Below are 59,862 nucleotides of genomic sequence, written 5' to 3' on the forward strand. Positions count from 1 at the left end.
AGGCAATGGGGGTCAAGTGACTTGCCCAGGGTCACACAGCTGAGAAGTGTCTGAGGCCAGATTTGAACCTAGGACCTCCTGTCTCTAGGCCTGGCTCTCAATCCACTGAGCTACCCAGCTGCCCCTTAAGTGTAAGCTTTTGATCTCACTCTGATCTTGATCAGGTTGGGAACTGTGTACTTGAGCCAATCAGGCACACCCTTGTTTGTCCTATCTTGGAGCTCTGTCCTGAACTTTTGGGCTTTTCTTTTCTTGAAGATTGTTTCACTCTATCTCAGTGATGGGCAACCTTTTGAGCTTGGTGTGTCAAAATTCGGGTGGTGTGTCACTTTTACAATTTACTAATTGTATATTTTCTTCCATCTTCTTTTTCCATGGTTTATCCTTTTCTTCCTATCAGACTTTCTCTTTTCTCTGCTCTTAAGTGTTTTTCTTTCTGACCATAGCCTCCCCCAGTTTAAACTGTTATCTATCAGTCCCCCTGCTTCCCTTATTTCCCCTCCCTTCCTACTTCTCCATAGATAGATTTCTATAACCAGTTAAATATGGTTGTTCTTTGAGCCAGTTTTGATGATAGTAACGTTTGTGCATTGTTCAACACATTCCCTATTTCCCCAACCCCTGGATTAACTTTCATGGCTCCTCATATAAGTTAATTTGCCCCCTTCATATTCTTCTTCCCTCTTCTCCCAGTGCATTCCTCTCATGCCTTAATTTTTTTAAACCCTTACCTTCCTTCTTAGAATCAATATTGTTTATTGGTTCCAAGGCAGAAGAGTGGCAAGGGCTAGGCAGTGGGGGTTAAGTGACTTGCCCAGGGTCACACAGCTAGGAAGTGTCTTAGGTCAGATTTGAAACTAGGACCTCACTTCTCTGGGCCTTACTCTCAATCCACTGAGCCACCTAATTTGTTGTGTTTTTTTTTTAATCCTCCTATCTTATTAAACTTACTCCCATGTACTCTATATATACTCCGTGTAACTGCCTTAATAGTGATAAAGTTCCTAGAATTACATCTTTCCATATGGGAATATAAACCATTTAATTTTATTGAATCCCTTAAATTTTCTCTTTTTTGAATACCTTTAAACACTTCTCTTCTGTCTTACATTTAAATATTATATTTCCTGTTTAGCTCTTGTCTTTTTATTAGGAAAATGAGTCTTGTGCAACTTTCCATGACCCCATTTCAGGATTTCCTGGTAAAAATTCTGAAGTGATTTGCCTTTTTCTTTCTCTAGCTCATTTTGCAGGTGAGGAACTGAGGCAGACAAGATGAAGTGACTTGCTCCAGGGTCACACAGCTAGTAAGTGTCCGAGACTGGATTTGAACTTTGAAAGATGAGTTCCTGATTCCAAGCCTTGTGTGTTAACCAGTGGGACACCTAGCTACCCATTTCATTATTTCATTCTATATCATTAAAAAGCCAGTTTTTGCCCCTGAAGAATTACACTTTGTTAGCTGGATAGGTTGTAAGGTTTTATTTAGTTAAGAGCTCACCTCCTTTGCATTTCAGAATATCATATTCTAGATCTTCTGATCCTTTAATTTAGAAGCTGCTAAGTCCTATGTAATCTTGATTTTGGCTCTAAGGTATTTGAATTGTTTCTTTCTGGCTTCTTGCAGTATTTTCTCCTTGGCCTTTAGCTCATTTTTCCAGGCTGCTTTCCAAGTTTCCCAACAGTTTTTACCAAATAGTAAATTCTTATTCCCAAAACTTATATCTTTACTTTTATTAAACACAAGGTTATCATAATCTTTTACTATTTTTTATTATGTATCTGCTCTGTTTCATTGATCACCCTTTTTATTTCTTAGCCAGTCCCAAATAATTTTGATAATTAACTGTTTTATAATACAGCTTAAAATCTGGTACTATTAGACCCTCTTCCTTTACAGTTTTTCCCATTATTTCCTTTGATTATTCCTTTTGTTCTTTCCAATGAATATTTTTTACCAACTCAATAAAATAATTTTTAGGTAATATAATTTGGATAGCATCAAACAAGTAGATTAGGTAAGATTGTCACTTTAATTATATTGGCTTCATCTACCAATGAACAATTAATATTTCTCCAATTTAAATATGACTATATAAAAAGTGTTTTATAATTATGATCATATAGTTCCTGGGTGTGTTTTGGCAGTGTGCAGGTGGCAAATTTTAAATTGGAGGAGTAAAAATGACTAAATATTCCTGATATTTTAAATTAAAGGATTTAATTATAACAAAAATGAGAGGGAAAGGGATTCCTTCAGCCAAGTGAGCAGAGCACAGAGCTAGAGACCCATACCTGCCCACACTTTAACCAAAGCAAAGCCCAAAAAGAACCCTGCATTGTGGGTCACAGCCAAATTTATCTCCCAAGTCTCTTTACATCAAATCAGGACGTACTTAAAAGGATTCTGGGAATGTAGCACAGGTGTGGCAAATTTTCCACCTGCATAGCAGTTATATGGCCAGGTGTTTTATTCTGTCTGTGGTTATTTTAAATGGGGCTATCTTTTATCTCTTCTTGCAGGACTTTGTTAATAATATATAGAAATGCTAATGGTATGTGTGTGTTTATTTTACATACTGCTACTTTAACTAAATTTATTGTTTCAACTAATTTTTTAGTTGAATCTCTAGGATTTTCTACGTATTCTACCATGTCATTTGCAAAAAGAGATTTTTTTTTTTTACTTTTCTGCCCATTCCGATTGTATTTTTCTTATTGCTATTGTTAGCATTTCTAATGCTATAGTGAAATAATATTGGTGATAATGACCATTCCGATTGTATTTTTCTTATTGCTATTGTTAGCATCTCATTGGGAAGGCATTTGAAAGCTTATCTCTATTCCAAATAATGCTTCCTGATGATTTTAGCTAGATGCTTCTACTCATATTAAGAAAAATCTATTTATAGCTATGCTTATCAAGGTATTTTTTTATTTTTTATTTTTATTTTGAATATTTTCCCATAGTTACATATTTCATTTCTTTCCCTCTCCCCCAAACTCCCCTAATCCCCTTAGCCAATGTACAATTCTTTTGGGTTTTACATGTATCATTGATCAAGACCCAATTCCATATTATTGATAGTTGGACTAGAATTATCGTTTAATGTCTACATCCCTAATAATATCCCCATCAGCCCATGTGTTCAAGCACTTGTTTTTCTTCTGCATTTCTCCTCCCACAGTTCTTCCTCTGAATGTGGCTAGTCTTCTTTCTCATAAGTCCCTCAGCCTTGCTCTGGATCCTTGCATTGCTACTAGTAGAGAAGTCTATTATGTTCGATTGTACCACAGTGTATCAGTGTCTGTGTAGAATGTTCTCTTGGATCTGCACCTTTCACTCTGCATCAATTCCTGGAGATCATTCCAGTTCACATGGAATTCCTCCAGTTCTTTATTCCTTTGAGCACAATAGTATTCCATCACCAACAGATACCACAATTTGTTCAGCCATTCCCTAATTGAAGGGCATTCTCTCATTTTCCAATTTTTTGCCACCACAAAGAGCGCATTTGTACAAGTCTTTTTCCTTATTATGTCTTTGGGGTATAATCCAAGCAGTGCTATGGCTGGATCAAAAGGCAGATATTGTCTTTTAAAGCCCTTTGAACATAGTTCCAAATTGCCATCCAGAATGGGTGGATCAGTTCACAACTCCACCAGCAATGCATTAATGTCCCAATTTTGCCACATACCCTCCAACATTCATTACTCTTCCTTATTGTCATTTTAGTCAATTTGCTAGGTGTGAAGTGGTACCCCAGAGTTGTTTTGATTTGCATTTCTCTAATTATTAGAGATTTAGAACACTTTCTCATGTGCTTATTGATAGTTTTGATTTCTTTATCTGAAAATTGCCTGTTCATGTCCCTTGCCCATTTATCGATTGGGGGATGGCTTGATTTTTTTGTGCAATTGATTTAGCTCCTTGTATATTTGAGTGACCTTTGTCTGAGTTTTTTGTTATGAAGATTTTTTCCCAATTTGTTGCTTCCCTTCTAATTTTGGTAGCATAGGTTTTGTCTGTACAAAAACTTTTTAGTTTAATGTAGTCAAAATTATTTATTTTACATTTTGTGATTCTTTTCTAACTCTTGCTTGGTTTTAAAATCTTTCCCTTCCCATAGATCTGACAAGTACACTATTCTGTGCTCACCCAATTTACTTATAGTTTCCTTCTTTATATTCAAGTCATTCACCCATTCTGAGTTTATCTTAGTATGGGGTGTGAGATGTAGATCTAGGCCTAATCTCTCCCATATTGTTTTCCAATTTTCCCAGCAGTTTTTGTCAAATAATGGGTTTTTATCCCAAAAGCTGGGTTCTTTGGGTTTATCGAAGACTGTCTTGCTCAGGTCTCTTACCCCTAGTCTATTCCACTTATCCTTCCTTCTGTCTCTTCACGAGTACCATATTGTTTTGATGACTAGTGCTTTATAGTACAGTTTAAGATCAGTTTCTCCTTCACTTTTTTTTTTTTGTTATTTCCTTTGATATTCTTGGTCTTTTGTTCTTCTAAATGAACTTTGTTATAGTTTTTTCTAACTTAGTAAAAAAAAATTTTTGGTAGTTTGATAGGTATAGCACTAAATAGGTAAATTAATTTGGGTAGGATGGTCATTTTTATTATGTTAGCTCGTCCTACCCATGAGTAATCAATGTTTTTCCATTTGTTTAGATCTAGTTTTAATTGTGTGGGAAGGGTTTCGTAGTTGTGTTCATAAAATTCCTGTGTTTGTCTTGGCAGATAGATTCCTAAGTATTTTATATTGTCTGGGGTGATTTTAAATAGTATTTCTCTTTCTAACTCTTCCTGCTGTGATGTGTTGAAAATATAAAGAAATGCTGATGATTTATGTACATTTATTTTGTATCCTGCGACTTTGCTAAAGTTGTTGGTTATTTCCACTAACTTTTTAGTTGATTCTCTAGGAATTTTTAAGTAGACCATCATATCATCCACAAAGAGTGATAGCTTGGTCTCCTCACTGCCTATTTTAATACCTTCAATTTCTATTGCTACTGCTAATATTTCCAGTACAATGTTAAATAATAGAGGTGACAATGGGTATCCTTGTTTCACTCCTGATCTTACTGGGAATGCTTCTAATTTATCCCCATTGCAGATGATGTTTGTTGATGGTTTTAGATATATACCATTTATTATTTTTACGAAAGGTCCTTCTATTCCTATAATTTCTAGTGTTTTCTGTAGGAATGGGTGTTATATTTTGTCAAAGACTTTTTCTACATCTATTGAGATAATCATGGTTTTTGTTGGTTTGCTTGTTAATATGGTCAATTATGTGAATGGTTTTCCTAATGTTGAACCATCCTTGCATTCCTGGTATAAATCCCACCTGATCATAATGAATAACCCTCGTGATCACTTGCTGGAGTCTTTTTGCTAGTATTTTGTTTAAGATTTTTGCATCTATGTTCATTAGGGAGATTGGTCTGTAGTTTTCTTTCTCTGTTTTTGATCTACTTGGCTTTGGGATCAGTACCATATTTGTGTCATGAAAGGAGTTTGGTAGAACTCCTTCTTCGCTTATTGTGTCAAATAGTTTGTATAGTATTAGAATTAGTTGTTCTTTGAAGGTTTGATAGAATTCATTTGTGAATCCATCTGGTCCTGAGGATTTTTTCTTAGGGAGTTCTTTTTCTGATATGGGATTATTTAAGTATTCTATTTCTTCTGCTGTTCATCTAGGCAATTTACATTTTTGTAAATATTCATCCATATCACCTAGATTGCTATATTTATTGCCATATTATTGAGCAAAATAGTTTTTAATGATTGCCTTGATTTCCTCTTCATTAGAGGTGAGGTCTCCCTTTTCATCTTTGATACTGGTAATTTGGTTTTCTTTTTTCCTTTTTTTAAATTAGATTGACCAGTACTTTGTCAATTTTATTTATTTTTTCAAAGTACCAGCTTCTAATTTATTTACTCAATAGTTCTTTTACTTTCAATTTTATTGATTTCTCTTTTGATTTTTATAATCTCTAACTTAGTTTTTATCTGGGGATTTAAAATTTGTTCCCTTTCTAGTTTTTTTATTTGCATGCCTATTTCATTGATCTTTGCCTTTTCTAATTTGTTATTATATGTACTCAATGATATAAATTTACTTTAGTTGCATCCCATAGATTTTTGGTAGGATGTCTCATCATTGTCATTTTCTTCAATGAAATCATTGTTTCAATGATTTTTTCTTTATTTGATTTTGGAAATTAAATAATATTTTCCTCCACAGTCTTCTGTTGGTGTTCTGCCTCTCCAAAACATTTTGCTTAGTTTTTTATGGTTTTCAGAGGTGAGCTCAGTGCATATCTTCTTTAATCTTGTATGATGGTTCTCAGAAGCCAATTTTAATTTTTAAGAAATTATTATTATTATTTTTTTAGACCCTTAACTTCGGTGTATTGTCTCATAGGTGGAAGAGTGGTAAGGGTGGGCAATGGGGGTCAAGTGACCTGCCCAGGGTCTCACAGTTGGGAAGTGGCTGAGGCCGGGCTTGAACCTAGGACCTCCTGTCTCTAGGCCTGACTCTCACTCCACTGAGCTACCCAGCTGCCCCCTAAGAAATTATTTTTTAGTGAGCTTTTGTTTATTTTGTGTGTGTGACCAATTCTGTTTTTTATAGAGTTCCTCTCTTTAGTGAATTTTTGTATATCTTTTTCTCTTTGAAGAATTCTTTTTTTTTTTAAAGGAATTCTCTGTAGTGGACTTTAACTTCTTTTGTCATATCCTGTATTCTGTTTTTTAAGAAGTCTTTTTTTGGGGCTATTTTGCTAAGCTGTTGACTTTTTTTTCATGATTTCCTTGTATCATTCTCTTTCCTTTTCCCAATTTTCCTATACTTATTCAATTTAAAAAACCATTTTGGAATACTTCTAGAACTTATTTTTGGGTCTGAGACCAATTTATATTTTTCTTTGTAATTTTGGATGAGGCAGTTTTGACTTTGTTATCTTCTTGATTTTATGTTTTGATCTTCTCTGTTACGAAAGTAACTTTTTTATGGTCAGGTTCTTTTTGTTGTTGTTTGTTTATTTTCCCAGCTTATTTATTTAGTTTTCACTATGGAAGAATTACTTTTCCAAGCTTTAGGAGTTTTGTTCAGTTTTTTTTCCGAGCTCTTGCTGGGAGTCTTTGAAGTTTTCAATTCTTTCAATGTGGTATGATCTAAAGAGACATGTGTTTATCCCTCCTGGTCTGTACTCTAGTTTGTGAACAACCACATGCACTCTTTTCTGCTCTGGAACTGTAACCAGTATCTCTACTCCTACAAGCTCTGGAATGCTACTGCCCCTCTTCTCCCTGGACCTGTAACCCAGAATCTCAACCAAGTTCTGTATATGGACAGTATAACAGAGCCCTACACTCAGTGCCAGCAGAGGATCCCCAATAATTTCTTTCTAAGCAGTTCTTTGGTCCTCTTACTATCTGTGGGTTAAGAGCTCCAGAATCTGATGATTCAGTGGCCCCTAAGGATCTGCTGATTTGTCAAACTGCTGTCTTGTTGGCCATTGGTCTGTGCTATACTGCTCTACTCTCACCCTAGTGCAGTAGAGCTTCCTGCCAACCTTGTAGATTGTTTTGTGTTGGAAAGTTATTTTACTTCATCCTTTTGTGGGTTCTACTACTCCAGAATTCATTTTGAGGCATTATTTTAAAGTTGTTGAGAGGAGAATTTGGGGACTTCAGGTGAGTCTCTCCTTTTTCTCTGATATCTTGGCTCTGCCCTCTAAGTAATTAAAAAAAATTAATATTGTTATTTTTTGTGACATTTATTTAAAAAAATTTTTGCATTTCATATTCCCCCATCTTTCCCCTTTTCTATACATTAAGAAGGCAAGCAGTGTGATATCAAATGACATGTAAAGTTATCCAAAACATTTCCATTTTCACCGTGCTGCAGATAAGTAGATAGCTAGGTAAATAAATAACCAGAAACATAAAGAAAAATGAAGCAAGTATTCATTGATCTGCACTCTGTTCATCAGGTTCTTTGAAGGTGGATAGAACTTTTCATTACTGATCCCCTGGATTTGTCATAAATCATTTTATTCATCAGAGTAGCTAGGTCTTTCATATTTGGTTGTCATTAGAGTATTGCTATTACTATGCACAACGTTTCCCCTGGTTGTACTCACTTCACTTTGCATTACTTCATACTACTTTTACCAGGTTTTTCTGAAACCATCCTGCTTATCACTTATTATAGCATAATAGTATTCCATTACCATCATATACCACAACTTGTTCAGCCATTCCGAATTGATGGGCATAGTTTCCAGTTCTTTGCTACCACAAAAAAGGAGCTACTGTGAATATTTTTTTCATATATAGGCCCTTTTCTCTTTTCTTTGATCTCTTTGGAATATGGCAGAACATTGTCTTTAAATAAAAGACATTGGATTACAAAGTCAACCAATTATATTGAAATACAGATATCAAAATATTAAAACACAATCACAGGCCCTAGGATAAGAACCCCAGATTAAGGGACATGTAAAATAGCTAAGAGAGAGCAGTATTAGAATTCAGTGGGGAAGGGGATATCCAGGAAGGTGCAGTGTCAGAAGCCATAGAGAGACTAAATTAAAAAAGATCTAAAAAAAATCTTTTCATATTTATCAATTAAGGTATTGTTAGTCTCAATTGAATCTTAGGTGCACTCACTTTAGCAGCATATATACTAAAATCAATTGAATCTTAGGACCAAAAGTTCTTGATCTGAAAAGAGACCTTGAGGTCATCTAGTCAAACTCCTTCATTTTATAGATGAAGGAACTAGGAACTGAAGGTGGGTTAAATGACACACCTGAGCTCACATAGGTAATAAAAATTATAATTGGAATTTGAATCCAACTTCTTTGACTCCAGAACAAGTATTCAGACATTTTTGAAAGCATCAACTGCATGGTAGACAGGGGGATACAAAGTAAAAAATGATAAAACTCCCCATCTCCAAGAACATGACACTTTACTGGGCATAAACCTTGGCAACCTTGGAGAGAATAATATCATTTGAATGAAGTTTTGAAGGTAGAAGTCAGTGGATGGTGAGGTAATTGGAAGCAGTAAGTTTAAGATGGCTTTTGCTAGAAGTTTTGAATGTTAGAGGAAGAGGAGTATAGGAGGATGATGAGATGGTAGGCTTAAAATTTTTTTGTTATTGTTTTTAAGGATAGTGGGTTGAAAAGGAACCTGTGCCTATTTGTAAGCAATGTATAAAGAAAGATGAAAGATAAGAGGAAGTAGGAGTGATTAAAGGTCAAGTTCTTTGAATAGACATTAAAGGCACATTTAGAAGTTTGACCTCACTGAAAAGAAGAGCTTCCACTATTTGTGTGAAATGTAATATGTAAAAATACAAAGAATAGGGGGTGGTGTCAAGATGTTTTGAGGTGAAAGGGGAAAAGGGCTCACATCAAATCCTCTATTTTTTTGTTAAATGAAGACACAAGGTTTTCTGCTGAGAGGAAGGAGAAAGCAGATGATATAGGTAGTGGCTTGAAACAACCATTGGGAAGAGAGTAATGCTAGTTAAATTGGAAAGAATAAAAAGATGTGATGCAGCTTCCCTGACCCCACTGAGTATAGATTTTTAAAGAGATGAATTTGTAATGGATCCAAACTTTGCTTTTCTATATCCACAACATCTTTCTTATCCAACCCTTTTCCCCATTCCCCTTCTGTCTATTAATACAACCACCACTTTAGTTCAGGCCCTTATTACCTCTCACTTGGATTACCAAGGCAGTCTTCTACTTGATTTCCTTCAAGTTTTTCTCTACTTAAGCTATCTTCTATACAACTGCCAAAATTATTTTTCTCAAGCATAGATCTGACCATGCTATTTCCGCATTTAATGTACTTTAGTGGATCCCTATATCTCTACACTAAAATAGAAGTCCTTTTACCTTCTGCCTTAGATTCAATACTGTATATTGGTTCCAAAGCAGAAGAGTAGTAAGGACGAGGCAATGGGGGTCAAGTGACTTGCCCAGGATCACACAGCTAGAAAGTCTATGTCTGAGGTCAGATTTGAACCTAGGACCTCCCGTCTCTAGTTCTGGCTCTCAATCCATTCAGCTGCCCCCTTTTTTTTGTCCTTTTTAAAACCTTTACAGCCTCGACCTAACTTATCTTTCCACCATCTTTGGATATTACTGCCCTTCCCACACTCTGCTATCCATAACTATTCTTCTTTCTTCCTCACACCCTTCTACACAAAATACTTGTAATAAATATGCCACCAAGCAAAACAAATCCCAATACTGACCATGTCCCAAAACACATTTCATTCTTTATCTTGATCTCTCTATCAGATGTCTTCGACCATTGCTTTGTTCAAAGCCTTTTTATGTTTGACTTTACCGTGTTGTCCTTATTATATAAATTGTTCTTCTGGTTCTGGTTAGTTCACTTTGCATCAGTTCATACAATTTTCCTCAGGTTTCTCTGAAGTGGTCTCTGATGAGAGGGCACTAACAGTTGGGAATGAAATTAATGAAAATCTTCATATAGAAGAAGGTCAGTGATACTTGAGCTATATCTTGAAGGAGGAATAGGATTATGTGAGTGGAAGAGAGGAGGCAGTATGCATTCCAGATTTGAGGGACTATGAAAAAAAATAAATGGGAGAGATGATGTATCTTCTTTGGGGAATAAAGAGAAGACCAATTTGGCTGGCTTGTAGGGTATGCAATAAAACTGGAGCAATAGGTTGGTGCTAGGTTCAGAAGGGATTTTAAAAAACTAACCACAGGAGTTTCAGTTTTTACATAAAGACATGCATGGTCAGATCTGCTTATCAGGAAATTATTTTGACAGCTCTGTGGAAGACAGTCTGGAGTAGGGAGAGATTTGAAGAAAGACCAAATTTGGAGTCCATTATAATAATCTAGGCAAGAAGAAATGAGGAAGAGTGTCTCCCAAGAAGGAGTTACACTTGCATTTATAGTATACAGTAAGTGATAATAACAACAAATGGTAACTACAATAATAATATAGATTTATTTCATCATTTCTACAGATATATGCATATAGCAATAGCAACAGAAACTTATGAAGTCTATCAGAATTGACAGTATAAGAAACTGACTGATGCAAAGAAAGGCCATCCAGGAATTTAATTGTTCCTTTAGAATATAGAATAATTTGTTTATGACATGATTTCTAAGACAGTTAAATTGTGGTGTCACAAACAGGGTTGTGACAAGGCAACTAGAGAAGAAATCTATCTGTACCTTTTACTTACAAGCAGAGTAGTTACATAAACAATAATAGTTTAGTAATAGAGTTGACAAATAACAATGTTTTACTCATTTCCTGTGAAGTAAGCACTCTTTCAAGTTGCTAACATGAATGAATTACAACTTTATGGTAAGTAGATGCTTCTAAACTTAGACCAAAAAGACTATAGACTATGACTTAATTGTATTTTGTCTTCATTATTAGAGATTCTTTCAGTTTTCTTCATGTCATTCACTGCACCTAAATTGCATTTACAAGAAAATAAAGGAGTGTGGCATAGTGGAAATTGATTTGAAGTCAGAGGACCTGTGTTCAACTCCTAGTTCTGAAATTAACTACTTCTGTGACCTTTGGGCAAGTCATTTAATTTCTCTGATCCTCAGTTTCTTAATCTTAAAAATTATGGGGTTTCAGTAAATGACCAAAAAACTCCCTTCCCATGTCTAGATCTGTGATCCTTATATTTGGAAGAAATTCAATTGTCTATGCTTTCTTTGTCTTTGTTTCTTCTTTTCCTAGCACAGTGTCTGGTGCATAAAAAGTGTTTTATAAATACTTGTATCTTTTCAAATGTCTCTTATTTTGGCCAGATTGTTTTATTCACTCTCTCCCAGATGTGCTTTTTTTAGTTTATATATTGTTCTTGTTCGTTTTTACTCTGCTGGAATACTTTTTCCCCACTCACCTTAAGAGAATACATTTCTAGGTAGCTATTTAATTTTTTTTTTAACCCATACCTTCCATCTTAGAATCAATACTATGTATTGGTTCAAAGGCAGAAGAGTGGTAAGGGCTATGCGATGGAGGTTAAGTGACTTGCCCAGAGTCACACAGCTTAGAAGAGTCTGAGGTCAGATTTGAACTAGGACCTTTAGGCCTGGCTCTTAATCCACTGAGCCATCCAGCTGCCCCCTCTAGGTAGCTATTTAGAAAGATTTCACCAAAAAAAAAAAATCTCATTTAAAATTTACTAAACAAACCTAAGAATATAAATTACTTGAGATAACATGTTCCAGGTTGATAAGCATTGCTAAGAAAACTGGAAGTTAGGTTTAGATCAACTAATATACTACCTTATTAAACTCAAATGATAGTAGTAGATCATAACAAGCTCAAAATGGATATTGCCTGAATATTAAAAGTAAATGTATAGGTGGGCAGCTAGGTAGCTCAGTGGATTGAGAGCCAGGCCTAGAGATGGGAGGTCCTATAGGTTCAAATCTGGCCTCAGACACTTCCCAGCTGTGTGACCCTGGGCAAGTCACTTGACTCCCATTGCCTACCCTTACCACTCTTCTGCTTTGGAACTAATACACAGTATTGACTCTAAGACAGAAGGTAAGGGTTTAAAAAAAAAAAAGTAAATGTATTTTAAAAGTTACAATAGTAATATCAAAATAACCAGTTAACTTTCAATAGCAATAGATAGAAAAATTTTAATCAAATAAACCAGAGGTAATCAAATGAATAATTTTGATTACATGAAATTGAAAATCTTTTACACAAGAAAATTACACAAGCAGGATTAGAAGTCAATTGGAGAGGGGGCAGCTGTGTAGCTGAGTGGATTGAGAGTCAGGCCTAGAGACGGAGGTCCTAGTTTCAAATCTGGCCTCAGACACTTCCCAGCTGTGTGACCCTGGGCAAGTCACTTGACCCCCATTGCCCACCCTTACCACTCTTCCACCAAGGAGCCAATAAGCAGAAGTTAAGGGTTTAAAAAAAAAAAGTCAATTGGAGAAAAAGTCTTTTCCTCAAAAATATCTGAGTTTCTGATAAGTGTTCATGATTGGATCTCTGATTTCATTGTTATGGGAAACTCTAGGATGAAGAAACTCCCCATACCAATATGGGTCCTCACCTTCTCTGCAACTTAAATCTACATTACTTAGGAAATTAAATATAAAATCAAAAGCTGTTCTCTAAAGGATATGAACAAGTAGCTCTCAAAAGAATTGTAAAGTTTCAACAATCCTATAGATGATTGCTTCAAATAATTATTAATAAGAGAAAGGCAAATAAAAACAACTTTGAGATTTCACTTTGCCCCCAGAAAATTGTCAAAGATGTCATAAAATGACACACTAATAATTTGATGAATGAATTGGTCCAACCATTCTGGAAAGCAATTTAGAATTATACAAAGAAAATGACCAAAAATAACAAAGAACTAGAAACAAAGTTAATATTCATTAGTTGGTAAATGGCAAATTACATGAATGTAATGAAACATGGTATTAAGAAATAGTGATTATGCAGAGGAATACATATGAACTGAAGCAAAGTGAAGTAAGCAGAACCAGGAAAAATAGAATATACACCGACTGCAATATTGTAAATGAAAAAATGAAAAAATAATACATTGATCAAAATTGAATACTATGAAATAGTTAAGGCCAGGCTTGGTGCCAAAGAAGAGATAGGTGAAATTACTTCCCCACTTTATTTTCAGGGACTGGGTGTGATTCATTACATATGATGTCTGACTGTTTTGATATTTTAGGATTAGTTTTGAGCAACTTCTTTTTTCTTCTTTGTCATAAGGGTTTGCTCTTTGGGAGGGTGAAACTCGTTTCATAATGACCTTGACAGTTGCTCACTGACTGCTAATTTTCCTTTTATAATTAAGATGGTATGAAATCACCTTTTATCTCATCAGAGGAGCAATAAGGCTTTTTTTTTTCTTTCAGGGTTTATTTAGAATATGAATGTTAGATCTTTTAAGAGATCTTTAAACATCTTCTAGTCTGTTTTTAACTTTTCTTCAGATTTAGTAAGTGTAGTTAATGTCGCTAGCTGGCAGCTAGAACAAAGTAAGGGAATAGATCAAAGGTAATCTATTAAATTTTTTAAATTTCTTTTTTATTTTTTAGAAAAAATTTTTCCATGGTTACATGATTCATGTTCTTGTCTGTCCCCCCAACCCCCAGTAGCTGACGTGCATTTCCACTGGTTTCTTCATGTGTTATCAATCAAGACCTATTTCCATATTATTGATAATTGTTCTAGGGTGTTCATTAAGAATCTATATCCAAAGTGTGTCTGCATAAACCCATGTGTTCAAGCGGTTGTTTTTCTTCTGTGTTTCCACTCCTGTAGTTCTTCCTCAGAATGTGAATAGCTTTCTTTCTCATAAGTCCCTCAGAATTGTCCTGGATCATTGCATTGCTGCTAGTACAGAAGTCCATTACATTTAATTTTACCAGTCTCTGTGTATAATGTTCTCCTGGTTCTGCTCCTTTCACTCTGTAATGCTAGAACCAAAGCCTCAGGCATTTGGTAGGCCTTTGAGATCTTGGGCTAGAGCAGGGGTGGGCAAGGTATGGATCTCTAGCCATATCTGGCTCTTTCTGCAGGAGCCATAAAGTCAATTTTTTTTTCAGGCACTGTTACAGGAGGGCGCACTGTGAGCACTGTACGGCTCTCACGAAATTACATTTTAAAAAATGTGGCATTTATGGCTCTCAAGGCCAAAAAGGTTGCCAACCCCTGGGCTAGAGGCTGGGATTTTCTTTTCTTTTCTTCACAAACCCAGGAGAAGGGGGGGGAGGGGAGGGTTGGGATAAAGGGTTTAATGGGAGAGACATGAATCCATGTATTCTGCCCTTCCAGTTTTATAGCTGTAGTGGTGGATAGGGGACCCTCCCAACCAAGTGTTAGCTGAACTGAGTGTGTGATTTCTCTATCCTCCTTTGAAGGATTAGGGAAGATCTGATTAGCATATTCCCTTAGGGTTTGGTGAATGGGGCTCAGCTCCAGATTTGCTCCGGGGGTTATTTTAATTAGGGTCTGCTTGATATGAGAAGACCTGGACCTAATCTATTCTTTGCTTACAAAAGCAGTACTCTTACCTGTTCTATTCATCCAGTTAGGGGGTCCACAAAAACTAAAAGGATTTTCTGCCTTTTCCTTGGGTGATTTGGTGGGTATAATCTATCCCTAATCTGAGGGGAGTGGCCTAAACAGCTGCCCTGCTCAGAGCCTAGGCCCACTGCCTCTACTCAGCTCCTGAGAGTCTGGGGGTGGGGCAGAAGGGAGCAGCTATCACACCAAGGGCTCAGCCCAGCTACCTCAGTTAAGTCATGCTCAGCCAAGCACAGTTTGCTCAGCCCCTGCAATAGTGGAAAGAGGCTAGAATACTGATTTGGGGACAGGGTCAGCCTCTCAGATGGCCAAACCAGGGACCTCTATGCCATTTTTGACCCATGTGCCATAGGTTTGCCATCATGGACCTAGATGAACCAAAATTTAAGAATAGCTTTCAGGTCCAAGGTGTGTCAATTTTCATAGTGCTTCCACACTCTATACCCACCCTCCATGGCAAAGAAAATAGAGAGGGATGAAAATTTTTATTTTAGAGTAAAGTTTTATACACACACACACACACACAGGCATATATTTAAAGCATCATTTGATGCAGCAGAGACTATATTCAGTGAGCAGCTGGCAAGGATTTGAGGAGGAAGGAGCTAAGCTATAGGTGGAAATAATAAGTTTAAAATTGATGAAAAATTCAGATAAATAGCAGTAAATATTAGGTATAGGATGACTATTTTCTTCATCATTGAGTAAGTCAATAAACAGATGCCCCTCCCAAAAGAAATTCTTACTACCCAAAAGACTTACAAAGTATGGAGGGAGGCAGAATATGCCAGTAAGTGGAGTAGTAGAGGCAACTGTGACTTTATCCTGTTCTTATTTTCCTACCCAGAACATATAACCCCACTGCTATCTCTTTTCTTCTTGGTCTAATTATAAAAGGCTTGTAAGGTGAAGCTCTCCTAGTATTTCTTAAATCTTAGTAGCTAAAAGTATTCTACTGGATTCATTCTAGATAGAGTCTTGATTGTTCTTCCCCTACTCTGCACTCCTTTTCCCAGACCTCTACAGTCCTAATAATTGCAAAAAAGGTGAAAGAAAGAGCAAGGAAAACTTTGAACATAACTGAAACAGGCTGGAGAAAAATTGTTAGTGTTTGGCTTCTTATTCACTTGGTATGGTTTAGTCAAAATGAACAAACTTGTAATCACTTTGTGAAAAATGCCCAGATATGATCTTCATAGAGGTCATAAGTGGATTTAGATGACTTTCTTAATATATAAACTTCATTGTGGGAGCAACAACCTCAAAACTACTTCTTCCCAGTCAGGCTAAGTCATTAAAGAATTGGCACTTTTGATGAGTGAAAAAGCAGAAAGATTATATACTAACAAGTTGTTATATAGGTGACTACATAATTATGAAAAATAAGTGCTGTGGATGATCTGTTTTTTTTCCAAATTAGTATTTTTTTTGCTAGTTTTGCCTTTTAAAAAATTATGGCAAGTAAAATCTAGAATAAATACTTTTTTGCTATGATGGGATAAATGTATATTTTAGTATTTTTTTATAAGGTATTACAAAGAGAGTCTTAAGAAATAGTGTTTTATTTTTTCCTTCTTAAAGTGTTCTCTTCAAAATCTTAGACTTGGAGCTAGAAAGAATTTTAAGTACCATCAAGTCCTACTACCTTATTTTATAGATGAGGAAATTAAAGTCCAAAAAAGGTTAAATAACTTGCCTGGAGCCTCAGAGTTAATACTGTCTAAGGTGTTATGTAGCCCAGGGCTTCCTGACAAGTCCAGCACTGTATCCACTTGTGCCAAGATGCCTTTCTAAAATCAAATCTATTGCAAATAACAAAACCAATCTCTCCAAATCCAGTTTTTAATAATTATAAGAAATTGACTAGAAAACCTGAATTGAAATTGTTTATACTTTTAATACGTACTGTTACAAGTTTTTCTTTTTAATTTTTTTTAATTTTTTGTTTGTATTGCTTTTTTAGATAATACCTTTTAAGATTGTATTAAACTGTCAAGATGGTGTTAGCAGATCTTGGAAGAAAAATAACCTCAGCACTACGCTCATTGAGCAATGCCACCATTATCAATGAAGAGGTATGTATTTGTTAAAACCAAAAATTTACATAGTGATGTCAAACTCAAATAGAAACAGGGTCTACTCAACCAAACATAAGATCCCTGTGGACCACACATTGACTTAGAGAATGACATATTATCTATGTTTTATTGCATTTTATTTTATTAAATATTTCCCAGTTATTTTTTAATCTGCTTCTAGAGGCCCATGGAAGTGTTATGGACTTCATTCAGCCTGTGGGTTCTGTGTTTGACACCTCTGGTCTAGCTTATCACTTACATTCTTACTTGTTCTTGACACCTCTGGTCTAGGTTATCACTTACATTCTCACTTGTTCTTCTGAGGTGAAGAAGGAGCAATAACACGTACTACTTTTGCTCATATTTATTTTTATGAGATTTACTTGCCAGGCAAAATCCAAAAGCCAAGTATACTATATAGGATTATTTTGTTAAGCTTTCAGTTTATTCTTAACTTCACTTTTCTAGGAATTATTACTTAAAATAAAACTTTGACACACAAAAAAATTAGGCAGTATTCTCTTTTGACAGTAACTTAGATCTAGTGTTGTTCTCTCCCTTTTTCATCTGTTAGACCTCCCCCTTAATGTAACACCTTGATTAAGTTTTAAAACACATTCTTTTGTACATTCTTTAATCTTAGGCCCTTTTTGAGCTCATTTTTTTTTAAACCCTTGTACTTCGGTATATTGTCTCATAGGTAAGGGTGGGCAATGGGGGTCAAGTGACTTGCCCAGGGTCACACAGCTGGGAAGTGGCTGAGGCCGGGTTTGAACCTAGGACCTCCTGTCTCTAGGCCTGACTCTCACTCCACTGAGCTACCCAGCTGCCCCTGAGCTCATTTTTCTTTGGATAATGGCACTGCATTTCATTTCCTTTAGAAGTTCTCTTATTGGAATTTTTAAAAGCTGATATTACCAGAATCTGTGAATGTCCTTATTTTTAGTTTTATTATTTGCATTGTAATGTTCTTTCTCTACTTTTGGAGAGAGAACATTTTTGGAACATAAAATATCGATAACTAATACCTAGCAAATGGAGGAATAATTAGCATTTTCACAAATTATTTTTATTATATATCCTTCATGCAAACAAGTAAATTGATTTGCTAACATTGTGCCTGAACTATTTTTCAGTTTTGTAAATATTTAATATTGCATCAGGGCCAGACTCATTCTACATTTTAATATGTTATTACTATTCCTTAGGACATATATAATTATTTTAATTATTATTTACCTTTTAGAATTAAGTCTAAATAAAAGAATAATTAATAAGCTTCCTAATTTTTCCTTTCTATGAATATTGGCAAATAACATATAAATCTAGTAGCACATGGACTGTCACATCTTATAAAACTTTCTGTTTTCTTCATGTGAATGAAAAGGAAATTTGAAGCTAGAGGAGTACCTGATAGGAAACAGTATGATATTGAGTGGTCTGTTTCTCTATTTTTCCTTCTCTGATATACATTCTCTACTGACTGATAAGTAACAAAGCCCGGACACTAAGGGTAGGTTATATAAGGTATAATGAAGGATAGATACTTTTTAAAATACACAAACTTTTATATTAAAAAGTTCTATTTGTTGTAATACATTTTTTTTGCACACATAATATGATGGTAAAACTTCTCATAAATAGAAACATATGAGAAATACTACTTTCTACCCTTGTCTAGTGTACACAGATTCTTCTAGTCCTAAGAGGGAACACCTGGAATAGAAGGAGAAGGCCATTTCCGCTACAGCCTTTCTTTAAATAAATATGAATGAAGCTTTGGCCTTTAGGAGAACACGCTTAGTTAAAAGTAAGGAATACACATATGTTGTTGTGAAAGAATTTAAAAAACCTCATCAGTCTTAAAAATAAAAGGTTTTCCCTACTCTGATTTGGACCATTATCTTTTTTGATTCTTAATAAATCCATCATAATATTCATGAGAAATTAAGCTAATTTCCTGTATAAGATGCTCATTTTTTTCAGCAATAGTTTCAGTATCTATAAAATGGAGGTAGGGCTCATATAAAGACTAATGCCTTCCCTTGCGTGCATTATTTTTGGAAGGATAATAAAAGGATTTGAAAATATTAATCTAAGTGAATACTTCATATTGTTAATTTGTATAAATATTTAGCAAGTTATTTAATTTTATTGTTTTTCTGAATTACTTGTCATTGATATGTTTAATGGAAATATTTTAATGACTTTTATTCATAGACATTCTATATTAATATTTCCAATAAAACCAAGTACTTTGTTATGAGAAAATCTTTATTTTCTTTTGTCTTTAGAAGTCCTAAGTTCTACAATTTTTTTTTTGTGGGAAAATTTCAGTTGATTCTTTTTGTTACATTATATAGTAAAAAAAATAGATAATTTTCCTTCCTCCCAAAAAATGTGCATCTAATTTAGTATTAATGCAAAGCAGCAGTCATATAATACCATATGATACCCTATATTCTTCTATAATTTCTTATATAATTCTACAGTGAGAGTTGTTTTATGATATGAAAACTTTTAATTATAAAATATATCAAAATCTTGAGGGCTTCAAACTTATTTATCTTCTAAGCCATTAAATTGATGTAGAATATTCAATGAATTAAATTCAGTGTAGAATAAAAATAGATTGTCTTGTCTGTAGGTGTGTTAAAGATTAATAATAAAAGGATTTTTCCTTAATACAAGCAAAAGTGTCTATCCCAAACTTTTTTATAATGTAAATATAAGACATGTTTTCCCACCAGAATTAGGAATAAAGCAAGGCTACCTACTATTATCATCACTATTCTTTGGTCTTAAAAACTAGAAAAAACAAAAAGAAAACAAAGAAGAAATAACATCTTTTTGCAGATGGTATGATGGTATACTTAAAAGACTCTAGAAAATGTGTTCTGTGGAAAAAAAGTTAGTTTCCTTATAATTAACAAACTAAAAGGTCCTTGTCCTTTCATGATACTGACATTGATTTGTATTTGATTCAACAATTTGTCATTGCTGTATGTTGAAGTTACTTATATTGTTGTCATTGCAAATCAGTGACAAAAAATTCATATTGATGAATCAAAGTAGGGAAATAAAGGTAAATTCACAAAAATCATCAGCTTTCTATTGCTAGCAAAACTGAGGAAATGAAATTTTATTTAAGAAAACATCAAGATATAGTAGCATTTTTTGTGATAGGCAAGGATTGGAAAGAAAGTAGATACTAATCAAATGGGGAATGGCTAAAGACATTGTGAGACATGAATGTAATGGAATATTACTGTGCCATAAGAAATGATGGATATGAGAAATACAAAGAAGCATGGAAAGATCTGTATGAATTGACGTAGAGTAAAATAAAGCTGAGTTAAGAAACAGACTGTCTTTTGTTGTTGTTTAGTCATTTTTCGGTTGTGTTTGACTCTCCTTGACCCCCTTATGGTTTTCTTGGCAAAGATACTGGACTGGTTTACCATTTCCTTCTTCAGCTGATTTTACATATGAGGAAAATGAGGCATGCAGCTTTAAGTGACTTGTCCAGGGTTACATGGCTAGTAAGTGTTTGAGGCTAGATTTGAATTCATGTTTTCCAGCACTTTATCCACCATGCCACCTATCTTCCCCACACAATGATTTGAATAATGTAGATGGAAAGAACAATCACACACACAACAGTAAATGTAGCAAAATTATATAGTTCAAGCATGACTCAAAAGAAGAATTATGAGAGGTTACTCCCAGCCCATACCTTTGTGATGGCAGGAGGCACACAGGTGTAGCATATTACACAAATGTATTGATCAATTGCGCTAATATTTCCCTTTTTCCTTTTTTTGTGTTTAAAAAATACTATTTGTTATATTTAATGTCTCTTTGAGAGGAAGGTGGGTAAGGGGAAGAATACTGGGGAAAATTGATAATATAAAAAAACAAAATATCAATAAAAATTTATTGTTTAAAAAAGATAAAATGCAGAAGGATCAGGGAATTAACCTAGTAAGGTAAATTATGACTTATGGAAAATAAAATGACAGCAAATTCTTTACAAATTTAAAAAAACAATTTCACAAAGATTTAATTGTTCTTAGCTGGGTAATACCAGTATAGTAAAAAATGATAATACTGTTTTGATTATTTAGTGGTATATCAATTGAATTACCAAAAGGGAACTTTATAGAATTAGATAAAGTAGTAAAATTCATTTATAATAAAAGGTCAAGGATATTAGTTGTTATAATGGGAAAAAAGTCAAATGAGGCAGAGCCTGGTGATAATAAATCCCAATTCTTACTACAAAGCAGTATTTTTCAAAACTGCCACTGGATTAAGAACAAGAAAGCAAGACAATGGAATAAACTAGATAAGTAAGCCTTGGAAACACAGTCACACAGTAGTCTAGTATTTCATAAACTCAAAGAAGACAACTAGGGAAGGGATTATTTACTGGACAGAAACTGTTGGAAAAACTGGAAAGCAGTTTGGTTAAAAAAAAAAAGATTTAGATCCTTATCTTATCACAACAAATCCTAAATAGATAAACAATACAAGTTTTTTTTTAATCATTATAAAAATGTTAAGGGTCTGATGAGGCCATATTTTTCACCATTATAGATAGGACAAAAATTTGTACTATTTAAGGTAGAAAAGATTGTAAAAGAACCAAGCAGACACTCTGGATTATTCAAAACTAGAAAGCTTTTGCACAAATAAGATCAGTGCAACTAAGAATTAGAAGAAAATATTGGAGGGAGAACCCTTTTCATTAATAACATCTAAAATCAATAAATAATTGAAATAAATCTCCCAAACAGAGAAGAGTGTTAAAAGAGATGGGCAATTTCTAAAGAAATGCAAACCTGAAAATAAGCAAATGTTCAAGTAAAACATGTTCCAAATTACTAATAGAGAAATATAAATTTCAATAACCTTTAAGTATTATCTCAATTATGAACCTAGGAAAGAGGTTAGGAGATGAGAAAACTCATTATTGGAAGGGGGCTGTGAGAAGAAAGATACAATTAGTGGTGAGTACAGCTTTGGATCAGCAAGACATTCTAGAAAGTTTGGAATTATGCAAGAAAAATTATTTTAATTGTTCATACCATTTAGCTTAGAGATCTTATTTTTGAGAATCACATTAGAGAAAACATTGATGGCAAGAACAAACTCACATACAAATTTTGTTCATTGCAATGGTATTTGTGACTAAAAAGTTATAAACAAAGTATATGCCTAGTGATTGGGTTGAAGAATGAGAATATTTTAACAAATTATAGATTATGGTTATAATGGAATATGAAGAATTCAAATAAGTTTGAAAATATATGAAGTGATACAAAGTGAAGCAAACAGCTAAAATTACAATATACACAATGACCGTAACAATGTAAATAAAGTTCACATTGTCAAGGTTAAAGGATACATCTTTCCTTTCTTTCAACAATTGATAAACTGATAAATGTGCTTTGTTTTGGGAATGAAGGGGAGTATTGTTTGAGTGTTTGTTAAATGGTGTGCTAAAATGTGATACATAAATTTAAACTAATCCTAAACAGTATTGATTCTGTCACCTTACTATACTTTATAACAAAATAGGATATTGCTTTACTAATAATTTAAAGTGATTGAATGACCATTGTTTTTATGAACATGTTTGAAATGAAAAACTTGTGATTTCTAATAACAAGTTTCACTTTTTAGGTTTTAAATGCTATGCTAAAAGAAGTATGCACAGCCTTATTGGAAGCTGATGTTAATATTAAGCTGGTGAAGCAGCTCCGAGAAAATGTCAAGTAAGTTATAATAAAATCAGGTAAACCAATATTTGTTGTGTTTATGCTATAGTGAGAAATTACCTAGAAACTATAGAAATTAATCATGTGCAACAGGAATTTGGGGGAAAAATTTATACTGTTCAAAATCTGGTTCAATAATAATAATACATTTCTATATTGATGGTCAAATAAAGATAATAATACTACCTTACAGAGTTACTGGGAGACTTAGATTACTAATGTATATAATGCCCTGTATCCCTGTATAAATATTATTTTTTGCTATTTAAAGGATGCAGATTATCATTCTACAAGCACAGAACAAGTCCTTCCTTTAACTGAATTTTCTTGTTAGTATTCTGGTTTTGAGAGTTTTTTTTAGAATATTTGGGCTTTGTTATCTTTTCCAGGGGATGTGAAAACATCCAACTAAGCAACTCTAATTAAGGGTGTGAGTCCAACATCCTCTACCTTTCCTCTCAAGCTACCCCTAGCTTATATGTTGTAGGGAAGTAAAGCAAGCCATCTCATCTTAATAATTATAACACTCCCCCAAAAAGCAACTCTGGCAGAGCAAAGCAAATGGAACATGGAATCATTATACTGTAACCAACTCTATTCCTTTCCATGATCAGGCCATTACTGTTTAGACTTGAGTAACTGGCATAGTATATACATAAGTGTATAATACTTTTCTCTCATCTAAAGCATTTATTCCTATGCTCTGAATGAAAAAATTTGAAGCCACATACTTCCAGACTTTTTTTTGCATATTAGAAGAATGGTCATGAGAACAAAATAGATATTTAAACTTTTTTGGTTTAAAAAGTTGAAAAATAATAACACCATTTTCTTCTGTCTTTTAGTAAAACTCTGATATCTATTCAAATATAGAATCATACCTCTTAGAGCAGATAGAGATTTCAAGAAACTTAATCCTGCTTTCAGGCAAAAATGGAATTATCATTAATAGTTAGGACAACTAAGTATCAGGTACATTTTCTCTGAAATAGTAAGTTAGACCTTTTAAATTATCCAACTTTAAAATTGAGGTTCATATTTGGAAATTCAAAAGGATTAAATTTTTCCAGACATTTAAATATACAGGCATTTTTTATTGTGAACACATTTTGGGGAAGGCAGGGATGGCTATTTTTTCTTTTATTAAAAAAATCTCAAATGCCACTATTGTTTAGGTCTGCTATTGATCTTGAAGAAATGGCATCGGGTCTAAACAAAAGAAAAATGATTCAGCATGCTGTATTTAAGGAACTTGTGAAGGTAAAACTATATTAAATTTATACTGTGATTCTTTGCACAGATTAAGTGTCTGAACATGAATTAGTGTTACAAACAGGAGCAATAGTTACATAGTATAAAACATTTATTTAGGACATTCTACCAAAACATTTACTCTTTAAAAGGACCGTTTTAGCCATTGAACATTTTGAAATACATATTATTGTGAATCTATATATTCCTTAACATTATAGAACAAAAATAGTCCTGAATAAGTTATCCATGAAGACAAATTGTATTCATTAAAAGTTAAAACTTCACTAATTCAAACTGATGGGGAGTGCAGTTAAATCATAGAATATTAGAAAAATTCCATTTTTATTACCTTTTGTGTACTTCAAATAACTAGGAGGGTATTAAGTAGATGCTACTTAGTATCAATCTTGCTTTTGTATCTAAATGAGTATTTCTAAAATATTTAGAAATAGATATTTTTAAAGGAGGGAAATAGTTCTTTATTCCGTTTTTGTTAAAATTGGTTATTTATCAATGCCTTTTTTCCTTGAGTGTTGAAACATCATCCTACCCTCTTTCTACATTATGATAAATTCTGAAAGTGAAATTGTTTTATACAGGCTATCCCAGATTTATGTTGCTATCCCATGGGAGCTATTAAGAACTTGAAGTTTATTTTTAAATTTTATTCATTTATTTAGAATGTTTTTCCATGGTTACATGATTAATGATCATTTCCACCCCTCTTCTGTGCCCCCCGTCCTGGAACTGACAAACAATTCCACTGGGTTATACATATATCATTTTTTAAAACCTATTTCTGTATTATTCATATTTGCAATAAAGTGATCTTTTAAAGTCAAAACCCCACTCATATCCCCATGAGACCACATGATCAATCATGTTTTTCTTCTGCATTTCTACTCCCACAGAAGAACTTGAAGTTTAAAAAAAGTTATTGAGTTTAGAAGTAGAGGAAGAATAGAAAATTTAGAGCAGTTCGGGGGGAGCTAATTCCCTCCTCCTAACTCCCTGTATGAAAATATTTTTCTTTGCACTGCTTGAAAATTTTCACTTTTGCTAAACCGATGAGATATTGCTGAAGAGAGATTGATTTGTAAATTCTACAGAGGGCTATACATACATAAGTAGAAATAGTCAGATTATAATTATTAATTACTTACTATATATTAGACATTATACTAAGTGCTGAAGATTAAAAGAGAAACAAAAAAAAAAACAACAGTCTCTCTCACATTCTACTGGGGAAGACAACATGTAGACAACTAGTTCTGGGATAAATATTTGGTAATTACAAAGGAAAGGTAAATCCATTGGGAGAGACCCAGAAAGGTTGTTGTAGGTGAGATTTTAGTTAAGACTTGAAGGAAGCCAGGAGATGGTGATGAGGAGGGAGAGCATTCTAGGAATTGAAGATACCCATTGAAAAAGCATGAGTTCAATAGATGGCATGATGGGTGGGAGGAATACCATAGAATTCAATATAGTTGAATCATAATAAAGTGTAAGAAGCCTGGAAAGGAGCCAGGTTGTAAAAGGAAAATGGGATTTTATATTTGATCCTAGAGTTAATAAGGGCCTCTGGAGTTTAAGTTGCTTTCTTTCTACCACCTGCCTGAAATCTTCTATACAAAGTAATGGGAATTTTGGGGGGACATAACACTGAAATACTTGCTATTCATAGTAGTGTAATTTGGGGGGTCATTAGGGCAAACTTGAAGTTCTATAGGCAGGAGAGAAAGGATGTGGAAGAGAGCTTCTTAAAGGATGTCAACTACAAACTGCCTATTGACAAATTTTGCATAGTATTGTAGAAGATTCTTCTTTTTCTCTTCCACTGCTTAGCTCCAGAGTTCCCAGATCCAAATTTCAGGCCAGTGCCATAGTTCATAGGCATCATGAGTTAAATGGAATTTTTTGGATCAAACTAGAACTTAATCACCATCCATAATGTTGTTTCTTCAAAAAATTATTTTTAAATTTCCAAATAATCAACTTAAAAAACACATTTGGAATATAACTTGTAAGTTATTGAACCTTATTATCTCTTATTATAATTTTCATAAAGAGAGGTAGTGTGAAAGCTAGTCTTAGAGTGAGGAAAGACTGGGTTCAAGTTATGCTTCTGATATACCCTAGATCTGTGAACATTATGTACAAAATAATTTTGCCTTGAAGTCACCAAGCTGTAAGTTGCAGATTAGTTTTGCTGATCAACATTCCTGACATTTGGAGTTCTTCAGACTGATTAAATCACACAGGGATGGGGAGGGTGTTAGATTTAATTTATCTAGTATTTCTTAAGCTCTTACTGTGTACTAGACATTGGAGATGCAAAGATAAAGTAAAATAGCCCCTGCCCTTAAGGAACTAAGGTTCTAATGATAAGAAGATACAAATTTTATTTAAAAAAAAATACAAAATTTTTCAGAATTTCTTCAAAGCAAATTAGTAGAGAATTAAGTCACTGTCTAGAACTTGATGAGGATAGCATACCTCAATGATAAGATTTTGAGCAGAATGGATTATAGAATTCCAACTACCACTGAACTTTAATATAACTGACTGAAGGGAGGAGCTGAGTGTCCGGAAATGAGAAAAGTCTGTTTGAATAGGTTCACTTGATTCTTCTTCTTTTCCCCCCTCTCTTTGTCAAAGAGCCCTTCTCTTTATAAAGGCTAACTTCTTTACATTGCCTTCAATCTTATTTATCTTCCCAAAAAATTATATCATCCCTCACCCTTTTGAATTTTTAATCTTACCCTATAAACATATTCTTTATCTACTGCCTTCAAACATGTCTAGGTCTCTACTACCCTTAAAAGAGTTTCATTTAGACTCAACCATCTTCTCAAGTTATCATTCTATTTTGTAAATCCTTGAAAAAGTTTTCTACACAAATTCCATTTCCTCTCCTTTCATTCACTCAGTTCTTCAAAATCTAGCTTTAACACTCAACCAAGAATTGCTCACTATGAGATTACCAGTAATTACCAAATTGCTAACTATTTCAATAAATTGCTAAATCTCAGGCTTCTCATGGCTTCATATTTCTTGACCTCTTCTAACTTGGCTCCTCTCTCTTCTTTCTCTATTCTCTTTAGTAGTGACCTCATCATTCCCCTTGGATTTAATTATTTCTGGGCAGATGACTTCAGAACTACTAGTTTTTCTAGAGCTCTACTCCCACATTACCAGCTCTTTCAGATATTTTAAATTTAAACTTTTTCCAGAACTACTTCAAACCCAAGCACTCCTTAAAAAAAAAGGTTCATTTCCCCCCCTACCCCAACTTACAGTACACCTATCAAATTTCCCTATTTTTGTTAGGGACACCAGGGTTCTTCTAATCTCCCAGGTTTGTAATCTCAGCAACATATCAGATGCCTCACTTTTCTTTACCCAACATATCCAGTTAGTACTCAAATCTTGCTACTCAAATCATCGCTTCAAATTTACTTTCAAAACTTGTCTCACATATGACCCCTTCTCTCTTTTTACAGCTACCACCTCAATTCAGGCCCTCATCATTCCTTACCTAGATTGTTATAACTGCCTCCTAATTAGTCTTATTGCCTTAATTCTCTTAGTATTTGAGTTCATTTTCCTCAAGTTTAGCTCAGACCATATAGTTTCCCTATTCTATCAATTTCTTTGTTTACGTTTTGCCTTTAGGATCAAATATAAATTCCCTCTCATCAAACTGGCCTTCTCTTTTTTCCTTTCATAGAAAGCTCTATTTTCCATCCCTGTGGTTTTTCATTGGTTCTCCACCAGGCCTGGAATACCCTCCCTTCTTAGCGCTGCTTCATAGAAGTCGTTTTAAGTTGCAGTTCAAGCATCATCTCATCCATGAAATCTTTCCTGAGCTTCTTAACTACTCAAATTCTTCCAGTTTTTTAACTGCTTTGTATGTATTTGTACTTAATAAAATAAATCAGTTATAATTATTTTTTATGTAATTTTACATACATTTGTCTCCCCTGTTAGAGTGTAAGCTCTTTGCTGGTAGGGACTCTTTTGTTCTTTGTATCACAAGCTCCTAGAACAGTGACTAGAACATGGTAGGTACCCTAATATTGATTGATTGATTATCAAAGTTATTTTTATTTTGGATAATTAGAACATAAAACTGTTGGTGCCATGTTATATAAATATGAAATAGTTTGAACAGTTTTTATTCTTACAATCTTAAGTAACAAGCTTGACAATCTTATTAATCAACCCAGAAATAATTATTTTGAGTAAGCTAAGTAAGATTCTTTTGAAGAGCTTAAAGCCAATTAACCCTCACATATAAAGAAAATTAAAGAAAGAGAAGATATCTGAGCTTAATTGTAACATTTGTGCCCTTTGTAATTTTTTCATTTCATATATTAATCTGCTTTTCTTTATGCAGCTTGTAGACCCTGGAGTTAAAGCCTGGACACCAACCAAAGGAAAACCAAATGTTATTATGTTTGTTGGGTTGCAGGGTAGTGGTAAAACCACAACATGTTCTAAGGTAAATTATACCAAATACTTTTAAACTGCCAGTTAGAATGATGTCCTAAAAATAGTTTTTTATACAAGCTAGACATTACTTTCACCTATTAACTTGTATTTCTGCACATTCGCCTATTTAACTTGTATGTTTTCATGTGTTGATTCTGTTTCCTTAGCTTGTACAATATCGGAAATAAGAATTTCATAGTTTCTCAGATGACTTATAGGAGTGCTTGTCTAGCTGGTGACAAATATGATCATTTCCCTAAGATTTCTGTTTTTGTTTCAAATAACATTTGAAAATTAGCATGGAAAGTCATATATAATCCTCTGGTCAGTCATGGATACAATGGATAGTTTCAATGCTGTTATTCTTACTTTGAGATCTCTTTTTGGTGTGAAGCTAAGGTTTGAAAGCGTTACCAATAGAACACAAGGTTTAGAAGATACTACTAAGCTAGAAATATTTAGTGATAATCTCTGTGTTTGTCACCCATTGAGCAAACCCCCAAGTTGGGAGAAACTGATAAAAAAAATGTCCAGAAAAGAAGGGATTCACTAAAGATTATCTACTGAGATGTTGGAAAGGTTATGGTCTACATTAATGTGTGGTATATTTCTCCACTCCCATAAAATCATGAAGGGCTTTATATAAATAACAATACTTCAAATTTACTATAAGTTTAGCCTCCTTAAAGGAAATATCAAATCATCCTCACAAAAATATTTATTACTGCATGGACACCAGATGTCTTCTAAGCACTTATTCATTTATCTTTGCCTGGGTTTCCTCTTAACTCTTTTTTTCCTCCAGCAGTAATGCCTGTCTGGATCTTTTCTTTTCCTAAAACTACCATTTGCTTGTCTCAAAGGACAAAAAATTGGGTTTTTATTTAAATATCTTACTTTTATAATAAAAGGCCTTACCCATCACTTTTTGCCTTTAAAGAGATTGCGATATACTGGGGGAATAAAAGCACCGGATTTGGAGTTAGAAGACATGATGGATCTTAGTATCTGCTTTGTCTCTTAGTAGCAGTGTGATCATAGTCAGAGTTAATTGACTTCCTTAATTCTTTGTTTCCTTATCTGTAAAATGGGATATAATATTTTTACCTAACTTATAGAGTGGTTGAAGAAAATATTTATAAGAAAAAGCACATATAAATGTAAGTAATCATAATGTTCAAAGGCAACAAATGGTGCATTGGAGACAGTACTAGAGACAGAATCAGGAGAATCTAAATTCAGATCTGACCTCAGACACTTATTATCTATGTCACCAAGACATTTAACTAATGAATGTCTGTTTCAGGTTCCTTATATGTAAAATGGAGATAATAATAGCATCTACCTCCCAGATTTGTTGTGAGGTTTAAATTAAGATGATATGAGTATAAAATCTATTGCAAGTCATAAAACACCGTATAAATGGTAAATGTTTTTGGTAACTCCAGTATTCTGTATTATCCTAATACATATATTGCATTATTGTTACAAAAAATCATTTGGAGATAATGTGTATAAAATTCTTTGCAAACCATAAAATACTATGTATATATGCCAACAATATTAATATAAAAAAGACAGTTTCATACTTTTAACATTGTTTTGGGTTGGAGTTTCTCTATACCCAAAGACTTTTCATATCCTTCCTGACAGATTCTTAAACTGTTTATGCATATATTATTTTATACTAGTATCCTTATCCTCAGATCATTTATGCCTGAAGTTAGACCTTGACTATTACAGATTAAAAACAAGACCCTAATATCCAAATGTCTTATGTGTATTGTTATAACACCATTTTATATCCTTTGAAAAACAATGATACTAGTAATAATTGCTAGCATTTAAATATTGTTTTAAGGGTTGCAAAACACTTTACTTATGTCAACTTTACTTGATCCTCAAAACAACCCTGAGATCTAGGTACTATTATTATTAGATGAGGAAAAGAAGCAAATAGGTATCAAGTGACTTTCCCAGAGTCACAGTTGGCAGGTGTCTGAAGCAGAATTTGAACTTTGGCCTTCCTGATTCCAGGTATTTTGCATTATCCACTGGCCTACTTAGTTGTGTCTAAGATAATAATATGAATAAGTAATGGAACTTATTTAGGAGATGACTAGTATTCATAGATCGCTGATCAAAAAGATTAATTTTTAAGAACGAAATGCAGTTTCCTTAATTTGGTTTCACTTTACTAATTTTCTGATGGAAACTAGAATGTTATTTAAATATAAAACTAGGTGATAGTAGTTACATGTTTTGACTCTCCTTTTGACAGTTAGCGTATTATTACCAGAGAAAAGGTTGGAAGACTTGTTTGATATGTGCAGACACATTCAGAGCAGGTAATGTCACCATTTCAAATTAATTTTTATATATTGTATATCCATATTTCAAGAGATTCATTAATTCCTTATCTCATAGGAGCTTTTGACCAGCTAAAACAGAATGCTACAAAAGCAAGAATTCCATTCTATGGAAGGTATGGTTCTGGTTTTGTTTGTATTATTTTTCTTTTTTCATACTTAAGTTCTGTCCCTGGTTAAATATGTCCCTCCTCACCAGCCTGTTGTTATTATGTATACCTTTTACTTAAACTTTTGCTCATACTATTCCTAGAATGTTTTCTTATACTTCCTTTTAAGAACCAGCTTGGGTTATTACTTTAGTAGTACTGGTATTTTTATTTTATCAGACTGCTCATCATCATCATCATCATTTCCATCTTGTTCAGTGGAATTTTGATGGAAATGATGCTGGGACAAGTTGCTATCTTGCTATTATCCTTTTATATTTAATGTTATGTGAACTATTAATAGCATGCAGATAAAATGCCTGCTTTTTTTTTTTTTTTTTTACAGTCTAAAATATTAGACTGTAAGCTCATTCTTACTACAACCTTAGAAGCAGATGGTTCAGCAAGAATGATGGCCCTGTCATCCTGTTTCTACCTGATTTTGGTCTTTTCCGTTAGGTCTTGAAAGTTTTTTATTCCCTCTAAGTTTGGAGATTGTGTATTTGGTATAATGACATTTATTTAAAATACTGTTCTCAAGGTTTTATGGGTTACTTTTGTGTCCAGGCATTTGAGGAGAACAGTTCAATGACAATGATTAAATTTAGTGTGGCTTAATGCTAGCTACCTAGTCGTGTTTTACTAATAAATATTTGCTAGATGCTAAAATTTTATATATGCAGTGATGCGCTAAACATTTTCCAATACTACTGTCCATAATCTACATTTACCAACTGAGACTGAGCTTTTTAAAAACAAGTATTCTGTACTCTCTGGTAGCAATAAGTCTGTCCTGAATTTTTATCATAAATTCTTCCATTTCTATTAAGTCTACTTATTTCATCTATTTTTGTGGTGCTTCTCTGTTGACATATTGTTGGTTGAGTTCATTCAGGTGATAACCTTCTTGATTCCATTCTTGAATTTTAACCATTTCATATGTTCTAATAAGAGGTAGTATTATGGTGGTATATAAAATTTGTTTTGTTTAATCATAGGAAGCTAATGTAGTATAGTGGAAAGAATGCTGTATTTATAAGTTAGAGAAATGTATTCAAATCCTGATTCTGTTGACTTATCTGGGTTTGACCCTCAATGGCATTCAATTTCATGGATCTCTAGGTGCTTTTCTAGTCTTGTCTGTGATCTTATGTATTTGATTGTATTTTAATAAAATGTCTTTTTTTTTAAACCCTTACCTTCTGTCTTGGAGCCAATGTAAGGGTAGGCAATGGGGGTCAAGTGATTTGCCCAGAGTCACACAGCTGGGAAGTGTCTGAGACCAGATTTGAACCTAGGACCTCCTGACTCTAGGCCTGGCTCTCAATCCATTGAGCTACCCAGCTGCCCCCTACAATGTCTTTTGAAGGAATGAATTCTGTGAAACATTTCATGTGTTGTTTTTGTTATCGACATCTAAATTGTAAACTTAAAGAGTTGGGATCTTGATTTTGTCTTTGTTATTCTGCACGGTCCTTAACATAAGTAATTTTTCCTGAATGAGTAATCCAAAAAATTATAGAAACACCTTTTAGGAATTCCCTATTTTTAGGGATTAACAAATTAATTTTAGACCTTCATAAAGATGGCTTAATTCATTCAAGAAGTAAACCAGTGGAAGTGAAATTTTGTTTTAATGTAACTATTGGCATGTGTGTGTAATTTGTTTTGATAGAACACTTTACAATATATCCCCTTACACAAAATATTTTACAAAAACAGTTTGTTAGTTATTAATAGGAAAGAAGGATGTCCTTTAACTTTGACACTGTGTATTCCCTCTTTAAAAAAACAAAACTTTATCTTCTGTCTTAGAATTGATACTAAATATTAGTTCCAAGGCAGAAGAGCTTTAAGGGCTATATACTGGGGTTAAATGACTTGCCCAAAGTCACACAGCTAGGAAATACCTGAGGCCAGATTTGAACCCACGACCACCTGTCCCTTGGCCTAGTTCTCAGTCCACTGAGCCACCTAACTGTCAACCTGGGTATTCTCTCTAAACTTCCACCTGGTATAACCCCTTGTTTCCTACAAAATTCAGCTCCACTGTGAGATTTCCCCATTTTCCCAATTAATATCTTACACACACACACACACCAATTATCTCATGTATGTGTATTTGTGGGTATATGTGTATTTGTTTGTAAGTGTATGTATCCTTATACACATTTAGACTCTTACAGTTATCAACAATGTGTATAAGGAAGTAAACAAAGTAAAAACAAAGATAGGAAGAACAGCAAGACCAGACCATGTTTATTCAGGGAATAGTGGTGTTAGAAGTGAGACAATTTTAAATACATTCAGCAGTGGATTCTCAAGTTGTCAGATAGAAATGAGGATGTAAACAATCTGTGTGTGTGTGTGTGTGTGTGTGTGTGTGTGTGTGTGTGTGTGTGTGTGTGTAATCATATCACTTATTTTTGGGAGAAAAGACAACTGGGAAAATGTAAATAGATGTAACATGTTTATTCTCTAACTCTGCAAAGTCTTTGAGAATAATTTCATGTGTATCAAGGGTTCCTTGATGAATGTGTAAGAAGAGAACAAGAGAACTTTTACAGAGAATATTGTATAACAGACCACTGCTTCCAAAAGAACACATAATTCTACTGTTTATTTTTTTGTTGACTATAAAAAAGTCATTTGATTTGCTAGATCAAAATGTAGCCTTAAAAACTGCCCTCCTATGTATATGTTAGTATCATACAAAATTCTTTGAAAGATGTAACAACAATGAGAATTTTATTCTGTGCCCCTCTAATTAATAACAAGTAAGGAACAAAACAAATTCTAGAGGAAAATACTTTGTATATTAGGTGAAGTCTTTTTGATTTATGGCAGGACATGAACAAGAACTGAACAGAATTAGACAATATAGATGAACTGTGCAATTTTTTTTTCTTTGGAGGAGATTATATAGATCTAATGAAAGTATTGGAGAGCCCAAAAAACTTTTTAGGGGTGTGTGAGCATGTGTGTGTGTGTGTGTGTGTGTGTGTGTATGTAAAAACTAGCACTCATGTATTAATCATTTATTAAATACTTAAGCCAAGATACTTAATGCCCTGAAAGATGGCCCTTGTCCTCAAGGACTTTATATTCCAATTCAAGAAACAACACCTAAAAGGAATCTGAAAGTTGGAGAAAAAGAAGGAAACTGCCTGAGGCTGATTAGCAAATTCTGCAGATAGAAAGTGCAACAAGGAGGAGAATGAAACTGGACCAGCCTAACACTTTGCCCAAATGGAGGCCCCTGGAGGCTTCCTCTCCAATGGGAGAATGAGGTTCTTGTGTTGGAGGAATACTAAGGGAGGGCAAAAAGATATGATGGTCCTGAGAAAAGTTCTAGAGTGGGAAAATAATGAAGTTATTGTGGCAAAGTCAAAATAAGAAGCAATTATTATTATTATTTTTTAAACCCTTACCTTCTGTCTTGGAGTCAATAATGTATATTGAGAGTGGTAAGGGTAGACAATGGGGGTCAAACGACTTGCCCAGGATCACACAGCTGAGGAGAAGCAATTATTTTTGAATTAACAAAAAAATCATTTAAGTTGCTTTAAGAGGCAAGCTATTGATGCATATACCATAGCTTAAAAAATTCATTTTTAATTCCCTATTGTTATGAAATATCCTACTCTTCTAGGACTTTCCATATCAGTAAGTAAAAAAAACAAAGATCCAAAACCACTATCTTTGGCTAACCAGTAATTTCCTTCTTTGTGTACTCCTGGCTGTTGTTTCTCTTTATAGAAATTGCTGTAGTCAAAATCCAACTTATAGATTGCCCCGTTACCCTCAATTTTGTTACTTACGATCTCTTTTAATATTTTAATACTTGAACAGTTGAAGGGCACACATAACAAACTTCTTTCCTAAGAAGTTGAAGGAATTTAAAGCATTTCTTTCCCACAGATCTAACTGTATATTGCAGTCTAGTATGCACAGTTCAGTCAGTATATATAGCTTGATAAAGGTGGAAGGGACATTAGCCATTTTGATTTTGCAGATGGAGAAAGTAGAGCATAGAAAGGAGATAAATATCAGCAGAATCATCTAAAACTTATTAATGCATTTTTACTGACCATTATGAAATAAAAATTCTAAAAGACAAAGCAAAAATTTTTAAATCAATTGAAACTAAATAACTCAATCTTAAGAATAGTTGGTTTAAAGAACAAATAATAGAAACAATTATTTCATTAAAGATAATTTGAATTAAATATAAAAATTTTTGCAGTGTAGCCAGAGAGAAAATTTTTATCTCTAAACACTTCTGTCAATAAAAGAGAGAAAGAACAGATCCAAAGAATTAGGTATGCAGAGAGAGAGAGAATCAAACTAAGAACCTCACATTAAATACCAAAAGAGAAATCCTCAAAATCAAAGAAGTTAACAAAAGTGAAATCAAACCATTGAATTAATAAATAAGACTTAGAAGCTTTCTTTTGTTTGTTTATTTTTGTTTTTGGTGGAGAGTGAGAATAGATAAACCACTAATAACTTGATTTTTTTAAAAGAAAAAAGGAGGAAATCTAATTACTAGTATCAAAAATTAAAGGGAAAGTTACAGCCAATGAAGTAGTTAATTTTTAGGAGCTATTTCACCCAGTTGTATTCCCTAAAAACTGACAATCTTAATGAAATGCATTAATATTTACAAAAATATAAAATGCTCAAATGAACAAGCAGGAAATAGAATATTTAAATAATCATATCTTGGAAGAAAGAAATTTAATTTAAAGTATTTTAATAATTAATAATATGAAATATTATTAATTAATAAAATAATATAATTAGATTATAATATAAAATAATAAAATTAAAGATTAAATAAGCCATAAATGAAAAAGGATTATACAATCAAATGGATTTACAAGCAAATTTCAATACTACATAAACTCTTTAAAAATTAGGGGAAAATATAGGTACTACTAAATGCCTTCTATCAACACAAATTTGGTCTTTGATACTGTTTCATTTGAGATTTTAACAAAAAAGTAAGTTGAGGCAGGCTTCTCTAAGCAAAGTTATATTTTGTTAATGGGGACAATACCCACCAATAAACCAGGTCTCTTGGTTCTTCAGATAGCCAAAAGACTCTTATTTGAGAGTGCTATACATTTTCATAAGGATAGAAGAGGGATCAGAATTAAAATCACATCATAAGTTATAAGATTGGTACTATCACTGAGTTAGGAAATTGCGATTGGTTATATTAAGGAAGGAGCATAAAACATATACCTATTTCTCTATAAGGAATGCTTTTATGGATTTATAGGGTTCACCTGTATCTTGAGGTCATAGATACCAGACAGGAGCAACCCATTTGAAGGTGCCTGGGTATAAAATATGACCACTTGAAATTTATTAGGATACAAGCTTATGGTCAGCTTGGTCTGACTCTCAAGAATGACCACACGATAACATTCAGTTTTTCATAAACTGAAGTTATATGAAGTAACTATTTTTGGCAGGCAGGCATGATTTGCAGGTGTTGTTGAAATAACAGTTCCCATGAGTTTTCTTTAATTAGCAGTGTTTATGGGAGAGCTATAGCTTATACATCCAGCCATAGAGAAGGAGGCTAAACTTTTGAAATTATGAACTGCTTTGTTGAGAGACAAAGAGAGGGGTTGATCCTGTTATATGGAATATTGAATATGGTTTCAGTGTAGAATCACTGATAGAAAGGAATACAATGTAAAATATATAATAGAATAGCAGAATTGACATTAAAGTACCAAAATCAGAATCTATAAATAATTCATTATAGACCTGCTGAATCTATGAACTAAGTATAGAGACAAAAGACCATGACTTAAGCAAGTTATAAGACAATCAATACAAGACATAAAATAAGAGTGGAAAGACTTTAGTATGTTGTAAAGCCAGGTTGTCTATTATCTTTTTTTAATTGTAAAATCTTATTTTCCAGCCTAGTAACAACTCTTAAGACAGAAGAGCAAGGGCTAGGTAAATGGGGTTAAAGTGAGTTACCTCAGGGTCACATAGCTAGGAGGTGTATGAGGTCAAATTTGAACCCACATCCTCCTGATTCCAGGCCTCTCATTCTATCTGTTGTGCCACCTAGCTGCCCTCCTTTCCCTCCCTCCCTTCTTTACTTCCTTCCTCCCACTTTCTGTCTAAGATGGAAGGAGCAGCAAGAGCTAAGCATTGGGGTTAAGTGACTTGCAGAGTCACACAGTTAGGAAGTATCTGAGGTCAAATTTGAACCTAGGATCTCCTGACTCCAGGCCTGCTGTTTGATCTGCTCTGCTACCTAGTTGCCCTCCTATATTTCACTATAGCATCAGAAATTGAAATCGGAGAAATAAGCATAAGGAAATAAGAAACAAAATTAATACTTTTTTTCTGATGATATGATGTTTCAGAGAACCCTAAAGAGACAATTAAGAAACTAATTGAAGCAATTGGATGTAAAGTAAGTCCATACAAAATCCAGCAGGAAGAGATAGAAGGATAAATTTTATTTAAAATGACTACAGACAGTATAAAATAGCTGTAAGACTACCTTCCAAAACACACACAGGAATTTTATGAACATAATTATAAAACACTATACAAATAAAAATATCTAAGTCATTGGAAAAATAATAATTGATCACAAGTTGATCATGCTAGCATTAGTGAAAAAAATTGGAAAGGAAGTAGCCCTAAAAGTATAGATTTCATATCATACAGCAGAGCCATATAATCATCAAATCAATTTGGTACTAGGCAGGAAATAGAATAGAGAAGTTGATCGATGGAATAGATTATACATATGATATATATATATATATATATATATATATATATATATACATACATAATATTCAGAAGCAAATGTTCATAGGAGTTTACAGTTTAAGAACTCACTATTTGGCAAAAACTTGAGAAAATTGAAAAGGTATCTCACAGAAATTAGATATAGACCAGGATTTTACACATTTTACCAAACAAGATCCAAATGGATATATATTTTAGACAAAGTAAAATGTAAACAAAAGAACAGAGAAGAAATTATTCGCCTCATAAATCTGTGGGTAGGAGAAGAGTTCATGATCAAGCAAAGGATAAAGAGGTTTAAGAGAGGTAAAGTAGGCAATTTTGATTACATAAAATTAAATTTTTTTACAAATCATTGTGCAGCTATATTTGGAAGTTCCGGATTGAACATGGGGGCAGTCTTTGCAGTAATTTTCCCTGATAAAGATCTCATTTCCTAGATAATAGGAGACTGATTCAGATTTATAAGATCAAGACCTATTTCCCCATTGACAAATGTTAAAAGGCAGTTTTCAGAGAAAGGAAATCTAAGGTATTAGTATCTGCATTGGAGGGGGAATACTCTAAATCAGTGGTTCCCAAACTTTTTTTGGCCTACCGCCCCTTTTCCAGAAAAAATATTACTTAGCCCCCTGGAAATTAGTTGGGTTTTTTTTGTTTGTTTTTTTGTTTAAATTTTAATAGCAATTAATAGGAAAGATAAATGCATCTGTAGCCATCATCAACCCACTGGATCACTGCAGCACCCACGAGGGGGCGATAGTGCCCACTTTGGGGATCACTGTTCTAAATCAATAATTAGAGAAATTCAAATTAAAACAACTCTTAGTTACCACTTAATACTTATCAGATTGTCAAGGTTGACAAAAAAGGAAAGTGAGAAGTGGCTAGAGTAGCTTTGGGCAAACATATTATTGGAATTTTGACAGAGTGGTATAGTAGTCCAACTATTCTGAGTAGTAATTTGGGAGTGTGCTCTCCAAAAACAATCTGTATCCTCTCTGACCTAAAAAACTAGATTTATACCTCAAAAGGATCAAAGAGAAAGTGAAAGGAGCCCAAAATACTTTTTTTTTTTTTAAACCCTTAACTTCTGTGTATTGGCTCCTAGGCAGAAGAGTGGTAAGGGTAGGCAATGGGGGTCAAGTGACTTGCCCAGGGTCACATAGCTGGGAAGTGTCTGAGGTCAAATTTGAACCTAGGACCTCCTGTCTCTAGGCCTGACTCTCAATCCACTGAGCTAACCAGCTGCCCCACAAAAATACTTTTTAGCAACTCTTTTTGTGGTGGCAAAGAATTGGAAATTGAGGGGAAGGTGGCCATTGATTGGGAAATTGCTGAACAATTATTATATGAATGTGATGGGATTCTACCCTCAGAGTAGTAGAGACTCAGAGTAGATAGAGGCTTCTTCTATTGTGGTGATTATTTCTCAGACATGGCTATTGCTAGAATTTGTTTTGCTTAAATATATATATTTGTATTGAGCTTTTTTGTTTGCTTTCTCAATGTAGGGTGGAAGGGATATGATAATGAGAGAATTTTAGAAACTGAAAATAAAATAAAGTTGAATTAAAAAAATAAAAATCTTATAGGAAAACTAGACAAGTCAAGAATTTCAAGAATCATACCGCAAAATTTTAAAAATTTAGATCATGTATCAAATAGAATTCTATAATTAATAGATTTATTTAGAATTGAAACTTATAAGTAAATATTTCTAATAATTATTTGACAGTGATTTTTTTTTTTTGCTCACTCGTTCCTGTTGAATAGCTATACAGAAATGGACCCTGTGATCATTGCCTCTGAAGGTGTGGAAAAATTCAAAAATGAAAACTTTGAAATTATTATTGTTGATACAAGTGGCCGTCATAAACAAGAAGATTCTTTGTTTGAAGAAATGCTCCAAGTAGCTAATGCTATAGTAAGTCCCTTTTTTAAAAGTTGTTTAATTTATTATTGTGGTACTAATTATGGTTTGCCTAATTTTTTACCTACCTAGTCTTAAAATGAGTTCAGATAGTTTTTTATGGACACAATTGCTTTATCTTTTCATTCATTTTGTGTTCTGTCAAATACATAACTTGGAAATGTATATAATTTGTGATCATTTCTTATCTTCTATATAGCATAATTATTCCTGTGTACATGTGGGAAAATCAAAGATATTGTAACCAAAATACTTTTTCCATTAAGTTGTTAACTATTTGGGCTTGATATTTAGTTTTGTAACCTTTAAAATCATTTAAATACAGTTAGAGGCATTTACCTATCAGGAAGTTTTAAAAGGCTTTTGAGAAATCCTTACATTTAATTTATGTTGGTCTTTAGATTATGATTAATAAGATGGGGATAGTCAGTTATTTTCTACATATAAACATGTTAACATAAGTTAGCACCCTGTTCAAAGCATTGATATTATGAGACTGATGCTGCCATACTGCAGTTTTTATTCATAAGTTGGTGCTGATGGAAGCCCAGAATCATCTGCCCATACTATAGTTTTATCTAGTTGGGATAGATGTGAGGAATATGTCTTAGTTCAGTGATGGCATACCTATGACATGGGTGCCAAAGGTGGCATGTACCACTACCCCACCACCCCCAGGCCACTCCTGCAGAATTTCTTACTAGAAAGGCATAGGAACTCAGGTGGAGCTACTCCCTTCCCCCTTTGCATTATGTCTGATGACATTTTTTAACATCACTTGCCCCTCCATCCAGAAGCCCAATGGGAGTGCCCCACTCCCACCCCAGTGTGGGGTAAAAATGGGGTAGGGCACACTCAGAACTCAGTGGGATGGGGCAATGGCACTCAGGGTTTGGGGGGGAGAATGGCACTCAGTCTGGAAGGGGGAGGCCTGGCTCACTGTCTCTAAAAGGTTCACCATCACTGTTCTAGTTGATTATATATTGACCCTACAAGTATCTTCATTGTTTTTTGTTTTGATTATTTCAGTGAAGGTAATAGAACTTGCTTTAAAAATTTTTTAATCTGTAGAAGGATTAATAAAACTATGCCATTTTTCCATTCAAATGTTCTAGCAACCTGACAACATCGTTTATGTAATGGATGCTTCCATTGGTCAGGCTTGTGAAGCACAAGCTAAGGCTTTCAAAGACAAAGTAGATGTAGCCTCTGTAATTGTGACAAAACTCGATGGCCATGCGAAAGGTGGTGGTGCACTTAGTGCGTAAGTATTGGAAATGCTAATGTTAGAGTTTTTTATAACTTTCTTATGTTAGTATTTTTTAATGTTTTGTTTTGTTTTTTAAAACCCTTACCTCTTGGAGCCAGTACTGCAAGGCAGAAGAGTGGTTAGGGCTGGGCAATGGGGGTTAAGTGACTTGCCCAAGGTCACACAGCTAGGAAGTGTCTGAGGCCAGATTTGAACCTAGGACCTCCCGTCTCTAGGCCTGACTCTCAATCCACTGAGCCACCCAGCTGTCCCCATTTTTTAATGTTTTAAAAGTGGCATAGACCTCACTTTTTTATACTTTTGTCCAAAAAAGACTTAGGATTTAAATCAGGCAAGATTTCCTTCTTTCTTTCTTCCTTGCATCCCTACTTCCCTTCTTTCTTCCTTCTGAAAAATTAGTATATCTACCACTAAGGGATAATTAAACTCAAATCATATTTAAAGTGGCTAGCCATAATCCAGACATAAGCTTCATTTGATATGTTTACCTAGTGACTTTACTTTCTGGAATAATGATATTGCCATAGATTAGATGACCCAGAAACACTAATATGAATAATTATAATTATTTGTAATTTTTTGTCATTTCTGCTTTTATTTTTCAAACATAGAACATTCATGATTCAGGGATACTACTCCTTGCAAATTTCCTATATTCTTTTTTTTTTTTTAACCCTTGTACTTCGGTGTATTGTCTCATAGGTGGAAGAGTGGTAAGGGTGGGCAATGAGGGTCAAGTGACTTGCCCAGGGTCACACAGCTGGGAAGTGGCTGAGGCCGGGTTTTTTCCTATATTCTTTTTTGCAAACAAGAAAAGATAGTATTTTATTAAGTATATTAAAAGTTCATTAGCACATTATTTTACTTTCCTATTCTTAGGAATCCTGTATCTAGGAATCCACATTCTTTATTGAATGAATATGATGATTAGATTTATGCAGAAAAGGGAAGAACATTGGTAGCATTGAAATATGATCATAATAAATGAAATATTTTATTCCCTTTTTGGTAATAAGAACATAGTTAACTTTTAACTTTTGATTTGGATTAAAACTCTGAGGAGTTTTTATCATTGAATAGGCTTTTAAAAGAATTCATTATGTCACTGTAATATAGTATTTTCAGTTTGGATGACCCAAACTGTACATTTTATATAAGGTGAAATGGGCAGTCTTCTGGTCAGAATAGTGAATTGAGGTGGTACATTTGAATTTTCTATATTGCCTAAAACAAAAACACAGTTTGTACATGTTGAGTGAAATTTATTTGCTACCTTCCACCTGGATTGTATTTTCTTTCTAAATATTAGGCCTAAAATTATATGTGATGGTTTAGGATTGTACATTTTTAATACATTTTAATATCTGTAAATAACCTTCATTTTTGCTTGAAATCAAATAATATATATTTTAATAGAAGTATGCAAGAGCTTACTGCTTAATTTCTAATGTCGCTTCTCTTTTTTTAGATTGTCTAATGTTTTATATTTCTTTGCAGTGTTGCTGCCACCAAAAGTCCTATAATTTTCATTGGTACTGGCGAGCATATAGATGACTTTGAACCTTTTAAAACACAGCCGTTCATCAGCAAACTTCTTGGTATGGTCAGTGTTGGGGGTAGGGGGAAAAGCAAAATGGAAAGAGCACGGAACTAGGAGTCAGGAGTCTGGGTTCTAGTTCCAACTTTGCCATTAAATTGATAATGTGATCTCAAGCAGGTTATTTAATTTCTTTGCTTCACTTTTTGTCTTTTGTAAAACGAGGATTAATAGTAGCTACTTGAGCTACTTCTTAGGATTATCATAATTAAGTGTGAAGTGAAACTTTCAAAATTTTGAAAATCTTATGTTAGTATAAAATACTTATGTGGCATGGAAAATAAATAAATAATGAATTTAAATATAGTTTTTGGTTTTTCTAGGTATGGGCGATATTGAAGGGCTGATAGATAAAGTCAATGAATTAAAATTGGATGACAATGAAGCACTTATAGAAAAGCTGAAACATGGTATGCCAGCTTTAAAAATTAATTTGACATTTATATGCTTTATTAAATGTTTTACTGAGTCATATACTGTTATGAAAATTAACATTAGATAATATTTTGGGGATAATTTGTATTTTATATGTATGGGAAATTATGGAATTATAAATTTATTTTATTCCTCCTTTAAAAATAATTTGCAATTTATTTTCCTTAAGCTAGAAATATAAATTTTAATTTTCTCTTGAATTTCTTAAAACTGAGTGTTTTCTTTTTTAATGTTTATTGTTTTTGTTGTTATATGAAAACCGTTTTCAATTATTCTCTCCTGATCCCCAAATAAGCAAAAGCAATCAGCACTGGAACTGAGTTTGGCAATATATGACATTTCACACCTCTAGTTTTCAACTTCTCCAGCGAAAGTATAGGAGCACTTTTGTTTCCTCATCTTTTATAACATTTTATTTCATTTTATTGATTCTTTACATTATTGTAGTCATTACATGCTTTTTTATGATTCTTATTACATTTTGCATCATTTTAAGTCTTTCAATGTTTCTATGAATTACTCATTCATTATTTCTTACATGTAAGTCAATAATTTCCTATTACATGAAAATCCATTCCCCAATGTGGGCACCCACTTTGTTTCTAATTCTGTGTTAATACAAAAAGTGCTCCAAAGAGTATTTTGGCTTATATAGGACCTTTCTATTGGCCGTTGAATTTTTGGTGATATAATCCTAGCAGTAGGATCTTTGGGTCATAGTATATGAACAGTTTAGTCATTTCTCTCACATAATTCCAAATTGTTTTCTGGGATGGTCGGACCATTTTATTTCACATCTCCACCAACAATATATTAGAGGCTTTGTCTTTTCACAGGCCTTTTATCACTATTTCCTTCTTTTGATATCTTTGCCAACTTGAGGAGTATGGGATATAACTTGAGAGTTGTTTTAATCTTAATTTTTCTGTTTGGTGATTTAGAATAATCTGTCATGTGATTGTTATTGGTTTGCAGTTCTTTTGAGAATTGTTCTCATCTTTTGGCCACTTATTTATTAGGGAATGACACTTGGTGTTATATTTGTGTCATTTTCTACTTTATCTTGCCTACTGGATTTTGATGACGTGTTTGGTGTAGTTTTTCTCTATTTGTCAGTCTCCCTTTTCATCCTAGATGCATTAATTTTGTTAGTGCATAAACCTTTTTTTAATTTCGTACAGTCAAAATTGTCTGATTTACTTTTTAAGATTACTTTTATCCCTTGTTTGGTTAAGAATTCTTTTGATAGTCATTGTCGTGAAAGATACCATTACTTGTTTTCCTCTGTATTTTAATAATAAAATTGTTTCTTTTGTGTCAGTTATTCTTTTTAAAATGTGTTGTGGCATTTACTGAAAGGTACTAGTTTCAATATTTTTCTTTAAACTGAGCTGTTTGAGGTCTTGCTAAATAGGGAATTAGTTGATTTTTGAGAATTTTTTTCTAATGCTAAACTAATGCACTTGATTTTTTAAAAAATAATTCTGCTGATCTGCCTTTCTAATTTTTAACCAGTACCAAATAGTTTTGATGCTACTTATCTTATAATTTGAACTATTACAGTGCTATTCCCTTTCATCTCTTCCTTTTCCATTATTTCCCTTAAGATTCTAGGCCTTTTGTTCTTTTAAATGAGTTATTTATTCCATAATAAAACAACCTTTGGGTGGTTTGATTAGAATAGCACTGTCTATAAATTAATTTAGGTTACATCATTTTTATTGTTACTTTTGCACAATCTTAAGCAATGAATATCCCTTCAGCTATTTAAATCTAGCTATTATGTCATGTTTTTTCCCGATTGTCAGAAATTTTCTCTCTTTTCTTTTTTAAACATTTTTATTTTTACTTCCAAGTAAACCATATTATATGCAAAGATGGATAATTTTGTTTTCTACACACACACACACACACACACACACACACACACACACACACACACACTCTTTATACTTCTTGTTAGCATAGCATAATTTGTTGGAATTTTTTGGTTGCTATTTATGCCATGTTTATTAAGACAGCTTTCATTTCATAGTAAATTCTAATGTTTATGCTAACTTCTGCTCTCAAATCTGCTGTTTAGAAAATTTGAGCTTAAATGAGACTAAGAATGCAATGTCATTTATAAAAATGATAGCATTCAGTATATACCTATTTAGTGCCTGCTATATACAGTATGCAGTGTTTTCATTAAGGAAAATGGGAAGATAAATAAGATACTACATGTGATAATGACAATTATAAAATAAATTACTACTCTTTAATCACTTATTCTGATTTATATTAAAATAAAAAGACAAGAGAAAGATCATGAGAGACTTTATATAAAGATAGAAGATAATTGGGGAAAAGAAAAAACAGTGCTGAGTTCAAAAAACAATGAATGCCTAAAAAGAGACTAGCTACTAGAAGTCCAAATATTACATAAGTCCCACTTCTTTTTTAATGTTCACAACTGTTGAAAAATCACACAGAATTTATTAAGCCTTTTTTTAAGTACATATAAGTATACTACAAAAATATAATGTGATTAGAACATAGTAATCTAAAAACAATATTAGAAAATTTTAATAAAGAGATAAGCATTTTAGCGAGGTATATGTGATAAAGCTATATGAAAGAGGTAGCATTTGAAACTTGACTGAAGAAAAGAATTTCAACAGAGATGAAGAGGGAATGCATTTAAATCCATGCAGGTGGGAAGTACTCAGCTAGGAACTTATTATTATTACAGGTACAATGTTGTAGAATGCATGAATTGTAAAGACCATTTAATAACCCTATCTATTCCCCTTTACCTTCTTCCCTCTCTTTAGCTTCTGGCTTAGTACTAGCTCTCTTTTCCCCTGCCATTTGATATACAGTTTTTTGGTGTAGAAGAAAATGGGAGAGAATATTCATTTGACCTTGATGTCCTGACTGTACTTACTATGATTTATGCCATCCACTTCTATCTCATACTCCTTAATTTAACTTTAGTCTCCACCCCTGCTAAACTTAAAGGCATTCTAAATCATCTCTGAATGCCCTAGTCTGATTCTCCTTGATTTTTATACTGAATTTAACATTGTTTAAAGGTATTTCGCTTGGTAACCTTGTCCTTGAGCAGTTCACATTATAGTAATCTAGGGATATGGCAGATTTTAACATCCTATTTACACAGAAAAGTAATTTGTTGAAGGAGCTAAGCTTTAATCAGGAGGGAAGGGTAAGATTGTTAGCTTAAAGTTGTTGGGAAAGACTTCATAAGTAAGAAAGGATTTCTGATGGGCATTGTTTCTCTTTGGTGTAATACAAATGCCAGATTTGGGGAAAAGCTAGAAGGTTTGTTTGGCTGTATGATAGTGCGAAGGGAAATATTGTTAAATAAGACTAGAAAGGTAGGTTAGAATTATGCTGTGGAGGACTTTAAATGGCAGGTTAGAGTTTTCATGTTATCTTTGAGCATTAGGAAGTTAATCAAGTTCTGTCTCCCTAATTTGCTTCTCTTTGTCTTTCTGCGCTCAAAATAATGAGCATCTTTCAGAGCTCTTGATTCTATGGTATCAATGATTACTTCTATTGAAGGTACCTCATACACACATGCACATGCACACACAGAGTCTCAAAAATCTTAGTGCATTTTTTTCCTAACCCTGAGCTCTATTCTTATATTTCCAGCTTCCCAATATTTTCACTTGGAGAACACCCTGCCTTCCAAAGTGGAATATATTGTCTCTGACTAAACTCTTTGCTTCCCCTTCTCACAAAGCTAGTTCTTCTTGGATTCTTTATTTCTGTCATCAGTAATTCTATTTTTCCAGTTACCTAGCCACAAAACCAGGATTTTCTTTCCTACATTATGTATCTTATATATATTCTTTCATTTCTTTTCTCCTGTAGCCACCATAAACAGACTCTTATTCTTTCATGGAGGCACAATTACAATGGTGCACTCTTCTGTCTCTTCTCTTCTTTTCTATGTGTCCCTGTCAGAGTAATCATTCCAAAATATGTTATTAGCCATACCTCTTTCTTGCTTTAATACTTTGGGTGACTTACAAAGTAATCTGGCCTCTTCCTATTTTTCCAGCCTTACTAACCTACTCTTCTAATTAAACTTTTTCTCATTGCCTAGAGTGGTTTAGTCATCATCCCTTGAATATTAAGGCCTCTGTCTTTTTTGTTCTGTCTTTTTTGCCTGAAATGCTACTGTCTAAATATTCACCTATCAAAAACTTATCCTCTTGTCACATCTTATATATATTAGGATATGAAGTAGTTTTTTGCATCTTCTTTTTTGTTCAGGGTCAGGAAGTGATAAATGAGGCCATCTTGCATTTACTTTTATCTCTAATTATGGAAAGAAAGATTTTTATCTCCTGTTAATGGTATTTCAGGCTATAAAGAACAAGTGAGGGAGAATTTTTTGTCAGGAGTTGGAGTAGGGCAGAGTAGTAGACAGTTGTTTTTTTTGCCTCTTATATTATTCTAAATTTTTCAAGCCTACGTTGAGGTGCTTGCTCAACTTGGTCAGTAGAGAAAGCAGGATATCTGTCTTGGCCCTCTTCAAGTTTCTTGGCTCCTCTCATTCCTCTCTTTCAAGATTCCCACATACCAATGGCCAGAGCTCATTCTTTCTTGTGTCTCTTTTACTGATACCTCCAACCTTTATCTTCCTTGATCATCATGGCATTAACTTCTCTCCTGACCCCATGGCAAGCAGGCAGACTCATGGTACAGAGTTTTATAAGGCACATAGCCTTATACTTATTTATTTCATCTCCTGTGAGCTCATATAATGTAGAGAACCTTTCTCATTTGTTACCTTTCCTATGGCATCTAGCACAATGCCTTGCACATAGAGAGAAGATGCTTAATAGCTATCATATGGATAAATCATTATGAACTTGAGTTCTTCTTAAGGAAGAATCCATATTTTTGATTTAGATTTTTATCAAACTTTTCTTTATTATATCTGACTTTTTAAAATTTTATTTCAGGTCAGTTTACATTGAGAGATATGTATGAACAATTCCAAAACATCATGAAAATGGGCCCGTTCAGTCAAATATTGGTTAGTTATCTTAAGACTCTTTTACCTTCATTTATTTGAGATCCATAGAAATGTTTTAAATACAGTCTTTGCTGTAACTGCTTTTGACAGTTGTATGGGAATTATAGACATTTTATTTTAAAATTATTTTAAAATCAAAATCAAAACTGATGTCCTAAGCTAGACAAATGTGATAATATTAAAATATCCTTTCACATATTTAAAAGTTATACTCTGCTTTATGTCATATGAGATCAAAGTAATTGATATTTCAATTTTAGGGTATGATCCCTGGTTTTGGAACAGATTTTATGAGCAAAGGCAATGAACAAGAGTCAATGGCAAGGCTAAAAAAACTGATGACAATAATGGACAGTATGAATGATCAAGGTAAGGTAGTAAATTATATGGAATATATATTTTTACTTTGAAAAAGTATAGGTCTGACCCTGTCATTCCTTCTATTCAGTAAACTCTAGTTGTTGGCTTTTACTTCCCAGATCAATATAAAATGTTCTTATGGGCATTTAAAGCTCTTCAAAAATTGGCCCCTTTCTACCTTTCTTTTTTGTTAAACCCTTACCTTCTGTCTTAGAATCAATACTATGTATTGGTTCCAAGGCAGAAGAATGGTAAGGACTAGGCAATGGGGGTTAAGTGATTTTCCCAGGGTCACACAGCTGGGAAGTGGCTGAGGCCAGATTTGAACCTATAGGACCTCCCATCTCTAGGCCTGGCTTTCAATCCACTGAGCCACCCACCTGCCCCTCCTACCTTTCCAATTTTCTTATATACTATTTTCATGTAGTCTGTGATAAAGTCATACTGACCTACTTGTTGTCCCATGCATCCCAAATTCCAAAGGTCTTTCTATTGGCTGTCTTCCACAACTAGAATGCTCTCCTCACTGCTACCTGTTAGAATTACTGACTTCCTTCAACATTTAGCTTAAATACCACCTTCTGTAAGATGTCTTTTCTGGTCTCCTTAACTACTAGAGTCTTCCCTACTAAGATTACCTTCCATCTACTTTTTACATATTTTATAGATATTTATTTATTTATTTGTTCTTCCCCCATTAGGTTGTAAGCCCTTTGAGGACAAGAACTGTTTTTGCCTTTCCTTGTGTTTCTAGTGCTTAGCCTATAGTAAATACTTAAGAAAATCCTTGTTGATTGAATAACTAGAAAAAAATGGGCTTAAAATTTGCTTTAAGTTCCTTTCTAAGAATTACATATTCAAAACAGAGGCCAAAAGTTGAGGTGTAGTTCAGGTTTTTTTGGTAAATTTAGACATGTTCAGAAATATGTGAAAGAGCATAACTCTTTTTGTTCCTTTCTGGATGAAATGTTTATTATATATATGAAAGATAGAATTATATGACTCTTTTTCTGTAGAACTTGACAGTACAGATGGTGCAAAGGTTTTCAGTAAACAACCAGGAAGAATCCAAAGAGTAGCAAGAGGATCGGGTGTCTCAACAAGAGATGTTCAGGAGCTTTTGACACAATATACTAAGTTTGCCCAAATGGTAAAAAAGATGGGTGGTATCAAAGGACTTTTCAAAGGTAAGAAAACTAAGAAAATCATTAGATTTTTAATCATCAGTTTGAAGGGGATATGTTAGAAGAGAAAAAGGAAAATTCAAAACTAAAAATCTAAGGATGAGCCTTATACAAAGAAAAGTTGAATTTTCAATTGCATCCATTATAAACTTAAGAGTACATATTATGATTTGTGGGGACAATCTAATTTGCAGTTCAAATTAATGAGAAATAGTTATGAAATTAATTTTTTTGTTAAGAATCATGTTGATAAGGGTAGTTTTATTAGTGAAGACAAAAAGGTAATTTTATATATATTTTATCAAAAATCTCAAGAGTTTTTGCATTCCTCCCATATGTGAAGAGAATCATTCCATGATTTTCTTGCTTACTTTATACTTTTCTTATCCTGGCCCCTTTTTTCTTAATTTTGGTTTTTTCCTTTCCTATACTCAATCTCAACTAATTTCTCCCTTTTTTTTTTTTGGTAAAACGAGGCTTGACTTTTTTACATTTCCAGCTCTTTTAGGCAGACATTGCATTCTGTTAGTTTTATTAGAATAATACTGAATTATTATTCATTTTACAGGAGGCCCACTACTATGGATCTTTATCCCTCTTAAAAAGACAGAATTAAGATTAATAACAGTGAAAATGGGATATCAACTGAAACAAGCAAGAAGTTATTTGGAAGTGTTTAGAACCATAATCTTAAATGCATCTAATCTAAAAAAATATACTGTTAGACACTTAATGTTTACACTCTTTTAGGAGGTGACATGTCAAAGAATGTAAGCCAATCCCAGATGGCAAAACTAAACCAACAAATGGCCAAAATGATGGATCCAAGAGTTCTTCATCACATGGGTAATTTTTTTTTTTAATTTTTTTTTTTAGAAAATTTTCCCATGGTTACATGATTCATGTTCTTATTCTCCCCCCAATCCCCTCACCGTCCCCCGTAGCCGGTGTGCATTTCCACTGGTTTTAACATGTGCCATTGACCAATACCTATTTCCATATTATTGATAGTTGCACTGGAGTGGTCATTTAGAGTCTACATCCAAAATCATATCTGCATCAACACATGGGTAATTTTTAAGTCTGTTTCCAGCTACTTAAATGAAGTTAATAGTATTGACATTGGTGATACATTTTGATTTTACATTGTTAAATGAATAGAACTTCCCTAAGCAGAAAGGGGGCATCTGTTATGGAGAGATCTTGGGAAGTAAAAAGAACATTAAATTATTAATTAGGAGATTTCATTTCCTATCAGTATTCTGGTGCTACCCAGCTCTGTAATTGGGCCAAGTTGATTAACTTCTACTGTTTTGAGCTTCCTAATATGAAAAATCAGGAGATGGCTAAAATATATATACTAATTAATAAATGATGATAAATAAAATATATTAATTCCACTTGTTCCATTGTGTTCAAAAATATTTTGCTAAGTACTAGAGATAAAAAGTAAAAAATTAAAACATTTTCTATCTATAAAGTTTTTATTAGGGAAGAATACAATATGAACATGAGTTAATGCAAGATATATATAAAATAATATAAAGTTATTTCAAGAGAGAAAAATAACAACTTGGGGGTAGGTATTAAGAAAGGCATTGTGTTTGAAGTAGCATCTGTGCTTTGAAGAAAATTAGGATTCTGTTAAGAGATGAAGAGGTAGTGCATTCTAAGAGGTAGTGCATTCTAAGTATGGACAGAGACAAAGGTGTGGAGATGGAAGATGGAATGATATTCTTGAAATAAATAGCAAGGAGGCTATTTTGACTCAAAAGTAGTCTACAGTGAAAGGGAATAACAAAAAATAATTCTAAAAACATTTGTAAGATTAATGTATTGTTGCTAGAACTATTAGTTGGTGTGACCATTCTGGAAAAGAAATTAGAATTGTGTGATAAAAAAATTTTGAAATTATTCAAACCTTCTGATCCAGCAATTCTTGTTACTGAATATTATACCAAAGAAATCAGAAACCAAAGACCTCATATATTCCAAAATATTCATATGTAGTAGCAAAGTTCTGAAAGAAAACATATCCATTTATTTAGAATGATTAAATAAATTTTGGTACATAATATAGTGGACTAATGCGAATGTTGCATTTAAGGGATTCAGAAAAGTTTAGAAAGATTTGCATGAATTGATGGAGAGGAAAAAGTAAATCCAATAGAATCATACATACAATGACTACAATAATGAAATTGAAAACAATAGATAGTTGAACTCATATTAACTACCATGATCAATACTAGTTTCAGAAGACAAATAATGGAAAAGCTTTCCTTCCTCTCAGTAGTGAAGTGGACAATTATAAGTGTCATATGCTGTCATATTTAGTTACAAAATCAGCTGTATTTGCCTAAGTGTTTTGTTTTTTTAGAAAGTAGGTTTATAGGGGTTAGGGTTCTGAGGGAAGATATCAAGAGGTGTCTATGTTTGAAAAAACAAAAGACATAAAACTTAAAGGGAAAAATCAGATAAGATTGGATTTGTGTATGCCTTTAAATGCCAAATTGAAGTGTTTTGTGTTTTAACCTTGGGAAGAGATTTTTGAACAAAGGAGTAGCATAGTCTGAAATGTGTCTTAAGAAGATTATTTTAGCAGTCATATGAAGGATGGAGATTATTTTAGCACTATAGAGAGGGGAGAGACTAGAAGCAGAGCAATCTATTGCTCATTCAGGTGAGGGGTAATGAGATCTAAACTAAGATAGTGACTGTGCAAGAGAGACAGAAAGTAGAGGCAATAAGTATAGGGAGACTTTCTTGAGGAGTTTAGTTGTGATGAGAGGAGATATATATAAAATGATAGCTAGCAGAGATAGCAAGATCAAATATATAGATATATGTTCATTGTAGACATCAGGGAAAGATCTAGTAATTTTACTGGCTAAGATGGGATGGAATGGGTTGGGATCAAGGGTGCACATATTTGCCTTGCCCAGGGTAAGGGCTGCTTTCTTCTTTATGTGAGAGAGTGGCGAAGAGGGAACTTTCAGAAAATTATCTGTTTGATTTTGTTTGTTTTTTAGTGAAGTATTAGGTAAAGCTCTCATCTGATAGGGTGCCATAGGAGACTTGAGGAGAGAGAAAAAGGGTTATGTAATATAAATTTGTAGTGGTCGTTTTCAATAAAAATAGGGTAGTTTAGGGTGTTATACATTTGGTAGAAGAAGATATTGAGTTCAATTTTGGACATTGGGTTTGAGATGTCTGTGGGAGCAGACAGGTATAGTGCACAGTTTTTTTACTTCCTCCAATTCTGTTCTATAACACATGAATGTGAATTAAGGCAGACAACTGAAGGTTGGGGTTTGGCAAGGCATGAGCAGCAATAGGATCAAGGGACAATTAATATTTATTTGAAATTATTTCATGAGGAAGTAAGATATGGAAGGAAACAGCATATCTATCCAGTACAGGGTTGGTGGCCTATGAAAAAATTGGCTGGTGAGGGGATTGGAAGTCTTGGTAAGGATGAAGAACAGGCTTAGGTATTGTTAGAGAAAGACATAGAATGTTTTAAAAAAATTATGTTTAGATAAATTAATTTTGGAGTTCATGAACATAGAATTGGAACCACCCTTAGTCTGTAAGCTATTTGAGAGTAGAAACTGTTTTTGGCCTGTCTTTGTATCCTCAGTACTTAGCACAGTGTCTGGCACATGGTGGAAATTTAATAAATATTTGTCTTCTCATTGACTTCTGAGTAATAATATTAGCGGGCAAGAGACTATGAGTAGGGGACAATATATAAGAGAAACAAGCCCAGGGCAAAATTAATGGAATAAAAGTTGTGAGAATGCAGAATTGGTTTAGAAGTAAGACAAAGAACTTTTAAATCCAAGTGGTTTTTTTCTTTTTCTTTTTTTTTTTTAAACCTTACCTTCTGTCTTAGACTCAATACTGTGTATTGGTTCTAAGGCAGAAGAATGGTAAAGGCTAGGCAATGGGGGGTATGTGACTTGCCCAGGGTCACATAGCTGGAAAGTGCTTGAGGCCAGATTTGAAACTAGGACCTCCCATCTCTAGGCCTGGCTCTCAGTCCTCTTGAGCCACCCAGCTGCCCCCCTAAATCCCAAGTTTTTAAAAGCCTGTAGCTATAAGGACTCTTCTAAGATAATATATTTTTGTATAATAGACAAGTTTTCAATGCTGTACTTTCTGTGTTACTGTCTGAGTCTTTGAACCATCATCCTGATACATGTGACTTGACTTTACCAATACCTACAGACACTTGCAAATATGATTTTCTTTTATTAAAAATGTACATTTATAAAACTTTAGCATTCCTCTTCATATTCCCTGTGTGCTATGTATGTTATTTCAAAATATCAGCTCTGGTTTCATTTTCTTCTAGTTTTTATTGATCTCTTTCTCCCTTTCTTTATTTTTAGGAGGTATGGCAGGACTACAATCAATGATGAGGCAGTTTCAACAAGGAGCTGCTGGAAATATGAAAGGCATGATGGGATTCAATAATATGTAAAGAAGATTCTTTAATATAAACTAACTCAGTTGATGATACTCTTTGCTGAGATTTCAGATTTTTCTCCCTTCCCTATTTGTAAGACAAAAGAGGTGTTTTCTCCCTTCCCTTTTTCTTCTTTTCCCCACTTTTTTTTTTGAGGGGGTTGAAGAATATTTGGGAGTTTGATCTCTTCAAACTTCTTTTCAGGCTTCTTGAGTTTCTGGGGTTTTCTGGAAATCACATATTTTTGCTTAAGAGAACAGCTCTCATTAATTTCTGTTTCAGAATTTCACTTGTTAAGTGAAACAAATCATGATGTAAAATTTAGTACTTAGTTTTTAATTATTTGTCTCTAAAGGTAACCAATATATTTGTAAACAGTCTAGGTCAATTGTTAACATGATGTCGAAAGGAAAATCTGTAAATAAACTTTAAAGTGGTTGTAATCAAAGGGGTTTGTTAACTTTCTTTATGGTTTTAAATCTTAATCTTCAAAAAATGTCATGCAGAAAGACAAAACGTAGAGCTAATGCCATGCCTCAAGAACGCATTTTGTTTGTGGGAAAGATGGTCAGTGCCTTAACCATGAATTTCTAAAGTTATGTGTAACATAGTATAACTGGCATATTTTACCAGAGAAAATCAATGCTTAATCCAGTAAATTGCTTCATAACATAATTGTGAAGTGTGAAGTGTTGGTTGTTATGAAGTTGTAAAACAGTATAATTGTCATCTGGTATTAACTTTTCTTGTAAAGACTAGTCCTGATGTGAAAGTGTTTAAAAAAAAACAACAGGGTAGATGACCACTCCAGATTAGATAGGAGATAGCACCAGTAAATCACTAAGATTTCTTCCAGTTTTTAAGCCTTAACCAGTTTCTTTTTTAAACTACAATAAATACTTAAAAAAAAAAAAAAACTCTTGAAGGTAAATAGCTAAAATACATGCTTTGTAGTATAAAAATATTTAAAAATTACTAAGTTGGAATTATATATATATACTCAAAATATTATTAGAAATTAGTACAGTTGATTGGTTATTTGGTTACTATATTGGAATTGCTTCATTGGTCAGTTGAGGTTTATTCAGTTGTGAAGACAAATAAGACTATGAGAAAAATTCTTAGCCTATTCATTACTTTTGAAAAATTATTATGAGCTCAATAAACATGAACATTTCTATAAACAAAGAATGGCAAAAGGATTATATGTGGAATCATGAATTTTACATACAGCTTAAAATTTTTTTGTAGGTATATTTATTAAAATATAATTTTATCAACTGCCTGTGTCCTTTTCTAAACTTCCTCCTGTTCTCTTCTGTATATTTAAAAACATATTTTATATTTTATTTTTTTAAATACTATTTTTTTGGTGTCATTGTAACTATTCACTTGTCCCCTGCTTATATGTTGATAACATGGAAATCTTGAACATATTTTTATTAGTGAACTTCAAACTAGGATTAGTCTAATATTCAAAACAAAGACTCAATTTATTAAGGTAAGAAGAAGGAAATATGTTTTGGCTAATGCATCTATGCAATGTCACTAAATATTGGATTCTTTCAAGAGCTAGTCTACCTATATATAGTGCATTTTAAAGAGGTTCAACAACAAATAAATAAGTTGAAGAAAGTAACAAATTCTAGGAAATATATTTAAGCTGTATGGCCCTTTCTACATATGCATTTTTGTGAAAGTTTTTGTCTTTAAATTTTTTTACAGTAGGCAAATATTGACAAAAGAGAAATGCCCAATTTTTCTTTTCTGCATATTAAGTTTTAGGGATGATGAAGATTTTTCTATTTATTAATTTTTTGTTTTTCAAGGCGGGGCAGAACTGGCTTTGCAGAGGAAAGAACAATAAGCTGTAATGAGAAGAGCCATGGTAACTCTTAAGAATGAGATGAAACTTTGAATTCTAGCCATGTCACTAATTCTGTGACCATATATAAATCATTTAATGGATGGACCTTATTTTCCCCATTTGTTGTAAAATGGCAGAGTTGAACTAGATCAAGGATTCCTAACCTGAGTTAACCATACCACCTTGGAGAGAAATACAGGAAAGGGACTGGACATACGGTATTCTTGGTAGAGCTAACTTCTAGGTGAGGAAACTCACTTGCATTGGTACTTTTTCTGCAAATTATATTCTTATAGAGTTTAAGTTGTATGCTCAAAGTCATATAACAACATATATCAGAGATAAGATTTAAACCTATGTTTTCTGGATTTTAATGGTAACTATCCACTACCTCATGTGACCACTAAATAACTATATTATCCTATTGAAATATTAAAAAAATAGTATCGTTTGTAAAGAAAAAAATTGTAGATTGGAGAGATTATGTAAAGGTGAGCTGATAAAGGAATTTTTAGGATGTCTCTAAAAAATTTGAAAAAGACAATTGAAGAAACAGTAATTTTTACTGACCCACACTAAATTGAGTTTTGAGATTTAAACCTCTTTTCATATTGAGCTAGAAGAAATGAATAATAATTCAGTAAGTGATTAACTGATCTCCAAAATATCCAGAAATTCCAAATTGATTTCTATTTAGTGAAATAAAATTTTTGGCATGTTGTTAGAGAAACATTCTTACTAAATTTACAAGGTTTTAATTCTATTCATAACAATTTATCTCTGCGGAGTAGGACTTTCTCAAGATCTAAAGCAAGACAAACTGAAGACTGCATTTAATATGTCTGCATTTGACTCCACAGAATAAAATTTTTGATTGACAGAAATCAAACATTTCACTAATTTATTAGATTGTTCTCAAATATTGACTTTATGCTACTAAGATATTATGTATTCAATAAAATTTTCATTATGAAAAATTTATCTCTTTATTTCTTATGTGCATGATAACTCTAGAAAAATTTACTTTCATATTGAGAATAAGGGGACAAAAAGGTTTACTGAAAGGCAAAGTGTATGGGGACCAAAAAAGGTTGGGAGCTGCTGTATGAGAGTATTTCAAGTCTCATCCAGTTCTGATGTTTCTTTAAGTGTTCATTTATTTTTAACTGATGCTAATCTGACCATTCTGTACAAATGTCATTTGAAACAGTATGTGGGTAAATTTTCCTTTGAAGTATCTTAACTATACTTGATTTCCTTAGCTATAATGTCTGCTTAATTCAGAAGTCTTGAAATGAGGGCAGCTGGGTAGCAGCAGTGGATTGAGAGTCAGGCCTAAAGAAGGGAGGTCCTAGGTTCAAATCCAGCCTCAGACACTTCCCAGCTGTGTGACCCTGGGCAAGTCACTTGACCCCCATTGCCCACCCTTACCACTCTTCCACCTAGGAGCCAATACACAGAAGTTAAGGGTTTAAAAAAAAATTTTTTTTTTAAGAAATTTTAAAAAAGTCTCCAAATGGACCAAAATTAAACAAGATGCAATAATACAACACTGATATTTCTGATTGCAGTCTTACTGTCTGAAAAAAAATTAATTATTTAAATCTGATATGTTGTTAATAAATAAAAATTGATACCATTCTTTGCTAGACAAATAGAACTTGTGCAAGAGTCTTTCTAATAGAAACTATTTAAACAGGGATTTTCTTATCCTGTGCCACACACTAGTCCTTGGGTCTTATCTTTTAAAAAAGTATAAAAAAGGTTAAAATTCAAAAAACATATATTTGAGCTAGGAAAAAAAATGTCCCAAGGAGGCTAGCAAAATGAAATTTGACTATATAGGGGATAAAATTAATATGGTTTGACTAAATATAAGAGAATGTAGTCGCCGATGTTATAACTCAAGTCAAAATGACTTTTTATTTAGTAGCTTTCTATTTACAAAATAGAGGGAAAGAGTAAAGTAGAGAAATATGAGAATAGAATAAACAGTCTAGCTTTTCACCCTAAATGTTTCCCCAATGACTAGCTCAACTCAGGCTGGGCTAATTAGCCCTCAGCTTGAGGGCCCTTTAGCCTGAGGACCAGTGGTGAATAACCATGTCGCCTACTCTGGAAACTAATCTCCCCAGAAGCCAGGAAAGGAGTCTGCTTTTCACTCACCCATGTTGTAGTCCAAAGGGGAAGATCCAAGAGCAGTCTTACCAAATGCTATAGTCCAAGGTCCAAGCCCAAGAAGGTCCTCCACCAGACTCCAAAGCCTCAAAAGAGCTCAAGAACCTCCTGACAGGAAGTTTCATCCACTTTTAAAGACACTTCTGTTCGTCACTTCCTGTTCCTCCACTTTAGGGGACCAATTGTAGTCTTTAAATTTGTTTAGGACAGCTCATGGGGCAGTCAGTTGCTTTTGGAGGTGCAAACTCCTTTAGTAAGTAGTTTGTGGACTTCTACTTTAGGGTTAAGTATAGGTAGATTTGCTTTTGTTGATTAAATTTAAAAGTAGGCAAGGGGAGAGTTAATCCCATCTTCACAACTTTCACTAACCAATATTAAGATTACAACTCTTTAGGACATTTGTACACATTTAACTTTAACATTCCTCAGAGACCTTGTTATGTACTGGGGTGTATGGGATGTCCAGAGAGGTCGAGTGTCTCTAGTGTGAGGGCTTGCTGAATCCTTTTCAGGGCTCCTTTGGTATCCACCTGACACTCAATTCTAACCTATGGCTCCAAGACAACTCTGAAGCATTCATAACAGCCACATCTTTGTAAACCATTTCAGCAGATAGGCTAAAATAGGTTGAGGATAAATGATGAACCACAAACCCATTGATGAGCTACGAGGGGATGTCTAACCCAGGTAGGTGAAGACTTTCCCAAGTGGAATAGGCGGATTAGAACAAGCAGCTGCTGTGGAGCATTTAGAGCTTGGTCAGACATCAAAGGCATCTACTGCATACTGGGCCATCACCAGCCCTCTTGATTTTTGTCTTGCCACTGGACTAGGATGACTGGAAGATAAAGTGAGGCTACCAACTTTGTGCAACTCTACCTCACTTAAATCCAATTCAGGAGCAAATCAAGTCATCACCCAGTGATGTCATTGGCCCTCTTCAAAAATGAAGGATCAACAACAATAGCATCTACTTAAAATTAAGAGGCAACATTATATGTGCAACTTTCCTTCACTTAAATCCAATTTATACAAGAGTCAAAAGATATCACCAGTGATATCGGCCCTCTTTGAAAACAAAGGATAATTTTTCCTTATATTGATTGAACCAATCCTACATCCTTGTTATAAAATCAACCTGCCTATATGCTTTTATTCTTTGTTGTAGCCCCGATGCTGGTATTTCAGATTTGTGCTTTAATACTCATGGAAATTTATGGTTTTTCTTTTTCTGCCTAGTCTTTCCATGTCTCTTAAAATTTAATCTTTTAGTGTTCATAAACACGTTATATGTGAAAGCATGGCTCGTAGAAAGAAGATGATGAGGCAAAGGGAATGAAAAAAGAATGAAATGGATAACTTTTGCATGACAGAAAAATGAGACTGTTGTAAGCAAAATGGAGTATTTCCTATCATTTCTCTGAAAGGAAACAAAGCTCATTTA

General features: G+C 33.5%; 1 protein-coding gene across 2 annotated transcripts; it reads left to right on the plus strand.

Moving 5' to 3' along the window:
* The first annotated feature begins 17,114 nt into the window (after nucleotides 1-17,114).
* Nucleotides 17,115-54,821, plus strand: SRP54 (signal recognition particle 54). Of its 2 annotated transcripts, XM_044664757.1 has the most exons (15): nucleotides 17,115-17,214; nucleotides 22,906-22,997; nucleotides 24,176-24,260; nucleotides 28,654-28,758; nucleotides 31,030-31,096; nucleotides 31,176-31,233; nucleotides 39,841-39,991; nucleotides 41,113-41,261; nucleotides 42,765-42,865; nucleotides 43,188-43,274; nucleotides 48,282-48,355; nucleotides 48,616-48,724; nucleotides 49,732-49,902; nucleotides 50,650-50,745; nucleotides 54,297-54,821. In XM_044664757.1, exons 1-15 carry the CDS (start codon nucleotides 17,137-17,139, stop codon nucleotides 54,386-54,388), a joined length of 1,515 nt encoding a protein of 504 aa, XP_044520692.1. In that variant the 5' UTR covers nucleotides 17,115-17,136; the 3' UTR covers nucleotides 54,389-54,821. The 2 variants fall into 2 exon arrangements, with proteins under 2 accessions (XP_044520692.1, XP_044520693.1); XM_044664758.1 differs by lacking the exon at nucleotides 22,906-22,997.
* Nucleotides 54,822-59,862: the final 5,041 nt, after the last annotated feature.

The sequence above is a fragment of the Gracilinanus agilis genome, chromosome 2, assembly GCF_016433145.1.
Source record: "Gracilinanus agilis isolate LMUSP501 chromosome 2, AgileGrace, whole genome shotgun sequence".
In the NCBI taxonomy this organism is placed as follows: domain Eukaryota; kingdom Metazoa; phylum Chordata; class Mammalia; order Didelphimorphia; family Didelphidae; genus Gracilinanus; species Gracilinanus agilis.

Excerpts from the sequence above, each read along its gene's own strand:
- SRP54 (XM_044664757.1), top strand. The coding sequence starts at position 17,137 with ATGGTGTTAGCAGATCTTGGAAGAAAAATAACCTCAGCACTACGCTCA. Across the intron at positions 31,097-31,175 it reads TGCAGACACATTCAGAGCAG|GAGCTTTTGACCAGCTAAAA; the intron begins GTAATGTCACCA and ends CTTATCTCATAG. Across the intron at positions 43,275-48,281 it reads TATAGAAAAGCTGAAACATG|GTCAGTTTACATTGAGAGAT; the intron begins GTATGCCAGCTT and ends ATTTTATTTCAG.